Here is a 72,089-nt window from a genome sequence, read left to right on the forward strand (position 1 = left end):
ATATTTAAAAACTACCAGAGAAAAAAATATTAATTACTAGCATTGCCTCGTGAACTATTTAACCAGGTTATAAATAAAATTAGCATTGCAATTTAAATCTTAGGGAGCACAATGTGCGTCATAAGTAAAGTGTCTGACACCTTGAACCAAAAAAACAACGTTTTGGCCCATTTCAGAGAAATGGCATTTTAGGTATGGAATGGAAGGGGGATCGCTGGGGAAGGGAAGAATGGCCCAGGACCTGGGTAAGGGAAAAATGAAATCTAACCTTTTACTGAGTAGTAAGATGCAAAATGCCTGATGCATTGTTGCATAGGAACTCATTCCTGAGCAAGAAGTAGTTTTCTAAAACGAGATTTTGCCACCTAGGTCTTCCATCTCACAGAACTGGAAATGATTTATTTTTGATAGTTTACCTTAAATTCTCAGATTAAATGAAGAGCTTCAGGTTTTTGAAAATAACAGGAATGGATTAAGAAGTCTGCAAATTTGAAATAGGAAGTTTTAGAGTTCCAATTTTAGTATGATGCAGTTATATATTACTTGGGGAGACAATATGTCCTTTAACTCAGGTGACCATAATTGTAGATAGATTAGCTAACCACTTTAGGTTGAGATTCAGATTCACAGAATGGTTTGCAACATTTGCTAAAGGATGTAATTTTAAGACAGTAATTTGTAATGCCCAGAGAGCCCACAAAACACAAAAATATGAGTATGAACACATACCCAATATTATAACCATTGTTATATTCACAATTGTTTTGCCTGACTCATTGGTTGAGAGCACTAAAAATTATTTTAAAAACTTGAGTATCTAGACAAAAGAGAAATTAAGCCTGACACAGAGAAATTTTCTAACAACCTCCAATGATGAACTTGTACTTTCACTGACAATAAACACTATGTGCTTTTCAGCTAGTAGTATTTTGGCATAAGCTTTCTTTCTGTATTTGACTCTAATTTACCCAGGTAGTATCTCCAAGACTCCATGTTTCAGTGTCAGGTTTGAATGTCACTCTTACCAGCTCATACAGGTCTGAGTAAAGAAAGTATAAGAAGTTTTTTTTTAGATAAGAAGGCTTTGTGTGTCTTTTTAGTGTACTTATTTGTCTAAAGTTTGAAAGATATATTTATTAATTACTCTGCTTTCTACTGATTTCCACAGTCAGTCTAAAGCCACATAATCTTTGTCACTGCAATAATAGTACTAAATCTTTTTGCATAACATTTTCTCACTCTATTTTAAAAATACATCTTTGTTTCAACACTTCTTTCAGGAATCAATGAATGTTCCTTGTCACCAACTTTTGAGACATTTTTTCACCAAATATCCATTGCATGTTAATATATTCTATCAAATTGACCTGTGTATCCTCTAGATTTATGCAATTGATATTAGAGCTAGTTAGAAATCTAGCTTGTAATTACATGCCATCTTTCACTTATAAAATAGACATTAAGTAATGTAGTTATATTGTTGTACTGTATTATGTATGCAATTTGTTCTCCCTTTTCAATTGTGAGCATCTTGACATCGGCATCTATGACATATAAATTATTCTCTATTTCCTAATCCAAGGAACAAAATGAATGCCAACACAACGTAGATAAGCAGCATAAATATGTTAAATTTGACTCACAAATGTTCTTGGAGAGTAAACTTTTAAAAACATATTCCAAGACAAATGTTCAAGATTGAAGTGATACAAATATTTTAAAAATATTTTAGATATTCCTATAAAGTATACTTTCACTCACAATCCATTTGCTTTGTTTAGTCTCTTGCTGCCAAGTTTCATGTAGAAGCTGAGCACTCTATTTCAGTTCTGCAATCTTCTTAAATTTATATTCCACTCAAGAATCAATCCATACTAATATCCAACATATACAAACAGCTCATACAACTCAACATCAAAAAAACAAACAACCTGATTAAAAAATGGGCAGAAGAACTGAATAGACACTGTCCCAAAAAGGAAATGCAGATGACCAACTGGAACACGAAAAGGTGCTCAACATCACTAATCATCAGAGAAATGCAAATCAAAACCACAATGAGATACCACCTCACACCTGTCAGAATGGGTATCATCAAAAAATAACAAATGTTTGTGAGGAAGTGGAGAAAAGGGAACCCTTATACACTGTTGATGGAAATGTAAATTGGTGCACCACTGTGGAAAACAGTATGGAGGTTTCTCAAAAAACTAAAAATAGAACTACCATATGACCCAGCAATTCCATTCCTGGGTATATATCTGAAAAAAACAAAGACAGTAATTTGAAAAGATACATGCAACCCAATGTTCAGAGCAGCATTATTTACAATTGCCAAGATACGGAAGCAACCTAAGTGTCCAGCAACAGATGAATGGATAAAGAAGACATGGTATATACATATATACACAATGGAATACCACTCAGCCATAAAAAAGAACAAAATTCCATCATTTGCAGCAACATGGATGGACTTGGAGGGCATTATGCTAAGTGAAATAAGTCAGACAGAGAAAGACAAATACTGTATGATATCACACATATGTGGGGTCTAAAAAATACAACAAATTTATTTTGTTGTAAAAATACAACAAAATAAGTGAATATGACAAAAAGGAAGCAGACTCACAGATATAAAGAACAAACTAATGGTCACCAGTGGGGAAGGGGAGAAGGGACAACATAGGAGTGAGGAGGTAGTGGAAGGCACAAACTATTGGGTATAAGATAGGCTCAAAGATGTACTGTACAATATGGGGAATACAGACAACATTTTGTAATAACTGTAAGTGGAAAGTAACCTTTAAAAATTGTATAAAAAATCAATCCATAAACAGCAGTCTATTTTTGATTTTGTTTAATTTCAGAATTAGATTTTCATATCTGTTATCACAAGAATACTAAAATCTGGTATTAAATCTGAATATAACATATTTTAATACAAAATTTAGAATCCAGGATTCAAACTCAAATTTATTACCTTTCCAAACTCTTTAGTAAGCTATTTCTTTTCACACTACTCTTGCTCTAACCATCCATCTTATTTTAACGCTTCCTTATTTTAATTTATATTTCTTTCTACTCCACACCCATTTTCTTTCCTATATCTCATGTTATCAAGACCACTCCCAAATTTGAAAATGTCATTATAAAATCTGAAATAAGATCTAAGAGAAGCAGTGCTTTTAAGTTCCATAAACATTTCCACTGTGCAGAATAACATAAATTATATTAAAAGTCACACAACAAGCTGAGCACACTTTGGCAGAAAGCTTAATTCAACAATGCACAAACGATGCACACTTCTGATGGCAATGTTCTTTGATAAAAGATTCAAACACAAGTTCAGACACTACTTTGGACAACCTTGAATCCAGTAATTCAGTGATAATTAGTTCTTGTTGTCTTGTAAAATGTTATCCCCATGAAAAAATAGATTACATAACAAGTTCCCTGGGATGTATAATTCTCAAGTTAAGCTCAAAAAACATGTTTTACATTTTCTCTGATAGAAACAGTTATTTTCTTTCATTAGTAGACAAGTGGATATACAGTAATAAATTCATGGCCCTAAGCTCTGTGTTCTGTGCTTATTAATGCTTTTGTTTTTCATGTTATTTAATAGTATCTTTATTTGAAACATTGAAAAATGAGTGAAATATTAGCAGTATGGTCACTAATAAAAGTGTTAATAAAATTTAATATTAGAATGTATACAAAAATAACATACTGCTGGACTTAAACAGTATAATATACAGATATTACATGTCATGTTACACTCATTTTTCTTTCTCTTTCGACTTTCTGTTAGGTGCATGTGTCATCAAGAGTGAATCTGACACTAGGACAATGACCTGCCATACATTTTACTTTGTTTTTTCTTCCTCACTGAGAGGAAATCATTTCAATGGAACATTTACTTGCAGTTGGGTACCTTCTCTACTGAAGTTTTTAAAAAAAACTCTCATTGGGTTTTTACATCCAATGTAAATTACTGGATTTAAATGGCATTTAAAAAATAATGATTCTTTTCATATAATGAAGGTTATGAAAAGAGGAAATGTTGGCTCATGGAAAAGAGATGAATGAATACAATAAGACTTCTGTTGCAGGGATTTATGATGTATATTTAGTATCTTAGACAACATAATAAATCACTGCCACAGTCAATGTGAAAAATACATTAGATGCCATTTGTTTTTCATCAGCCTATCTGGGTTCTTTTCAGATGTCATTTTCAAGATTTATACACCAGTTTTATTTCATATTATAAAAAGTCTATTACTGATTACAGAGGAACTCTCAAACATGACTTTTTTTTTTTTTTTTTTTTTAATTTTGGGACTGCTCACATTGCATACTACCAGCTTCATTGAGAATCACCGAATAAAGAATGTGATCCCAATGAATCCAAAGAGAACACAAATAATGATAAATGCAAGTCATCACAAATCCCTCTGTAGCTGAATATCACATATTGACATTTTCTCTTTAGATAGTACTGGCAGATCAAGCTCAAACATTCCGTTTAACTCTGTGGAGACCCTTGTCCATTACATATTATGTATATTGTGAAATCCCCTGATAGTTTTCTATACCCAGCATAGCTGTGCAAGGATCAGTGCTGCATAGGATTACAAACTCCTAAAGGTTTTTTTCTGTCAACATAGTATTATTCTGTATATAACAATATATATCAAGACATGTTAAAATTAGTTTTGATGATGGAGATGAAGAAAGAGAAGATCAGAACTAAGAATACATTTATAGTTTAAAATTATTCAGTCCAGGAAAATCTCTTGATATCCAAACTACACACCAAAATATCCAAAATTCTTCTTGATGAATGGCTATAAAAACTCAAATGTCTGGGCCAAAATTGGCTGGAAAGAACATAGTACAAAGAAACAGATATAAGTAAGTATTTTCACCTGTCTTTCTATGTTAAACAATTAATATTTTACTAACTTACTGCTTGCTCTATTTATTTTAGAGATAGAGGATTCTCATGAAATCAATTCAAGAATTAAAGATAACTTTCTAAACTCAAGTTTGTTTTTTTTTTAAATTAATTTATTTGTATTTGGCTGCATTGGGTCTTTGTTGCTGCGCGCGGGCTTTCTCTAGTTGCAGCGAGCGGGGCTACTCTTCGTTGTGGTGCGCGGGCTTCTCATTGCGGTGGCTTCTCTTTTTGTGGAGCTCCGGCTCTAGGCGCGTGGGCTTCAGTAGTTGTGGCTCGGAGGCTTCAGTAATTGTGGCATGTGGGCCCTAGAGCGCAGGTTCAGTAGTTGTTGTGGCGCTTGGGCTTAGCCGCTCCGCGGCATGTGGGATCTTCCTAGACCCGGGCTCGAACCCGTGTCCCCTGCATTGGCAGGTGGATTCTTAACCAATGCACCACCAGGGAAGCCCTTAACTCAAGTTTTTCATTCATCCTCATTACTATTGAGTTGCCCTTAATGCTCTGCTGATATAAATGTTTTAGAGCAGCTATTGCAGGGTTAATCATGTTAGTCTTGCTTAATAATTTATATATATATATATGTGTGTATATATATATATATATATATATATATATATATATTTCAGATAAGCCAATGTCAAATTTATTTAAAATTAGGGCAGTTTGATATACCCTGTAGATTATTAAAATACTGACAATTTTTTAGTATGTTTTGTTTTTAACACAGTCATTGTTTAAAATGTTTTAAGATGCACATTTTAAAACCTATACTAAATAAGGCTTTTTCCCCATGGGTAATCAAAGAGGTATTTAGAATTTGAATCTTGCTCATTCAAATTGATTTAAAGTGTGGATCAGTCTTTGGTCCTCTGGGTGCATTTACATTAACACAAAAATTACATTTAAAAATGTTGTGTCCTCTTCTACCAAGTTAAATCCATGTGCCTGCATTTTCCCTGAAGGCCAAGATAAATGCACGAATGCAATTTTAGGAGTGAAGGACCTCTATAAACAATATTCTGTTTCCAATTTCGGGAAGGTGAAACCAAAAGATTGAACACGGTAACCTTCTGAGCATCTTAATTACTTTTATGTAAAAGAAGGGACCATTTCTGTAGTAAACTTATATAACCCATGAAGTTTAACACATGAAATAAAACAATAGCCCAAAATCTGTGCACAAGTGCTGATGACAAAAGACAAATAATATATTTGTATGTAAACATATGTATACTTAATATTTATATTTTACCAAATGTCCCACCATATAACCTGTTACATCTACATGCATTTTTCTAAAGGTGAATATACTACAGTCCAATAGGAAAATCACACCTGAGAGATTAAATACAAATCTTGTCACAAGTGTCACTACAATATTTAATTGCAGCACTCAAATTCTAGACCAATTTGGTAACTGAAAAGGCACAATCATTTAGAGCTTGAAAGGGACTTAACAGTTACTGTGACCCAAAATACTGGGTTGTTTTATATACATTTAACTTATTTTCTTCTTAGAACTTTCATCTCATGTGTTAGCCAATTTAAAGATGAAAATGAATCTCAGAAAATTAAAGTAACTTGCACAAGGGGACACGTAGTTAATAGGCAAGTTATTTAAAGTCAGTTCTGTTGTAATTTGAAAGTCTTTTTGCCACTGTAGCTACTGCTCTATATCCAAAGCCTATGCAAATTATTGCCTGAATCATATTACTTACACATATGTCAACATCTCTGTTATAACAGTGATAAAATTATAAAATGGTAGAGCTAGAAGGAACTTTTAAGATCAATTAACTGATCTCTGTTGTTTTACAGATGAAAATTTAAGTTCAAATAAAATCATAGGGTATTTCTAAAACAAAACATCTTTTAATAGCAGAGGCAGACCTAGAAGCAGGCCAATTAATGAAGTTCTATCCACAGCAAAAATGTTTTTCAAAGACCATTGTCTTCATATGGATAAATAATTTAAGTAGAAATTAAGTAAAACACCTATACACTATGCCTTATGAGGTAACTTTTGCTCAAAGATTAGTTCACATGCTATAAACAGACTTGATTTCCATTCTCACTTACCAGGTCTGACATTTCTTTTCCATCAGATTTATAGCTTTTGTTCTCAAAGCAGATGCATAGATAATGTATCCAAAAGATCACTGGCAACATTTTCGTAAAAGGGGAGAAAATATTTTCTTTTAGATATTAAGTTTATTCTATTCTTGAGCTTACTTTCTCAGTAAATTATTTCAAAAAATGCCAAAAAACCTGTATAGAAGTGCATGAGGAAGGATGGCAACTCAAAATGGAACTTCGTGAGTAATTGACGGTTAAGCTGTGTGTTGGATATGGAGAACCTTCTAGGGAAGGTTCAGTGAAGACAGGGCTCTGGCTACCTACATGGGGGAACTTCCAGAAGCTGCAGGCAGTTAATTGCTAGGTCATTGTGAGGATGGGCAATTGGAAAGATATGGTTGCTAGTGCTATGAAGACAGAAAAGGTTGAGGAATGCAGGATACTGCAGAGAAAGTTGTTGTGCTTTACAGGTCTACATGGCACCCATGGTCGGGATGAAGTATTATTGATATTTATACCCCTACTGTCTTAATAAGGAGCAGATGATATCGAAGGATATTTGGGGATGCTGCTATTCTGGAATTGTTGGCCACAGATAATATATGACAATGCATTTGGAGAGACTGAGTGCTTTCTCAGAACGCAGGCAGTTGTAATCCCTTGAGGAAGCATAGCAGCTTACAAGGCCCTGATATTTGTACACAAAGATCATGCCTTGCATAACTCAGGGAGTGTTTTTCCATAAAGACCACGGATTATGCAACTCTGATCTCCCTGGGAGTTCACATATAAAGAAGAGCACAGTGTCAGTGTGATTTATAAGCCATCTATATTATCCTAGAATCACAAGAAAAATACAAAGCTGAATAAATATGTTTTTTTTAATACTCTCCATTATAAAAATATAAATAATAATATAATTGGTTATTAAATTTAATGATATTATGCTTTGGTCACTATAACAAGTATTAGAAGGAAAATGTGTATTTCTGTATTACAAATATGAATTATATAAATTATATTCTACACACAGTAGAAATTAAAATATAAATGCAAGCTTCAGTACCTCCGAAAATAGGAAAACAAACAAAAAACCATAATGAAAGCTTAAGTGTCCTGGGCACTATTAAGAGACATAAACTAAATTTCCTGCATCATTCTGTGTTCCTGATAAGTAACAGGCTCCAAACAACTGGAATAAATTGTTACTAAAATGAAATTTATTATTTTTATTACACATTTTATAGGAAAAACTGAGTTTTGAATTTAGTTAAAAAACATAGCTTTTTGACAACAATCATAAAGTATTCTGTGTAATAATCTTTCCTCTTTTGGGATTTTTTAATCTTAGTTCTACTCTACTAAATATTTTAGCCCAAATAGCTGCAATAGTTCTATTTGCTTTGATTTTGAAAACATTTCTCCACTTCAACATCACTTATGATGTATTTGAATGTCCTCTTAAAAATCCAAAAGAAAATGAAAAATATTATTTACACACTTTGCTAAAATTTTTAACTGCAAAACTATTATTAGCCTTGACATTTATTTTGCTTTGATATTTATATAACATCTAATAACACAGGATTAAATATTTTATGCTTTCAGAACACAAAGTACACATCTTTAGAGGACTATAGATTAGTCCTTGAGAAATTTTAATGTTCATACAAATCACCTGTGGATCTTGTTAAAATGCAGAATCTGATTTAGTCAGTGTGGATAGTGCCTCAATTCTGATGCTGATCTTTGGTCAATGATTTCAGTTGCAAGATGTTAGAGGCCAGTGAAGTAGTTACAACTTAAGCTTTCTCTGTGAAGCATACGTGAGATCAATATTACTGTAGGCCAATGATTTCAGGTGAGAAGTTCAGTTTCAATCAGTTCATTCTAACTTGCTTTAGTCATGTCAGACAAGGGACTCTGGAGAAGTCATTTCTGTGACAAATGTGTGAAAATTACCTCCTTCTCACTGTGCCCATTTCTTAAAGATTTATCAGATCCTTACTCAGCCCGTCAGAAGTATTCATAAGTGCTATTTGTTACCATAATTATTAACAGTCATACTGTTATTATAAATATCTAATTTTAATACTGTGATTTTTAACCAATACTTCTCAAATCAGTACCCACTTTTTACACCTTTCTGAATTTTAAAATCAGGAAGAAGAAAGATAAAAATAAAGATATTTTATTAAATCATGGCATTAAGTACCCCACTGTAACTTTAATACAATATTCCCCCAAATCTTTATGTTATGAAGTAATGGATAAGAAATTGATGAGAACACAGCTATATTTTGATCATGGCCTCTTAGTTTATTCCTTCTCTCCCATTTGATATTTTTATGCATTGTTACAAATTTATCTTTTGTAATGAGATTAGAGAATGGCACATATGGATTTTTACTTGGATGTGTTAATGTTAGAATTTTATTGTACACTGTAATTTTCTGCTTTCTATTCTCCTCAACAAAATTCCACAGTTTGGGATAATCCACAATAACAAGTCTGAGGAATAAATTTTCACCATGTAATTATAAGAGTTATTATTATTATGGTTGTTATTACTTGCTTTTACAAGAATATTATCATACATTCTCACTTAATAAATAATGAACATCCCTTTAATTAGCTATTAAAGGGAACATCTAATTCCTTTTAATAGCTAATTATTCTTTTCTTTTATGGATAAAATAATCTGTTTTTGCAACTAAAAACATTGTTGCAACAAATTCCCTCATGCATATTTCCCTATACTCTCCTCTATTACTAGAAAGTAGATAACAAAGAGTGAAACATATGGGATAAGGAATTAATTAATTTTAATTGCCTTTTTTTCTGATTACTCTATTGAGAGGTAAAATGCATATTCTCTTTCCCCAACAATGGATATGAAAGGCTTTTACATTCAGTAGCACTGCTGTGAAAACAATCTTAAAATGAGGGATTTATTTATTCATTTATTTCTTGACTTCCTGTGACTGAATCCCATGTTAAATGCATACTTGTCACTGGGAAAGTTCCGTTTTGTGAACTATCTGTTAAAATCTGGCCACTATTTGCACTGAATTTTCTTTTTCTATATTAAATTGTGTAAGCTCAGTGCTTATTAAGAGTTTTCAATATTTCATCAGCTATTTTGTAACCCTCCACACTCCAATGAGACTTTTGTTTGTTGTTCCTTTGCATGTGTTTGTTGTTTGCTTTTTAAATTTTTATTTTATGTAACAAAATATATCTATATTTTCATTTTGATTGTTGTAATTCATGTCTTTCTTTAGAAAACATTTCTCACCCTAAATTTATAAAAATACGCTCACATTTAATTTTATATTTTTGGTTGAATTATTTGATTTTAATTCATAATCTTTCCCAAATTAGTATTAAAATGTAGATCAGTGTGGGAAACACCTATTTTTTTCCCAGATCATTTCAAAGTATATCAAAATGTCATTTTTATCATACATGTATTTCTCATACAAATCTGTTCATTATGGTAAGTATCATATAATATTGTAATTAAAATGATTTTAGAGAAGGTTTAACCTCTGGTAGCTATATCCTTTTATTGATGGTCTTATTTTTAATTTTTTTCAGTACTTCTGCTTCTACTTTCCATTAAATAAAGAACTGATAACTCAGTAATGGTCATTGAATGCCTGTTATATGCCAGGTGCTTTTCTGCATACTGTGGATATGCCAATGATTAAGACCAACAACGGTAATGAAAAAGAAGTTGAAGAATAGATACAGTCAATATCAATAGCACCACTTGAACTGCATCACATAGATGTTGATAGTCTTCATCTTTAACATGGTCTCATAGAAATTATGAAATTTTATTTTGTATTTCCACTTTGAACAAGGTATCTTTAATGGTAATTTTCATTAACATCTATTTTTATTCTATTGTATTCAGAAAGGCTTTTGTTTTTTTAACATATTGAAGCTTTATTTGTGACTTAATATATGGCCAAGTTTGCTAAATGTCCCGTAGCACTTGAAAAGAAGGTATATTTTCATTATTGTAGTTTTAGGATTTCACATATGTTTACTAATTAAGTTTTTCAGGTCTTCTGTAATCTTACTAAATTTTGTCCACTTGATCACTTGGATCACTTGATATGACAGGTGTATGAATTTTGGCTAGCTACACCACTTGTAATATTTTCTACTCATGTTAAGTGCCTTCTTCTGAGATTATTTTGAAATATTAAGCTATTGTTTCCATGTTTTGTATGTTCATTTTCTGATATATTTTCATTTTCTGTCAAGATGTTATTTGGCTTATTTTTATATTTTTAAAATATCAATTTGAAGGGGTTTTGGCTGTATTTTCTGCTTCCCATAGATAAATGTGGAGGATTTTTTTAGACTCGTTAATGGGTACGCTTATTGTGCAATATGTGCTATCTCCACTTCTGGCTTCACAGATTGATGACTCTCTTCAATCTGGTTACAAGAAAAGACTTAAAATATGGCCTCAGTATATAACATCTATTCCTCAAAGTCAAGTCTGGTCAAGAACATTTGATAGTTTCAAGATGGAAGCTAAGTCTTTTGAGTCCCTTTTTGTTAGCCATCTGAAACTTTTATTAATCTGAGTGCTCCTGTGTAGTATAATTTAATTTCTGTAGCTGTATTTTCCCATGAGGGTGAAATTCTGGAAAGAACTATTTGCTGGATATTTTTGGGATTTGTTAAGCCTTACAGCCACATTCCTTTTGGAGTCTTACACCCACCCACAGTTTCCCACATTCACCCACAATTCAGAGACAGTAAGAAATTGTTCCAATTTCTGTATTCTCAGATCTATGTTTCCTAAACAACCACAGTCCTCTCCTTTTAGGGGTATGTAGTTGGTAGCAAGTTTGGGTTGCTGTAGAGTCAATTGACATGCCTTAGTAAATTTATTTAACTTACATTTATTTAGACTTTTTTTTTTTTTTGGCCTCTTTAGCTTCAACAGAGAGACAATATCTCCAAGGTAGAAAACCAGCATAAGTGTCCTGTATTAGATTTACAGCTACTCTACTGTACTATTTCCTTAGTGTCAATACCAAAGTAACTATTCCAAAGTAGAATAAAAACACTGCAATGGTTTTGGCTCAGTGAGCTCAAGTTGTCTATACTTTGAAAAGTGTATAAATCTATATTTATGTAGTAAATATGTCAAAAATACTACATACATCTTTACTACATACATCTTTAGGTAGTAAAGATGTCAAAAACTGGATTATAGTGATGATTTACTTTTGTTACCTTTTAATGAATGCAAACACACATAACTAAATCTATATATCCTTGAAAATAAGGGAGACGCATATTTCATGTACAATAAATTCATAGTTTTCAGTGGCTGGCATCCACAAACACCATTTGTCTATTATTGAATAGTCTAATGGCACTTTGAAGTCAAAGAGTGACAAAAATTAAATATCAATCCAAGTTGGGGAAATTTCTATGTGTAAATGAAAAGAGAATGATGATATATATATAGGTTCCAAAATTAATTATTATGAAAGCTATTAAGATTTTAGTCATTTTAGATTCTGCTGTATGAGAATAAAGGAAGGTGATATGTTATAATTATAATAAAAAGAAAAAAAATTTTCAAAATTTGTAATTAAACCCAAAAATATAGTGTCAGCCATTTTATAATCAGCTGTATAATACATCAAAATATTTCATAATTATTTGTTCTTCTCTGAATCAGACCAGTTGCCAATAGTTTTATTTAGGTAGATGATTATAATCACAGCAAAACATGTTAATTCTGTTTCTTATGGTAAAATACTTTGATTAAAAATCAATAAACACACATGAATCTTCTTCACAATAAACCTATGAAGAGACAAGTATCATTTGAGAAACTCATCTTGGCAAGATTGATTTTGTTCAATCCAGTCACTCAACAAGCATAGACAGAAGCTTGTGCATGATCCCATGAAGGACACAAACATTAGTAATTCGCCACCCAATTCTTTAATGTAAGGATAATCAAAGAATAATGTAAACACCTCCAAAATAATTAGAATATGAGACAGGCTTCAAAATGAAGAAAGAAATGAAAAAAAGCAATAGAAATTCATGAAATCAAAAGAAAACAAAAACAAAACACTCTTGCTCCTGTGAACTTACATTTTAACAACAAACCTACAAAGAAGCAAACTTCCCAAAACACTTCAAAAGAGCTTATATAGCTATTATTATTTTTAAGTCTTTATTGAATTTGTTACAATATTGCTTCTGTTTTATGTTTTGGTTTGCTGGTCACAAGGTATGCAGGAATCTTAGCTCCCCAACCAGGGATCGAACCAGCACCCACTGTACTGGAAGGCGAAGTCTTAACCACTGGACCACTAGGGAAGTCCCAGCTTAAAGCTATTATGACTTTAGAACCTTGTCCTTTTGAAGCATAAGGCTAGAACTCTAAAGCCAACATTTTCTGAATAGTGATAAAACCGAGCAAGACCCTATGGGGCCTTCCAGGGACAGAACCCCACCCCATGTTGTCCACCTGCCTCTTGTCTGTAAAAAAAACTTTAGTCAAAGAATAAATTTAGTCAGAGAAGTGAGAAAATGCAGAAGCAAAGGAAAGCAGTCAAACAAGACCAAATAATTACATAAACAAAGTCAAGGACCTTTACTTCCTCCTCAAGGGCTATAGACAATATTCTGAGCCACATCCTTTGAGCTGTTTTGAATATACTGACACCCCCACCAGGTGGATGAAGTTAACTAAATGACCACACTGTAGCCATGACATAAGCTGCTCCACCTTACACAATTCTAAGAACTGGCCTCACGGTAATTGGAACAAACCAACCCTGGAGCTGATTAACTGTACTTCAAACAATCAAGATGATGCTAATCAGACCACTGCATAATCAATTTCAAGATGATTTTCAGAATTGATTGTGCTGTTCTACACGTAGCCCCCTCCCTCTGCCTATAGATCCCTGAAACACCCATTTAAAAGCTCTTCCCCCTGATCAGCAGTGGGGAACTGGCTTTTGGACATGAGTCCACCTTCTCCCCAGGTAACTGGCCTCCTGAATAAAGCAACGTTTCCTTTCCAACCAACACCTGTATTGGCTTTCGAGCAGCAAGCAGCCAGACCTGAGTTCGGTAACAGTGAAAATACATATATAATATTTCCGCAAAATTATCAAGAACTTGAATCAATTTTGTGGTTACATTATTAACTCTATAATCTGAATAATGTAACCTGATTTAGATGTAAATACTCTCCATATAAAAGTCCCTGTACAGTTATTGTGAACTGATATTATTCTTATTGGAACAGATGTCAGCAGTGGAGAGGAAAAGGCAGCGGAAGATGAGATTATGGCAATCGATAACTGTCTTAGTTAGCCTGGACTGCCAAAACAAAATACCATAAAAATGATAGTATAGAAATGATAAAACTTTATTTCTCACAGTTCTGGAGACTGGAAGTCCAAAATCAAGGTGCCAGCAAAGTAGCTTTCATTCAAATCTTCTCTTGGCTTAGTAGGTGGTCATCATCACAGTGTGTGCTCACATGAGCTCTTCTTTCTGCCTGCACCGAGTGAGAGAGAGAGAGCTCTGATCTCTCTTCCTCTTCTTATACAGGCATTAATCCCACCATGGGGCCCTACTCTCATGATCTCATCTAAACCTAATTTATCTCCCCAAAACCCCACCTCCAAACACCATCATGTTGGGGGAAGGGCTTGTAAACAAAAAGAACAAAAAGCATCACTCTTCATCCAGTTATACAGGGATTAAATAGCAACCTACTGCAGTCACCCATGGACAGTGCACCCTGAGGAGAATTCAGGATGTAGAAAAACATAAGGAAACATTCAGTGTTTTGGATATATGGCCCCTAAACAGTTAAGATGCATATTAAAGAAGAATGTCAAGGACCTCAGATGTTTGAATCTTCTCATACATAGAAAAACACTAAAATCATTAACTTAAGATGTCTGTTTTTGTGATTAGCAGTAATCTTTTACCAAGATGTATGCTTGACTACATGTATTTCCCAGCCAAAAAAATCACACACACACACACACACACATTATATATATATATATATATATATATATATATATATATATATATATATATATATATATATATGCTGCGTCCTCTCCTACCTCTTTGGAGCAGTTCCTCAGAGCATCTGAGAGCCTGTCTCCTGGGCTATAGTCCTCAGTAAGATCCTTGAATAAAACTGAAACTCGCTGCTCTTACACTGTGCATTTTTCTCCAATCTACAGGCTTCAACATGTGAATGGCAGGGGCGGGGGTGTGCATGAACATTCAATCCATAATCATGCTGAATAAAAACAATGGCAGGTCAATTGCCTATTGATATAGACAACATGTTACATAAGAGAAAGAAGAAAAGAAACAATTTTTTATGTAAATGTTTAGTTTCAGTATGTTTGATCAACATGACTAATGCAAAATAGCTATTTCTGGTGATAAATTTAAATAGGATAAGGTGGCTCTCAAAGGACTTTGTTAGTATTTATTCATCATCAAACAAGATGATACATGGACTTTAATCAGTGTGATCATTTTTCCTTAATTTTGAGTCTATGAATTTAGTTAATGTGCCAGGAGAGGTTAGGGGCACACTTCATGCAAAATGTGCAATATGGCCTACCCAACCTAGAGATAAAGGGGGTATCTTTGGTAGAAGTCGTTAAGTCTGACTTGAAGTTAATGCCCCTCCCTCAGAAACAAAGTGACCCTATCAGTACCTAAATTTCAGTTCGTCTCATCGGAAAACAGATCCTCGCCAAATACATCTCTATAACTGACCCAGACAGTTCAACCCACACTCACGATCCATTTCCATGGCCATGTCCCCCCAAAAAGAGCGTTCTTGGTCAGTCCAAGTCTCAGAGTGTGAGTTCTGTACCCTGAGCAGAATGACCAGGTCTGCTTTCAGTTTGGAATATGTGGTACTGAGGCTAAAATAACTATAGCATTCACGATTGGTTTTCAGCTTAGCTAAATATCAGTCATTCAGGCCCTGCCATTTAATGGAAATTCTGTGAGTCAAGGATTCTAAAACAGCCAGCAGCTTTGGCTTTATATCAGGCAGTAGAAAAAGAGATAATTCCTTCCTCCCTGCCACGTCACCTTCTCCCCTCAAAGGGATTGCTGTCACTTTCTCATGTAAAGCCAAGAAGCTGGTGGGGATAGGTTGGCCACAATCGTCTCTAGACCACATGTTTTGGGGACCTTTTCTAGCTTCTTAGCCATAGACTTCAACTTGACTCAAAAACCCAGAGTCACCAGGCTTCTATGGCTGAGGCTTCCAATTTAACAGGAGCTCATTCGCAAGCTGCATGTCATAAAAGAATGTGTTTAGTAGCCCTTTAACCCCAAGTCCAAATCACCCAAAGTTACCTGCCAATAAGTGCTTCATCCCTGTGGATGAATACTCTTTTTGCAGAAGTTTCCAACTGGCAAAAATTACCACCACAAAAACCTGTTCTATTCCCAGCACCCAAAGGGTCCAACAAATTGACTGAAGCTCATGCTAAATTCTAACAAACCTACTGGCGGCAAAAGGCAGGTGAGTTTGTCCCATTGACTCACTTATCTATCTCCAGCTTTCCACTTGTCAGAATGTTCCCTTTGTTACTTATGAGGTGGGAAATTACAGGCATATAACAACCAATATCGATTCTCATCATACATTCATATGCAGAAGCACCAAAACAATACAAAGTCAATTAAACCTCTTTTATGTTTCTTCACTGCAAGTTTTGCTCTACCCTATAGGTTAAGTTCAGCATTCCTAAGGTTGCATTCAGAGTTCCCAGGAGATGCTTTTATCTCCCAGATAGGAACTGCAAAGTACTGGAGCTTGGGGGAGAAGGTTTGGAGGCAAATTATGGACATGGCTGTAGCAGCCTCAGAGACTTTTCTCCTCCTTGCCTATGCACCTGTTCACTTTCCAGTACCTAGGTGGTGCCTGGGCTCAAGGACTCTTTCTATCTTCATCTCACCATGATTTCTATACTATCAGGATTTCACCCTACATTCCACGGCACCATCATCCATTTCTGTGCCCACAGCTGGGCAGAGCCATGTGTTGGCTGTCTGTTTCCAACAGAACTATAAACTTTTGAATCCCTCCTATCCCTGAAGTTCCAACATATTTGGATGATTGCGTAGGACATTCAGTCTTCCTTGGGTGCAGACTTGGGTCTCAGCCCCAATCCTTAAATCTCCTGAGATCAGGATAGAAGCAAAACAAGGAATAAAGGGACACGTGGAAAATGTCTCTACGTCTGAAAATGAGTTGGTTCACCAAAACTCCACTGGCTCTCAGGACTCCTGGATTTGTTTCCTGCTGCTTGGAGGAAAGAGCAAAAAACAAATGCACTATTCAGGCTTCTTGTTTCAACCCTACCTTCTGTTAATTGGCCTTCAACCACCTTCCCAATTCTTCCTCACAGACAACAGAGTGGAGAAAAATGTATTTCTCAATTGATCAAACACTTTTCAACATATCAACTACCTATTTACATTGACCCACAGGGCACTAATCTTTTCTTTTTGAGAAGGTCATGTTTTTGCAACTATATCTCATTTTTGTCTCTAAAAGTGTTAACTAATTAATTAATGTATTTATCTTGACAGGAAACACAAGGTTTCTGGATCATGGGACAAATCAGTTATTTACTTACTGGGCATCTTAGTGCCTGTTCCCCATGACCCAGTTCTCTAAAGGACAATGTGATGAGGGTGTGACGTCTATGCACATGCAAGGGGACTTGTACTACAAGACAAGAACCTGGAATAGATGCATGCATAAGATCAGGAATGAGGTATTAGTCAAAATTTAAGGGGAATAAAGTATTATCAGTTCTAGGTAGGCGAGAAGGGGATAAGAAAAGGCTTTTCGAGGAAATCTCAGTTTGAGCTTATTTTAGTGAACCATATACTTGCTTCCAACATCCATTCCTCCTTTCCCTGGCCTTCATTACATAAAAATGTTGGGCAGATAATCACTCTTCCTCTAAGCAGCCCATAGGGCTCAGAGCTGGCAACCTCAGTTCCAGGTGCAGAATTAGATAAGCCTGTGATAACCATGTTAATGCCTTTTTGATAATATTTGGTTAAGGAACCAAGGTTTAATTCAAACACAATGTATGACTTCTTTTAAAGATAGTCGTTGCTTTAAGAGTTTGCATGTAACCTAAGTAGACTCAATCAGACTCAAAGGAAAGACTTCTATTAGTATGTGAGGCTACTCTCTTTTATATACTGTTCATGAAACAAAGAAAAAGATAGTCTATTTTACTACTGATAACCATATTATGATGACAAGATGACACGGCCTTAGCATATAGCTGTCATTGTGGACAGCAGAGAGGAGAGGAAGCAAGAATCAGAGTTCTTTTTTTTTAAAAGGAATTCCTTTATTTTTATTATTTATTTATTTATTTATTTTTAGCTGTGTTGGGTCTTCGTTTCTGTGCGAGGGCTTTCTCTAGTTGTGGCAAGCGGGGGCCACTCTTCATCGCGGTGCGCGGGCCTCTCACTATCGTGGCCTCTCTTGTTGCGGAGCACAGGCTCCAGACGCGCAGGTTCAGTAGTTGTGGCTCACGGGCCCAGTTGCTCCGCGGCATGTGGAGTTGTGCACTGAGGTGAACATTTTAACTACTGCTTATTGTATCAGCAAAAACTATTAGTTTTAATAGTATTCAGTATTAGTTAATAATATACAGTTATCAGAAACATTTCACATATGTTATGCCATTGGTTGCATCTGAAGACAGATTAAATGTGTTTGATTAGTAAATTTCCAAATAGATATAAAATTGTATCTATTGCTGTAGTAGTCTTCTATTGCTGCTATACCAAATCACATTCCAAACTTGATGGTTTAAAATAACCCAAATTTATTACACTACAGTTCTGGAAGTCAGAAGTCCAAAATGAGTCCCAAGGGGCTAAACTCAAGATGTCGGCAAGCTGGTTCCTTCTGGAGGTTCCTTGCCTCTTCCAGCTTCTAGGGACTGCTACCTTCTTTGACTCCTGGCCACATCGTTCTAATCTTTGCTTTTATTGGCAAATTGCTTTCTCTTTCATTGACTTTTTTGCCTTCTTGTTATAAGGTCACTCATGATTACATGTAGGACCCATCAGGAGGATAATCTCCTCATTTCAAGATTTTTAACTTATTCGCCTCTGCAAAGTCCTTCTTTCCATATTCGGTAACATATTCATAGGTTCTGGGGATGAGGACATGGGCCTCTTTGGAGGGCCGATATTCAGCCTACCACAATTGTGTTAGGATATTTTATCAATGATATAGCTTTTTAATTTTATTTCCTAATGATCTGTGATTTGAAGGAGATAACATACTTAAGTAAAGCAATAGTTAAAGCTTGTTTATTCTACCAGAGTGATCACTGCTGTGTTCTCCCTTGAGAATGAACTGTGAGAATAAAAATGACACTTGTATTACAGAATCATGTCTTTCTAACTATGTTAATAATGTTCAGATATATTTTCAAAATTCATCCTCTATCTAAATTTTAAGAAAAAAATTAAGTTATAGTGGTATATTTATAAGCTTTAGTCAGAGAGAATACGTACTGTAATATTTTGTTTCAAATGTATCATGAACCTGGCCAAGAAAATTTAAATGTACAATTTTTTTTAAAGTTAGATATCTACTTTCTGTTCTTTTTAAACCTATACTGTTTTCTTATTTTAGTTTCTAAACATACAATTTTAACACCCTATGAACTGATAAGGCAGTTAAGTGATATATATCGTCAGTATTCTAGTCTATCTCTAAGGTTGCTTTCTCTTAATTGATATGGAAATTCAGAAAACATTTTCATATGCATGTTGCAATCCTCATGTAACTTGAAGGATATTAAATATATAATATTCATTAAATCAGTTTTGGTTTTCAATTAGAAAATTATAATAGTTGAGGGAAATGGTTTAGCAACATTTCTTCTGGTTAATTGGAGTCCATGGTGATTCAAATTTTAAAATAGATCCCACTTCAAGAAGTGCTTTTCTATATGTAATGGTTTTAATTTTCATATTATAACACTTTTTTCTCATTGGCTCAAATACCTTGCTTGATTACAAATATAGTACATAATTGGAATAAGCTTTTGGAATTACTAATTGTTATGTTGTTGTCAGTATTGTGGCTTCCATTCATCTTCATTTAAACGACTTTAATTTGTGCTCAAAAATCATAATGCCATTTCATTCATTCCATTTTTAATCAGCAATTTGTATTATAATTTTCCATTATATGTGATGTTCACAATAAAAATTGTGTTTTATTTCTTAATTGATGTTTTTATAGTAAGAAATAGAACAAGCTAAGATCCAAATTAGATGTGAGGGCATGCTTTCCCTTCTGCTGGCATTAAGATGGGGTGACTTTCCTTACATACAGAACGATTCTCAACCACAAAGTAATTCAATGTTAAGTTTAGTTGCAAATTTTCAAAGTCTAACAATATGCTTGTTCTCCACCCATTCAGTCAGACTGAAACAATTCTATTTCCTTTGGAATTGAGTAAGATTAAACAACATCACTATGAACAACCTGCTATTTGTAAATTCAGTAGTCATAGCTTATACTCTAAGCATTGTGAGGTACCAATTTCAACTTAAAAAGTTGTTTTTTTATAATATATTGAATAGGTAGGCTCTTACAAAGATTTTACAAAAATAAGTAACCCCAATGTCACCTCTGTTGTGTTATACATGATTATTTGTTTCTATACCTTGTCCTCTGGCTATGGCTTTATGCCAATTTAGCCTCCCAGTCCTATAGGATCTTTCTCTTTCCTTGTATTTGGAAATTGAAGACGTGGCATACTTTGTGCATTGTAATGGTAATTATTGCTTGTCTTTAAATGTAAAATCAAAATCTAAAAAGAACAATAGACATTTCTCCAAAGAAGACATACAGATGATCAAGAGGCACATGAAAAGCTGCTCAACATCACTAATTATTAGAGAAATGCAAATCAAAACTACAATGAGGTATCACCACACACCGGTTAGAATGGGCATCATCAGAAAATCTACAAACAACAAATGCTGGAGAGGGTGTGGAGAAAAGGGAATCCTCTTGTACTGTTGGTGGGAATGTAAATTGATACAGCCACTATGGAGAACAGTATGGAGGTTCCTTAAAAAATTAAAAGTAGAATTACCATATGACCTAGCAAACCCACTGCTGGGCATATAACCAGAGAAAACCATAATTCAAAAAGACACATGCATCCCAACGTTCATTGAAGCACTATTTACAATAGGCAGGTCATGGAAGCAACCTAAATGCCCATCAACAGATGAATGGATAAAGAAGATGTGGTACATATATACAATGGAATATTACTCAGCCATAAAAAGAAACGAAATTGAGTCATTTGTTGAGACGTGGATGGATCTAGAGACTGTCACACAGAGTGAAGTAAGTCAGAAAGAGAAAAACAAATATCATATATTAACACATATATGTGGAATCTAGAAAAATGGTACAGATGAACCGGTTTGCACGGCAGAAATAGAGACACAGATGTAGAGAACAAATATATGGACACCAAGGGGGATAAGCTGGGGTAGGGGGGTCGTGGTGGTGGGATGAATTGGGAGACTGCTATTGACATATATACACTAATACGTATAAAATAGATAACTAATAAGAACCTGCTGTATAAAAAAGTAAAATAAAATTCAAAAAGTAAAAAAATAAAAGAATTTAAAAAAAGAACAATTCAAATGCCTATATACTGATAGAAAAGTACATCAGTGGGTTGATAGCCACTGAGTATATTTTGAACTTCAGAAGAACAGTAGCAACTTAAATATGTCTTAAAAGCACTATGAACCTGACAAAGACACTCAGAATTCAAAGAAGGAAATTCTCTGAAATGCAGATCTTCATTGGTTAGGTGGGCCATTTCATCTATCTGTTCTTTAGACTTGGTCATTAAATATTGCCCACAAGTTAGTGAATAAAACTCAAAAAGGAGTGACATAATGGTTTCCAAGAGCTACTCAAAAGGAACAAAAATGGGAGAAACACTGCAAAGTAGAATTCTGTAAGGAAATAGCATTATATGTTCTAAATGTATCACCTAAATTATTTTAATGCAACATATACAGATATATTCTAGCATTCATATTTTATAACGATGGTCACTGCATCTGTAAAGAAAGTTTAACTTTATTTGAAATCCTCACAGAAGCAATCATTATTATATTTTATTATGTTACTAATTACAATAAATCTACACTTGAAATTTTATTTTCAGTCATTTATCTTGACTCACTGACGTTTAATTGTACCATAAATCTTAATATGAGGTATGAGCAAATCTTCAGAGCAGTTGATTGAGTGAAATGGTATTAGGCAATATTTTATTTTTTCAGAATTTACTTTTAAAATCTTGGGAGTATTCTTATGGACTGAATTCTGATCTTCCCCACCTCAATTTGTATGTTGAAGCCCTAACTCCCAATGGGATTGCATTTGGAGATTCGATCTTTAGGGAGACAATGAAGGTTAAATAAGGTCATGGGGTGGGGTCCGAATACTATATAAATTGGTGTCTTTATAAGAAGATGAAGAGATACCAAAGATCTCTTTCACCATGCATGCACAGGGAAAAGGCCATATAAGGACACAGAAAGAAGGTGGTCATCTACAAGCCAGGCTAACAGCACCTTGATCTTGAACTTCTAGCGTCCAGAACTGTGAGAAAATAATTTTCAGTTGTTTGAGCCACCAAACCTGTGGTATTTTGTAATGGCAGCTGAAGCAGACTAATACAGAGTATATGTTATTAAAGATAATAATTTAAAAGTTAACTGCATGAACTAGTAAGCAAAAGTGTTGCAGTTACATGAACTTGGGGATAAAGAACTGTAATAATCTCTATTTCTCTGAAATTTACCTTATTGTAGCAAAAACTCCCATTTTCATATCTTAAATTATAAGTTAGCCATTTTAAGGTAAAGTCAGTTTTTTTTTTCCAGTTCTTAATGTGTTCACTTAGCTTGTCCTAATTCTTCCTTAGCTGACATAGAATTTTTGGAGGGAGAACAGTCTATAACATAACATTAAGTCATAGAGTCCTTTGGTACAAAGACATTCTCCATCTCCCACAATGGGAACAAACTCATCCTATCTTTTCATTTATTACTGCTTTATATTTTCACTACCTTTCTGACATGTCAGTGGCTCTAAAACAGGATGTGCTATGGAAAATTTGGATGCTCCATTTAGAAGTAGAGGAAATGCAAGGCATTTGGGGTAAAGGTTTTGAAAGGAGATGGTCCTCAAGACTCTGGTTAGACTCACTTTGCCTCTATTTATGTGCAATGTTGGCATGGAAAATCCCGCTCAAAACTCAACACATCCACAGACTTCATATAGATATTGAGGCAAGGTTTTTACTTTCAGTTCCTCCAAACCCATCTGGGGTTTTTATCTTCAACTCTCTCCTCTCAGGAATCAGCTCACAGTAGGGGGAACCAGAGCATTTATTTATGTTCTCATTAAGCAACTAAACATATCTCTCTTTTTCTAACAATGTTTCTACTCATTCCTCCAAAACAACTTATTATAAGTGGACTGGGTCATCTGGTTCTTTAGCTATTGTATTCCTTATTTATAAGAAAATAAACTTTTAAGGTCTGTTTTTTGAAATTGAACAGCCCAAATTCTTACATCTCATAGCCCCCTAAACCCAATTTTTCTCTTTTTGAAACTCAGTTAATTTAGTTTATTAACTTTAAAAAAAAATTCTTTTCACTTTGATTTCTGCTACACTTACTTTCCCTTGTCAGTAGAGAATAGCAACATCCTTGATGATGACTGAACCAAAAAAAGGACTTCAGGCAATCTTTATAAATTTGTGTGTGCGACAGAGGTATGGACTTGGATTAATATCTCAGAATTTTACTATGTTTATTTAGTCTATATATTTATCATCATGATTTTTGTGTGTTTCTTTTTGCACATTCAGCAGACATATAATGAACGTGGGCAGAAGTGAGGCACATCACTTCTATGTCCTCCAGGAGGATAAACAATCCTGTGCGTTTAGGTCATCCCTTGAATGAGAACCCTCCAACAAACCTACATTGGACTTTTAATAAATAAAACATTTACTTGTGCCATGTTTCAGCCATGATGTATTTTTTGATAGTTCACTACAGCAGCCAACAAAACTTTAAGAAATGTGCTAAGAATGGGGCAACAGAAAGAGAAGCTTTGATCCCTCATGAATTATAAAACCATCACACCTTCAAACAAAAAAATCAAAAAACAAACAAACAAAAAACCATAACCTTCTCTATTCAAATAACTTTTTCTGTTCTGTGCAACTCACAGGTAAATGGAATTTCTATTTTTATAAAGTCTATACACTCATAATAAAGCAGTCAAATACAAATTGGTCTATAACCATTAGTTTCCTTCTATATATACTATGGTCTTTGGATAATAGAAAAGTAAAGCAGCTACATCTCCATGTACAAAGTGATGTATCATTGCAAATTCATTTAAAATTCCAATTGTTTGGATGTATTTGCCTGAAAAAGGAAAATTTAGTGCCTATACACCTAAATCTGATTTTTCCCTTTTTCTTATTAATTTTCATGCTCTAATTTGAGGGGTTGGAAACAAGGCAGTCCCAATAAAATTTAAATGAATATTTTCATGTATCTGGAAATACTTATTTTTAAATACACAGATAATCCTAGGTCAAAAGCAGTAAAAGGAAGTGCATTCCTGCCTGCATGTGGAAGCCCTGTCACAGTGTACTATGATATATCCAACTTCCCCTCGCCACCTGACTTATCTGAAAAACCTAATATATTTGAACAACCAAGAAGTGCAATCTTTGGGTAACTATGTATTTGTTATTCTGTATTTTAGTTTCGGGGGTGATGACTTTGAAACAACCCAAAATGCCAAGTATCTCTTAGCTTCCTCTCTATTCATAACCTTTTCTTACATACAGAAGTGAGTTATTGGGGTGTTAAAAATGCTGTCGATGGATAGTTCAATAAAATTAAAACTAACATAAAAGTAGACCAAGTGGTAAAAGGAATATTGACTTTCTCTTTATTGCACATTTAACAATATGAATGGTAGTAAAATATAATTTTATGTTAGATAATAATAAGAATGTGTTCTACAGCACCGTGTATTTATGGCATGCTTTCCAGTCCTCTGCTTAATGTCTGCATATGAGAACTAAAAAGGCATTTTCTTCATTAGTTGTGTAGATCCTAGTGAAAGTGACATTTATTCACCATTGAAGTATTAGCAATTTTCTTTTGCCAAATTATTACTTGTAACCAAGTATGTATATATACATAATACATTGTGATCACTAAATAAGAAGCTGGGATGAAATCAGGTTCTAGAAATAGTCACATATGTTACTAAAGGCTGTGTTTAGATGTATAGGTAAACGACAAGCAGGTAAGGTTATCCCCAGCTCTAAAAAAGGTAACAGATTATTATGATTTAAACTTTTAAAAGGTTTAACTTCTATTAGATAATTCATTTCATATGTAGTTTTAGATATTACTTCTAGGTATTTTCTTTATGGTTGAAGGGAACAATCATTTCTTGATTATTTCATTTTCCTCCAGTTAAACTGCACCATATATATATAACACATTATTATTGTGGTGAGTCACAATTGCAACATTTAATATGGAAAATATTCTTAGTTAAATATCAGTTAGCTCTTCCTAGAAATTACTGATCTTTCTTTTAATCTTGTTAAAGCAATTTGGTTTTAGAATGAGGAAACAGGCTTATAAAACAAAGATGCTGATAGCACCATAAAGTCTGTATAGCGCATATTCTCAAATTAGAAGTGTGTTTTAAGAATGATTGCCCTAGGTGTATAATAAATACGATTAGTGATATCATCATAATGAAAAAACTAATCTCATTTTATATATCTGCAGTTTGGTTCTATTACTCACACTGTTTGCTATACATCTTGTGTCATAATCCAAATAGCTTTAGCTTTAAGCAATTGAAAATATTAGTATTTTATATATTTTTTTCCTGTTTGTCAATTTTGTTTTAATAATAGGCTAGATTTCTCAGCAGTGAGGGCCAGTTTTAAATTAAATACACACATAAATATTTGTCTTTCTACAGCTAGCCCAGTGACTTTAATATGAGACCGTGTTTAACAAATAGCTCATTACCCAGTGACTTTTCAGCAGCCTCTAAAATTGCTGTCAACCAGGTTTAACATTCCATATTAATGTCTGGCGTTTCCCTGAGCAGTGGTTGAGGAAATCCCGCCATATTATATTTAAACCATGTGGTGCCTTTCTTCTCTATTAAACAAATTCAGAATCTATTTTCAAGAAATTTCTTAAAGTTAATTTTTGTCAAAATGTGATTATTGATTTATACTTGATTAAAGCTCTGAATAAGATGAAAGATCATTCCATTTAACTCTGAAACCAAATTTAGGGACTGCATAAATGCAAAGTAGTTTTAGAGTTGCTAACCTGTACTCCTGTAAGAAAGAAATTTACTAACTAGAGTACAGTGTGTACATACAATTTTTTTGTCTTCAATATTAGAGTTTCTAATAAAAAATATTGTTGCTAAAGTACTTAAGTCAGGTCTTTTATTCCAACTTTCTAAGATAGCTTGAATTCTCTGTATCAATCAATCTATCTATATGTCTACCTATCTATCTATCTATCATCTATCTATTCATCCATCTATCATCATCTCTCATCTTTCTATCATATAGTTAAACTCCTCTGCTACAGTCTGCATTTGTTCCTGTTGAGACTGCATTTATGTATTCGAGCATGTACGTGTGTGTGTGTGTGTGTGTGTGTGTGTGTGTGTGTGTGTATATGAAAGATATTGGTCTATAGTTTTTTCCTTGTAATACCTGTGTCTACTTTTGGTATTAGTGTAATGCTGGCATCATAGAATGTATTGGGAAGTGTTCCACCTTTGTCTATTTTTCTGGATCAGATTGTGAAGCATTCATATTATTTCTCTCTTAAGAGTTTTTTTAGAATTTATCAGTGAAACTTTCTGGCCCTGGTGTTTTCTTTTTTGGAAGGTTTTTAAACAACAAAAAAAATCAGTTTGTTTAATAAATGTAGGACTAATAAAGTTATCTATATCTATTTCTTCTTGACTGAGTTTTGGTAGTTTAAGTCTTTTAAGGAATTGGTCCATTTCATCTAGGTTGCCAATTTTATTGGTATAGGGTTTTTTTTTTACATATAATTAACATTATCAGTAATGATGTTACTTCTTTCACTCTTCATATTGACAAATTTTTTTATTCTGTCTTTTTCTGTTTCTTTCTTGGTCAGCATCACTAGAGGTGTACCGATTATTTTGATATTTTCAAAAAGTTATCTTTTGTTTTTTCCAATTTTATTGATTTCATTCTAATTTTTTACTATCATTTCCTTATTCAACATGTTTTGTATTTCTTTGCTTTCCTTTCCCAAATTTCTTATGGTGGAGTTCTAAATTACTTGATTTTAGACCTTGCTTTTCTAATGGAAGCATTTAATGATATAAATTTCCCTCTAAGCACTGTTTTATGCTTCCTCTATTTTTATTTCATTTTTTTCTTTCTATGAATTCAATTGTGCACTTATATACTTGTATTTTATCTCCTTTATTGCTTCTATATAGTAGCTTTCCTAGAGCTTACAAAGTCCATTTAAAAATAATATAATTGCCTTTAAGAAATATTCAACTGTTTCACGTGTAGTGTAACAGTATATGCTGTATTACTCCCTCCCATTCTTGTTTTCTTTTTCATTCATTTCACTTTTATTTTTTTTTTATTTTTTAAAGAGTTAACTTTTAGAGTAATTAAGAATAAAAATACAATTGTTAATGTACTATCAATTATTCCACTTCCAATGCTCTTCATTTTTTTTTTGTAGAACCAAGTCTCTGAATATATAATTTTCCTTCCACAGAAAGAACTTTCTTTAACATTCCTTGTAGTTCTGCCATACATTAATTTCCTCAACTTTTATATGTCCATTTCTTTTTTTATTTGAATTTTATTTAATTTAATTATTTTTATACAGCATGTTCTTATTAGTTATCTATTTTATACATATTAGTGCATATATGTCAATCCCAATCTCCCAATTCATCCCACCACCACCCCTACCCCCCTGCTTTCCCCCCTTGGTGTCCAACGTTTGCACTGCTGGTGGGAATGTAAATTGATACAGCCACTATGGAGAACAGTATGGTGGTTCCTTAAAAAACTAAAAATAGAATTACCATATGACCCAGCAATCCCACTACTGGGTATATACCCAGAGAAAACCATAATTCAAAAAGACACATGCACCACAATGTTCACTGAAGCACTATTTACAATAGGTCATGAAAGCAAGCTAAATGCCCATTGACAGACGACTGGATAAAGAAGATGTGGCACATATATACAATGGAATATTACTCAGCCATAAAAAAGAATGAAATTGGGTCATTTGTAGAGACGTGGATGGACCTAGAGACTGTCATACAGAGTGAAGTAAGTCAAAAAGAGAAAAACAGATATATGTCCATTTCTTTTTCATATTTCAAAATGTTTTATTGAGTTATGATTCAATGTTTCAGCTTACTCTTTTAAAGTATATAAAGAAATGATTTTCAGTATACCCACATTGTTATGCAACTATCATGTTAGTTCACTTTTAGAACATTTTTGTCACCCCAAAATGAAGCTCCATGTCCATTAGCAGTCATTCTCCACTCTCCAACTTCCCAAGCCCTAGACAACCACCAATCTACTTTCTGTCTCTATATGTTTTCCTATTCTGGACATTTCATACAGAGAGACTCATACATTATGTGTGGTTTTTGTTTTTTTGGTAACTTATTGTATTGTAATATGTGTGTGTGTGTATATATATATATATATATATATATATATATATATATATACACACACACACACACATATATATGTTATGATATACTAGAGACTTATAACAACACAAGGTTTTTATCTTACAATTTCTATTGGTCATTGCTCCAGGCACAGGTTCATTAGATTCTGTGCTCACCATCTCACCAAACTATAATCAAAGTGTTGTACAGGCTTCATTCTCATTTTTAGATTTGTTTAAGGAAGTGTCCACTTTTAAGCTCCTTTAGGTTCTCTGCAGAATTAATTGCGGTCACAGAATGCATATCAACTTAGTTACTTGAAGCCAGTAATGGAGAAAGAGAGGGAGTCTATTGCTTCAGGTCTCTTGCCTCTGACCCTCTTTTACAAGTCTCACTTAACTAGAACAGACCACCCCAGAGGTTATTCCTTTTTATTAGCATGAAGTCAACTGAATAGGGACCGTAATTACATCTGCAAAATCTCTTCAATTTACTGTATTCTTCCACTGGTTAGATGAAAGTTACAGGCCCTTCCCACAATCAAGGGATGGTTACTATAGAAATTTATGAATACCAGGAGACAAGAATCATGAGGCCATCTTAGAATTCTGATTGCCATATGTCGTTAAATTTAGATGTATCTATTTTAATATGCATTTTCTTATTTAACTTTTATTTTTCCTAGCCACACCCATCAGCCTGGAAGTGTGGACTCAACCAAAGAAGGGATAGTTAGGGAGTTTGGGATTGACATGTACACACTGCTATATTTAAAATGGATAACCAACAAGGATCTACAGTATAGCACAGGGAACTCTGCTCAATATTATATAACAACCCAAATGGGAAAATAATTTGAAAAAGAATAGATACATGTATATGTATAGTAACTGAATCACTTTGCTGTATACCTGAAACTAACACAACATTGTTAATCAACTATACTCCAATATAAAATAAAAACTTAAAAAGAAAGAGTATTTCAAATGTTCAGCCTTGCTCACCAGAGAGTAATGGCCTCAATTAAATGTTCACAACGTTTAAAAGTTTGCTTTATAGCTTTGCTTCAAATATAAATAAACTGATTCATTAGACTTACAGAATATCTAAAACAGATTAGATATCAAGTATATATACTTGTGCATTTTGTATATTATGGACTTTGAAAGACTGCTTTGGATCTGGCTATATTTTGAATTATATAAACCAATAGTAAGTTCTGACATGAGATAGTTTTAATCAGTTCAAATGTCAACTACACAGATTATCTGACTATCAGCACTTGTCTCTTTAAATCTGATATATGTTAAATACATGACTTTCTCTTCTACCCTTATGCACCGTCTTATCATCTAGGAAAGTCTGTTGGTTATTCAAGATTATATTACCTTCTCCTACGACCTTTTACATAAAGATGCCACAGAGTTTCCTTCCTTTTTGTTTCATGTTAGTCAGACCTACTTCTTTTATATTTGTCTCCATTTCTTGTTATAAGAGATATAGCCAAATAAAAGGTTATTTTGGATACACCTTGTTAGGTAGAAAAGACAACTGGACATTAAAGCATACATTTCCTGCATGTATTTGAACCTTCAAAAAAGTTTCCAGAAGCCAGGCAGCCCAATTTATTTAAATAGGCATATCTATGTTACATTTTCCTGCCCTTTTGTACGCCTGGCTTCAAAAAAAAAAATCTATCAGGAATTTGAATTAAAAGGAATAGTCCTAATTTTACTTAAACTGCCATGCTTGTGAATATTACGTGTCTGAATGATTTATTCTGCTTTGCATGAAAACTTTAAGGATTGTAGCCAATGTGCAGCAGAAAACAAAATGATATGGTATTTCTCATTTCAAAGCGAAGGGAAAGATGCACTTACAGAACGAAAACCTCAGTTGTATTTTTAAAAGATAGACCGCTATTAGGGTCTACTGTGTCAATAAAATATCCTTTGCTCTATATTTACCCAGTAGTTTTTAGTGAATTCAGAGAGAGAATCTTAATATTATGATCAATCAGATCAATTACACTGATTCACTGTTACAAACCTGCACCTGCTTCTGCAGCTGCAGGAAAAAAAAAAGCAGCAAAAAGCAGAGTTTTAGAAATATTACGGTGAATTAGAACGACAAGATGGGGTTAAACAGAGAAAGATTGGAGGTTATGAAGTGCATTACACCAACTAGCTATTAATCTATGTTTGCTTCTGCTCAACTTCTTTTTGCTAGACATGTATGATGTGTGATAACAAATACAAAAACAGGTGTTCTATAATATGATAACATGGAACCACTACAAAAACTTTGTCCAGAAAAGTATCATAAGCACATCTCCATGCAGATGAATAGAACAAATGAGATCACCAAACCAACAGTAATGCATTTCTCAAACTGATATGTTTTCTATGAGAAAGCTTTTATTCTTTATGAAAGGCACTGGTGATTTATTGCTCAAAATATTTCAAACTATAACACCCTTTTAAAATATTAGATGTTTACTAAAATGGAGATTACATATATAGTCTGTGTAAAAAGAATATGTTGTCACACATAAAAGATAACATTCTTACTTATGGTCTGTAATAATTCTTAGTTGTATCATCTTTAAACAATTACATGGTTGAAAAAAATCATTAAACTTTTTGAAAAGTGCTGCCATCACTTTTCTGATACACATGGTAGAAAATTTTATTTTTTGTATTTTAGATATGCGTGTGTTTCAGATATTATATATTTATATACAAGTTAAATAAGAATGAAATCGTTTTCTAATGATAAAATAATTTTAAATGTATTAATGATCAATTTTCTTTGCCTCAAAAATAAAGCTATTATATAGATGTAGATACCTATATCTATATGTACATCTGTATCTATCTATCTACACAATACACATCTCCAGCTAAGATAAAGGAGTAACTGGAATCAAACTTGTGTTCCCATCATAAACACCTGTAAACTGAATGAAAAGAAGTGGCTTTTAGACATTGACAACAAGAGCACAGGCCTATAATCCCTGAGAAAAGGGATAAAAATAGGAGAGCTAAGAGATGCCCCTAGCTTCTGCTTAGAGCTTCTTTCTGGATTGAGGTGTACCAATCAGAGCACTAGAACTTGCTGAGTTAAGAAGATAGAGATTTAAGATCAAGGAGGAAACAATGGCTAGAATTTGCAAGCAGAGTAGCAAAGAGAAGGGATCTACACAGAGAAACAGCTGCAGAACTCCACAAAGGGGGTCGTCTTGATATATGTGCTGAATGATGAGGTATGCATGCACAGAGTGAAGAATAATGACAAGGGTGTTACAAACTCAAAAATGCACAGAACCCACAGAAAATTGAGCCATAATTTGAGTTCCAGCTAGGCACAGTAACAGTCTTCCTGGAATATTCAGTACAGACCTGAGTAGGGTCACAATTTAGTAGTAGGACTAAAGTGTTCTTGGATTATAGGCTACTCTAGACCAGTCCTAATAAATCTTAAAAACAAGCCTCAAATTGTTGAAGTTCATGTTTCAAACCTCTTTAAAGGAAGATAGTAAAACTCAACATTCAACAATACCAAATACTCAGTGTCCTATATTTCATCAAAATTAAGAACCACATATAACTTCTTGTTTAAAAGAGGTGAAAAGAACAATATTTGGAATTAAAAAAAAATTCTGGCTGGAATTAACAGTTACCATAGAAGACAGGATCAGTCAACTTGATGACAAAGCAATAGAAATTATCCAAACTGAAACACACACACACACAGTACTAGGAAAAAAAAAAAAAGAACGGAGATTCTGATTCCATGACTAGTGGTAAAATAGAGAGCAGTCTAATTAACAGATGTGTAATTGTGGACCATGAAGGCAATAAAGAACTACAGCAGGATAAGAACAAAGATAACACACTAAGAACCATTTTAATCACATTGCTGAAAATCAATAATAAAGAGAAAAATCTTAAAGGCAGATAAGAGAAAACATATAGACATATATAAAGAGAAAAATTATAAAAATTTTACTGAATGTAATTTTTCATCAGACATAATCAAGCTATAAGACAATGGAACAATATCTTTAAAGTGCTAAAATTTTTTTACAAAGCAAAAAAAAATCCACATTAAAATTTATACTCGAATATTCATGGAAGCTTTATTCATAATCACTCCAAACTAAAAATAACTCAAAATTATATTCACAGGTAAATGGATAAACAAATTGTTGTATGCCTACAATTACATTATACTCTGTAGTAATAAATAATAAATTACTGCTACATTCAAACATACAGATTTATCTCAAAAACAGTGTGATGCTCAAAATTATATGGACACACAAGTGAACATAATGTAATATTTCATTTCTATGAAAATCTAAAAAAGGAAAAACTAATTTATAGTGACAGATATAACAACAGTGATTGCCTTGGTCTGGGGAGTGACAGCAAAAGTTGATAGAGGAACTTTCTGGGGTGATAGAAACAATTTGAATGCTGGTCACTCAGGAATATGCATTTGTCAAAACTCATCAAACTTATACATTTCATTTCAATAAATTCAGGTAAAAATCTATAGTCAGAAAAATAAACAATTAGAGGAAGTATTTTTGGGTCAATTTAATGCTCTTAGTGTAAAAGCAGGGTACTGTAATTAGTCCGTTGAATCTGGCATTAGTGATGGGAACTGGTGGCCTACAAAATGCGAACTAATATTTTAGTATATTTTTATTCCCATTTTATAATCCATGCTATGAATCAAGAGTAAAATTTATTGAATTTGTAAATAATTCTCATAACTTTTCATGAAACTATTTCATAAGATATTCTAATTTGAGTGATTAACGCTTGTGTTAGTTCTATTGAGTTGCACTAACAAAGTGCCATAGACCAGGTGGGTGGCTTGTAATGAAGAGAAATTTATTTCTCACAGTTCTGGAGGCTGAGAAGTCAAATATCAAGGCCATGGCCAATTCAGTGTTTGGTGAGAGCTGGTTTCCTGATCCATAGACAACCATTTTATTTGTGTCCTCACGTGGCAGAAGGGGTGAGGAAGCTCTTTGAGGTCTCTTTTATTAGGGCATTAATCCCATTCATAACTGCACCACACTTATGACTTAATCACCTCACCAAGGCCCCACCTCCAAATAACTTCACATTGGGGATTTGTTGCAACATATGAATGGTAGGGGGGGGTGCTAAAAATGCAGTCTATATCAATTCTTTAATATTGCCATTAATTATATTAATTTTCACATATCCTCTTGTTCTGATTTTTTGTTGTGTTGAACAGATCAATCCATTCGTTTAATTCTATCTGGTCTGCTCTTCCCTAGCTCTTTCCTAGCAGAAGCATGTGTTAGGAATGCATCAGTCCCAATTCTTTATAGAGTCCACCAGTTAAGCCTGCTTTAACTTGAGAACTGCAAGGAACCTTTGGCACATAGGACTCTGTCCAAACCCCTGCACTACGAGACTTGACTAAACTCTAGCATAGCTTCTAACAGCTTAAGACCCTGTCACCAGGAGGAACCTAGCTCCCTTTAAAATGCCCGCTTGAGAAAGCACGAGGCTGCCCAAAGAATCTGACATTTGTTCCAGCCAACATCTCCCTTTCCTAGAGCATTTATTAAAAAAAAGCTTACAGTTTTTAAAATTCTACCACTGTTTCTTTGAGAAATATATGTATGTATCTCCTACCACACAGGATTGTCTTTCTCAAGGACCTGAGAGCCATTCCTTTGAAATATCTATCAGGAAGGATAAGGTCTCCGTCTCGCAGACACTCTGGCAGGATAAACTCCTAACTTCAATAACTGCCAGCAACAGATACAGCTGGCCTAAGTGCATGTATTCTGACCAACCCTGACTGATCATACTGAGATCTGCCTTGCTCCCTCCTCACTCCCTTTCTCTCCTGTAAAGCACCAATCAGCTCTGCACAAATTGGAGTGAAGCTCAACTCTTTCCCCTACTATCATTAGTTGCAGAATAGAATCTACTTTTACCACTTTAACTAATGTCTAGCTTTATTTATGTTTGACCAAATAGAGTTAAATTGATGATGCAACATAATAAGTTAAACGTACAAACAATTCTTCAAAATGGACAAATGAGACATCATCTTCAAAATTACTTCCATTTCTAACCTTAAATTGTATTTATAATGAGTACTTTACTCAAATTAATGAACAAAATAAAATCAAGCTTTCATTAAAGTTGATAACCTTCAAAATCCACTTTAATAGTTATCGAACTTTCAAAAACTTTGAGTTAACCTGTACAATACGTTCTTTCTGATTGTAAGCATTTAAGAATATCTGTTAACTCTATACCATTTTTTATTCCCAAGAATCTAGTGAAGGCAAACATAACATCACTAGATACAGAGGAGGAAAATAATAAATAAAGCACTTCTGACAAGTATGAAAAGCAATGCATTGTATATTATTTAAAAAACACATTTTAAGAATATTACTGTTCTTAGAAATTGAATCAGGTACATGAATTACTTGTTTCATATTATTCAGGAAATAGTCATTAAAAATAGGAATAAAATAAAGGCAGTTGTTTTTCCAAATTCTGATGAACAAAGATTCTTTAGGAATTTTTAGATCTATTAAAAATTATCCCAAGGTTGCAAACCAATCAGAGGTAAATAACTAGACTCTTCCTTTGTGCTAGTTTTACATTTAATTCTAGATCTTAACCATGTCTTATTATTATTTTTAAAATATTTTCTACTTTTGCATATATTTCATTTAAAAATGAGTTTAATCAGGTTAGTTTGTAGTTTTAGAGTCTCTGCAGTAAATGGTAATCTAGATTTACTTTTTTATCTCAAGTGACAACATCTTTTATGTTTATGAGTGAAAATACAGGGAGATGGATAGATAGATAGATAGATAGATAGATAGATAGATAGATAATGGATAGCAAGCAATTATTATAAGAGAAAAATAACCTGATGGTACGATTAAAATAAAACATTTCTGCAGGATAGAAATTATAATTGCTTTGCTGAACTTAAGCTGCACTTTATACCCTGAATAAATTAGGCCATTATTATTCTATGTTCAAATTCCTAAGGGTGCCTTGCCTTTGGTTTGTATCTATTTAATTCAGATCAGTTACTGAACACCTTTGGTTAATGTCATGATATTTCCATTATAGAATTCAAACTCTGCTGAAAGAAGTGTGTCAAGTTGTTACCCTTCGGTGAAGGTGCATTCCATTAAGGACTCTTTGATTTTGGAGATTCTTTAGAACATGTTTCAAGAGAAGAAATTATTAAGAAACACTATACAAAGGTACAATTGATTCATAGAATCTCTTTCTTGCTAACATGTGCTATTTTTGTACATTTATCTTTTCTAATAAAGTCTTTCATAATTTTTCTTTTTCTTCATTTCAATTGTCCCGTTCCAGTCCGTTTTCTGGCACTCCCCTATCCAATATATTTACCTGTCACATTTTTATTATTTTCCAATGAATCCTATGAAGAAGAGCTATTTCAGTTGAGTAGAGCTCACAGTTTTCATTATAGCCAATCAATTGTGTGAGTAGTGGTAATGAATAATCAGAATATGTGAAAAATTATCAAAATAGAAAAGAGTAATAAATATAAATGAGACAGGACTAATCATTCCCTGAATATTGCCAGCATAATATTGCTCTTGATTTCATATGAAATGAAAATTACAAAACATTTATCAATTTGTTTTATCCTGAATACAAATGTCAGATCATATAGGATGTTCCTGTGGATACAGAAAATAGAAAATACTAGGTAAAGATGGTACATATAAAGTTTAAGTCATAAATTTAAAGTGTTTGTAGTCATAAGTAATTTTGGCCACAGACGTTTCAGAAATCACATTTAGAAGCTTGCAAACACTCGATGTGCTTGAGAGTTTATTTTTTCCATAGTTTACTAAACTCATAGGCAAGAATCCCACTGAGAACAGAAGTATTATTATTCATTAGTTCATTTTGTTGACCTTGAGATGTCAGCACCATGTGTACAGCTAGCAATATTGTAGGTAAATAAAAAAAAAAGAGGAACTCAGCAAAATGCATAAGTAGGAAGAAATGTTAAGAAAAATGTTCTTTTCTTAAGGCTTGAGGTAAAAGATTAGATTATAGTTTGCAGAAACAAGGGCACATAGGAATTGCACACAATGATCATGATTTATGGAAGTATTTTGGAAGGTAGAAAATCAATATATATTCTAAAAGGTTTGTTTTGTTCAGATTAATCTGAACTGCTCCCTCTCCACTCACATCACACTGGCTTAAATGTGATAGTGATTTAAAATATACACACACATACACACATGTTTAATGTCGGAATACTTTATTCTAATTAAAATAAAGATTTATGCATGCATTTAGCTTCAAGGCTTAAATATAAAAATCATTTCTAGAATACTTCATTTAGAGTTCTGAAATTTGAATACCTTAATAGTGTTTGGTTCTGGAAATTTTAAGAATTAAAATTGATGAATCAATGGTCTAAGTTTAAAATGCTCTGGATCGTTAGGCAGAATATAATCTCAGTTCTAACCTCCTGTCGTTTCCTTTTCTCCCAGATTGTATGAAATCATTAACTAAATAATGATTTTAAAAAAGTACTGGTTTATGAGGTCATAGGAGCAAAGACATGATAACATAAACCATTTCATGAATTTTGTAAGACAAAGTCTGAGTATATTTCATGGCAGAGCGTAGCTTACATAATGTCATATGCTATATATCAGTATTTTATGCTCTTCAAAAATATTTAAATGGCTTAATTGCCTTTCTGTTAGTAAGGCATTTGCCCTGGAAATGTTTTGAATTCATTGTTTTTGTGTGTTTCATTCTCCATGGATCCACAGCCAAACATTTAAATAAGTCATATCACTTGCAGTTGACCATTCAGAAGTCTCTATCTCCTAACAAAAAACATTAACTCAAATTGCTATTTCTTTACGTATTTCCAAATGGCAGTTGTCTCTTTAACAAAGATGAATTCTTAACATAGTAGCAACTATACAATTTAGTTGGTTGGATGACAACTCTGGTTATCCACAATCAGGCACCTTTCCTAAATAGAATAGGAATTTTTAAAAAGTCACCAGAAAAGAGAAGGTTAAAAATAGAAGATTGAGATTGAAATATCGGCATGGGCGTCACTTAAATTCATTCCCTACTGCAGACTCCATCAATGACAATACATATGGGATACACCATAGGTACAGACTAAAATCTTGCAAATCAGTAAATAACACTTTTTCATCTTGATTTGTGATTTGTGATTTCATCTTGATTTCATCTTGATTTGTAATATCTTACCTGACTAGAAAATTCCTTGGTGGCTGCCTTTCTTCCCCTCCCCCGTCCCATCTTCTTATGTGTGTTGTTGCACAAGAAGTATAATGTCAAACTAATTCTCTTGCTTTTGACGCTAACTTTTGTTTTACCTGTCTGGAAGTTTTTATGGTTTTTCGCTTCCATTTTAGAGTTCAACATTTTTACCAGTATTTCTGCTCAACCCTGCTAAAACTGAATTAGCCTTTTAAATCTTTTGACTCAAAATTTTTTTAAGTTAAATAAAATTGCTTCTACTATTTCTGAAAAGTCCCCTGTTTTCCACCATATCTTTTTATACTTCTAAATTCCATTCCTCGTATTTTTTTGCATAGGTTTTTTGCATTGCTTTAATTTCCTTATCCTTTTTGTCATTATTTGTATTTCTTTATATTTTGTATTATTATTGCATTTGACCTTTCTGAATACTAACGTGGATCATAATAGTAACATCTACTGGCATAATTGCATGTGGACACATTACATTGTAAAAATATGTTTTTATTACACAAATATTGGTTCTAATGTAGTAATGGAAATGCTCAATCTTCTTCCCCCTTTTCCTCTTCCTCTTCTTTCTCTTTTTCCTCCTTCTATTATTCAGTTTGTTACCCGTCTCTTCCAAAGCTTATTCTACTAGCAACAACTTTTCTACTGTTTTGTTTAATTTTCCTCTGTAAGCCTGATAGGCCACCTTAGGTTTAGTGCTATTTTCTTTTCAGATATTCATCACACAATTTATGCTTGCTGCCAGATACAGCTCTGGTTTTTAAATAGTAGCAGTCTCTGTTCTCCAAGCCAGCAATGGCCAGTTTGAGTATTCTTTAGAACCAGTTTCACTGCTCTCCACTTTTTCAACTGCCAAGATTAGAGCTCTGTTCCATCTGACTCTGTTGAGTCCCCCGAAACCCAAAGTCAAGCATACATTCGCTAGGTGTATCCTGCCTAGAAACAACTGCCGGTGATGGAATGCAGAGGTGAGAACAAGAAGCATTTGTTCAAAATAGATGAAAGCAGCTTTCTGACAGTATAATTTTAGAATTATGCTGTGCCTTATATATGCAAGCACTTTAATAGTATAAATAATATCAATTGTAGGAATATTTATTAAGCTCTTAGTATATGTTAGTCACAGAGAACATGTTAAGTCTTAAGGCTTTGGTTGTTAGAAACAAGGAGCAAATGCAAGTAGTGCTTTATGCATACTTCTCATACCTGCACACAAAGTATTAAAAAGATATTTTTTTAAAGGCAGTGATTTTAAAATATTTAAAATATTACTGATTTTTTAATAGAGGTTAAACGTTTTTTCTTGTGTGTGTGGAGGTAAAAAGTCCAGTAATAATTGGTATAGTCCTGTGCCTGTTTTGATTCATGCTAAGGTGCCAGCACTTTTACTCTTCATTGCTTTGTACCATCAGTGAAAAAACCAATATAGTAAAAAAGGTGAAACGTGCCTTGGTAGTGTTATAAAAATAGTTTTGACTTAGTGAAATCCCAACACTGGCCCCTATAAAAGAAGGACGTTCAAGGATCCAAGGACCACACTTTAGGAATCAATGCCCTCAGAAATCTTAGGTATCAACAGGTACTGGCACCAGGTTAAGGGGGGAGGCGGTTTGTCCAAAGAAAGGAAAATCAAACCAAACAAAAAACAAACAAAAAAAAAGGAAGCTGAAAGCTGCTAACACATTTCTCTGATTCTCAATTTTGTTCTGAATTAGCAGTGGCCATCTAATTAATGCTGGATAATTTATAACACATCGCGAATACGAATACTTATCACAGGCATGCTCTAGTCATTAACTGTACTTTAGTAGATTCATTTCTAAAATGTATAATTCCTAGAGTTTAAATTTTATTTAAATACATAATTTTCTTGGATTTTACTGGTGTCCTTAAAGACAACTATTTTCACAAATCATTTATGCTGTACAAATAACAACAAAGAAGGGTTAATCCATAAGAGCTTACTTTCCAAACCACAAAATAAAGCAAATACAGTATGTACTATGTTAGCTTTACACTCCCGACCCAGGGAGGACCCCTAAATATATCTTTTCATTTACATTGTTTTTCAAAATAGTTTCATTATACTTCAGCTTATCAGAAGAAAAAGAAAATTTCCATCATACATTGTAGAGCTTGTGGTGCTCTCAATTTTCTTCACCATGTTAGTGACCCACCCAAAAAGGAAGGGTTTATATATGCAGATCACCTCTGATATAGTACAAATGATAATTTCTCAATGTCCAAAATCCACTTCTCTGAACTAGTATATGTGCTCTATTGTCTTCTATTTCAGTATTCATTAAATGTTATTCCATTGTCCTCTTACATGTGCTGTTGCATGAGAGGTATAATGTCAAATTCTTTTTCTTTTGGTGTTAATCTTTGTTTTTCCTACCTAAAATTTTTTATGTTTTTTTTGTTTGTTTCCATTTTAGAATTTAATATTTTTTACCAATATTTCTGCTCAACCTGGATAAACCAAATTAGCTAATTTGTTAATTTTTTAATGGCGTTAAATCCTTCTTCTGCCTACTCAAATCCACTCTTGAAACCCTCTACTGAAATTTTCATTTCAGTTATTTTAGTTACTTTTCAGCTCCAAATTTTTTCTTTTAGATTCTCTACCTTTTTATTGATATTATCACTTTGTTCATATATTGTTTTCTTGATTTCAGCGATGTCTTCCTCTAGTTCTTTGAGCATCTTTAGGATAGTTGTTTAAAGTCTTTGTCTGGTAGATCTGGCATTTCTTCCTTAGAGAAAGTTTCTGTTGTTTTATTTTTCGTCTTTGAACTGGACATACTTTTCTGTTTCTTTGCATGCTGCTCTAGGAAAACTTGCTCTGCTGCTTGCATGGGGGTGAGGCATTGGTCATGGGTAGCCATTGCTGAACTAAGAGCTAAAGTTGACCAAAATTAACCGCAGTTCACCAACTAAGGCTTCTTGTGGAAGTTACAAGCCTTCAAAAGACTACAGAGTTCTAAAGCAGTTACATCAGACAGATTCTGCCAGTGTAATTGAGTGGGCCAATGGATTTCTGGTGCTTCCTACTCTGTCAGCTTCCTAGAATCCACTGACAATTAGTTGTTCTTTTAAAAAATAAAATTATATCAAAAACCTTCACACAAAGAAAACTGCAGGTCTGGATGGTTTCACTGGTAAATTCTACCAAATATCTAAAGAATTAATAATATAAATAATACACAAAATCTTTGTAACAACAGAAAAGAAAACATTTTCCAATTAATTTTAGTGGGCAGCCATAACCCTGATAGCAAGAGCAGATTAGAATATTACAAGAAAAGAAAATCATAGACCATTATCCTTCAGCAATCTGTATGCAAAAATAAACAAACAAAATCACTCCAAAACATTAACATACTATTGGTAATTAAATACAGAAATATATAAAGTAATATATTATAATCAAGATGAGTGATTCTTAGAAATAATGAGTGGGTTAACATTTGAAATCAGACAATGCAATTCACCATATTAATAGACTTAAAAACAACAGCTGCAGAAAAAGCATTGACATAATATAACAGCTATTCATTATGGAACCTCACAGCAAACAGAAATAGAAGCAAGCATATCCAATCTGATGAAAAAGATCTATGGAAAACCGAAACTAATATCATATTTATTGGCAAAATACTAATGCTTTTTCTGTAAGATTAGGAATAAGTTGAAGATTCCTCTTCTTGTTACTTTTATTTAATAGTTATTGCATGTCTTAGCCATGATAAAGGAAAGAACAATCCAAATATTTAATGATTTAGAAGGACGAAAGAAACTCTATTATAGATGGTGCAGTTTTGCACAGAGAAAATCCTGAATCTAACCCAAACTATTAGAACTAATAATAAATTAACAATGTCACTGCATATAAAGGAATTATACAAAAATAAAATAAAGTTCTATATGTTAACCAAAGCAAAGATTAAAAAATAAAATTGATTCAAATTACAAAAGCATTCAATACTATAAAATGTTTCAGAAGCTTAATAGTATATGTCTAAGGTCTCTAAACTATTGAAATTAAAGAACTACAAAAATGAAAAGCTATTCAATATATATTGGAATATTCAATATGGTTAACATGCTAACCATACAATCGTAAGTTCCCAAACAATCCATAAGCTCAACTCATTTTTTATAAAAACTGACAGATTCTAAAATATGTATGAATATGCAAAAGATCTAAAATAGCCAAAATAATGTTGAAATAAACAAAATGGAAGAAATCAGACTTTTCAATTTCAAAGTGTATATACAGCTGGATTAATCAATAGACAAAATTGAAAAACTAAAATCCATTAAGATTAAAATATTTGCTTATTCAAAAGACACTATCAAAGAAATAAATATGCAAGTCAGACTAGGAGAGAGAATATTTGCCAAATATGTACTGGATAAAGGACTTATATCCAGAATATACAAATAATTTCTACAGAAAATAGAATGGCCAAATTACTTGAGTTCCCTCTCTCTATCTGACACATACACAAACACACAGAAACACATACATGCAAGGGCACACACACTCCCCTACACAGAAAAATTCCTAGGAACATGAGTAACTGCTCAATATTATTTTCCAATAAAATGCAAATCAAGCCATAGTAAGATTACTTTACATACCATTAAGAATGACTAATATGAAAAGGTGACTACACTACCTATTGATGAGAAGATGAAGAAACTGGAATATTGTTGGTATTTTTGTCCATGAGTAAACACATAGCTACACTGAGAATAGCAAATGCTATGTCCTGGGTACTTATTCAAGAAAAATGAAAACATATCTCCACAAAAGTCTTGCACAAGAATCTTCATAGCAGATTTGTTCAAAATCGCAAGAAACTAGAAACTTATAAAACACCCATCAAGAAGAATAGAATAAAGTGTGACAGTCATACAATAGAATATTACTCAGTATTTAAAATGATGAACTAGTAATACTCGCGTGGACATGCATGAACCTCAGAAGCATTACACTGAGAAAATGATTGAGTGGATAAAGTCAGACATAAACTGTATATAATATATAATTACATTTATATGAAATTCTAGAAGAGGCAAAACTCATTTATGGTAATAAAAATCAGTGCAGTGATTGACTAGGTATTGGGAAAAGGGTGTTTTACTGGAAAGGAGCATGAGGGGACTGCTGGTGTAAATATACCATTTCTTGATAGAGGTATTGATTACATGGATGTTATACATTCCCCCAAATTTAAAATATATCTCATAAATAATAAAGAGGAAATAGTATCAATCTCTTCATTTATCCATCCATTTATTTATCTTTTTATCTATCAGTGTTAAAAAAAGGACCTTACTTAGGTCTGAAATGTTAGAGACCATACTCAATATATTACACATTGATAAAATTAAATCAGTGCCTAATGTACATGGAATTAGAAATCAATCTTTCAAATTTAATTTGGAAATTGTAAACAGATTTTCCTTTTCTCAGTGTTCCTTATTATACTGAGATCTTACCTCCCATTTCTCAGGGAAAGCTGCTTAGGACAAATAAGCTAATTACATCATTTAAAATGTGTTTTTTTTTTAAACCTTAGCAAAAATGAACTTCTTAGAGTAAAAAAATTTAAGATTAATCAAGGTAAATGTTATGTATTTGAGAGAGAAAAGTTATTGTTTTACTAAAGTAGATGAGGTTCCCAATTAAAAAGAAAAAAAAAGAACAAAAAGTCCAGTCAAAAAAAGCATGAGACTTAATCATAAACAACAAACTTGAGACAATTATCCATGAACCAGTCCTCAAGCTAAAAGAAATAATTCAGCAAATTTGCAGGAGCAAGAGATTTGGGGTTGATATAACTTGATTCCTGAGTCAAATTCTCTTCTGGCTCAAAGTCTAGGGCAGAAGAAAAGGTTCAAGCAGTAGATCCTACTACAGAGTTAATCTGAGAGCTATAAGAAAAATTTTCTGTTATTCCTTGAGTGCTTCATAAGTGGGTGTTAATGACATTTTGTGGAGGACTATTTTTAGTTTCAGGAGTCCATCTTAAACATTCACCCCAGTCATTGTGACAAACAGAAAGCATTCCCCACACATTTCCAAATGCTCCCCTGGTAACATATACTGCCTCCTCTCTTTTTTTCTTCCCCACCACCTTGGAAGCTACTAACCTAGAACTTTTAGGATACCACATTACTTTCAGGGAAACTCTACATTGGGTCTGTGACCAGTGTGATAGAGAAAGCCTTAAGGGAGCTGTGTTGGAAAAGAGACTATGAATGGACTTAGAGAACACTGAAATACACAATGTGGTGAGAAGAAGCATTCAAACATTAACCAGCCTACTAAGAATGCAAAAGATAGGCTGAGTGCAGTCTACTGTACCTAAAAGATCCTTGAGAAAAGTAGGAAATCAAAGAACTTTTGAAACTGGTGGTCAAAGGCCATGCTGTAATGAAGGGCTTCAACAGTAGAGGCACATAGACAATGGCTAGAAACATACTAAGTGATTTGATAGCTCTGTGGATATCAGGATGGGCAAAGAATGTTTATGAATTAAGCAGCCCACAAGCTCTGAACAAGGATGATTTATAATTCCAAACTTGATCACTAGTCCTGAACTCAGATCACTTCCAGAGTTCTCAAAGGAGGACAGAAGAGATTCATGAAATTATTTTAGAATGGTTAAAAATATCATAATTTTAAAGGAGAGATTTTTTTGTTTTACCCTTACTTAGCAATACTGAGTTCATTCCAACAAGAAGAAATAAGTTTCAGCTAAATTGAGCTCAGTCATAAATAAGTTACTTTGGGGCATTGAAATCTTGCTTCAATTGAGTTAAGGGTATATAGTAAGGATTTTTAAGAATACTTGTATAGTGTATATCTTTATCTGTAGATGAGTAAACACCCCAGATATAAGCTGAAAAATAAAAGATATCTTGTAAGAGCATTAAGTAATGCTGTGCAGAAAGGATGCATACTCTCAGAGTTATTATCAATTTTACAGTATTGTGTAAGTTTCAAAGTATATTCAAAAATTTGTCAAATTCTTAGGCAGAAAGAAAAGGGTGAGTAGCAAGAGAAAATGAAGAAGCATAGTAATATATATTTAAGGGTCAAATATTGGACTCTGTATTTTTGAAATAACAAAATCTCTTCTCAGAGTTTTGGTAATAAAATTGGAGCCTGAAGCAGGTTTCAGAAGACTCTATTTTGAAAATGGAGCGGGAGACCATTGCCAGATCACAAAATTCAGTCTCAATGACTGGAAGTGGCCAGCCATTTAGAGTTTATATGTACATATTTTTTTCAAGGACCTTCTTTGTCTTTTGCTTGTATAAAACCCCAACTTTTTAGAGTATACTAAACTCGTAAAGTCAGTGCCAAGTAATATGAAAGTTATATTGATAGTTATGGGTTTCTGAAAATAGAAATACATTACAAAGTGCAGTCACCTGGCCGCCCAGGTTCCAGTGGCTCCAATTTTCCTCTGGAGCCTTGCATCTCAGGCCTAGAGATTCCTGAGGAACAGAGGGCTTAGTTGTAAGTTTTGGGGGGTAACCTGCCCAAATTACCTGTTGCCTTTAAGCAGCAGAGCACGGTTGTTGGCAAGCCTACTAATGTGCTTCCCTGACTTAATCAGAAATTCTAATCAGGAACTTAATCAGAAATTCTAATAACACCCAGGCTGAATTCACTGGGGAGGAGGAAACCAATGACGGGGGTAAGACAGTGGCCTGGGGCATCAGGTAGAGTAGCCTGGGCTACACAGAGATCATTTTATCTTATATCTATAAAGGACAGCTGTCTATGAAAGCAAGACGGAAAGGACAGTAATCTTAACCATTAACATTTAAGGAGTACTTGTTCGGCTCTCTTCTAAGAACTTTATGGGAATTAAATCATTTTCTCCTCAGAGAACTCCTCAATAGTAGATAATAAAGTTAAATTACTTTACGGTTAGTAGCTGAGATACAGAGAAGCTGAGAAACTTGCCCAAGTAATAGAGATAGTAAATGGTATACAGCCGGGGGATCTGCCTCTAGAAACTTCAGTAGCAAGTACCACAAAATATTATTCATAATTAAATATATTACTCCTCAGAAAAAGGAGATGTGGACTTGACTCAGTACACAGACTAACATGTGGAATATGGAGGGATGTTTAAGACAAAGATTCACATCTCAATATATTAGTATAAGGGAATAGCCGAGTCAAAATCACCTAAACATTATTTACTAGAGATGCATTGATATATTAGACTGAATCACATGGCAGATAGACGTTGGCTATATGATTCCTCCTATGTTTAAGTGTAAATATTGCATGTATATATCATATTAAAATAATATACTCTATAAAAATGTCTTCTATAAGAATAAAAATAGCCTATTTTTCCAGGTCTTTGGAACAATTTTATTGTATGTTCATACAGGACACAAAAAATGTCAATCCTTTCTATACAGAAATGTATACAACATGAACTATACAAGTGACATTCTATGATATGTCCAAGATTTATTTAAAAGAAAAGTAAAATATAGGAATATATCTGAAGAAAATTCAAGAAAAAATTTATAAAATTTAAATAATATTAGTAATAAGGTAAGACATAATTTTTAAAATATAAAACAAAAAAATAAAACTTATGCATGAATTAACTCATAGTTTTTCTGTGTTCTCAATCAAGAAAATTAAAATTCAGACAGGAAAAGGAAAACAAAAATAAATAAAAGACAATTGTTGCCAGAGTGAAATAGGTAAAGGCAGAACATATTTAGCTTCCCCAAATGATTCAAGTGTCTAAAGTCAAAGTAATTACAAAATCTCAAGGTCAGAATCATTCTGAAGGGTTAAAATATCTTTCCAACCTTTTAATACATTTCTTATTTACCTAAACCTTTAATGGCTAGATATAATCTTTTATCTGTTGTTGCTGTTGAGTAATGCATTTCTGTCTTTATATTAAACTGGGTTAAGTTTTCCTGGGATATCTTTCTTCCACATGATAGTAATTTGAATACTGGAATACAGCTAGCATTCGAATTGTTCTCTACTTTAAAGCAAAAAACAAAAAACAAAAAAGACATTAAAATCCTTTAACTCTTTCTAATTCAATGTAATTTCTCATCTAATTTCCAGATTCATTCATTTCAAAAATAAATTTTGTGCTGATAAAAGTTAAACAGGTGCTTCCCTGGTGGCGCAGTGGTTGAGAGTCTGCCTGCCAATGCAGGGGACACGGGTTCGAGCCCTGGTCTGGGAAGATCCCACATGCCGTGGAGCAACTAGGCCCGTGAGCCACAACTACTGAGCCTGCGCGTCTGGAGCCTGTGCTCCGCAACAAGAGAGGCCGCGATAGTGAGAGGCCCGCGCACCGCGATGAAGAGTGGCCCCCACTTGCTGCAACTAGAGAAAGCCCTCGCACAGAAACGAAGACCCAACACAGCCAAAAATAATAAATAAATAAATTAATTAATTTAAAAAAAAAGAAAAGTTAAACAGTATTCAAAGAATTCCAATTGTAACTACTTATTTACACAAAGCCTCTTTTCTTGTTAAGAGGGTTTCCTTGCTCACATGTGTTATTCCTTATATGAACCCCTTCTCAATTTGTTTTCATTGCCTGGCATGATAAATGTCCTTTAGAGTCTATACCTATCCAATATTTAATCATTTTCAAGGTTATGAATTTTCTCCCAAACTTCATCCTGTATTGATTTTTTTCCTTTTTCTGGACACTTACAATTTATAATATTTTGGAATATTCTATTATGCTTTACATTATTTACTCTCATAACAATCTAGACTAGGAAGTATTTTTCTCTTTCACCTGTTCTTATATATATATGTTTAAGTCAAAACGGAAAATACCTGGCTAAATCAATATAAATAATGTTAATAAAGAAATACTCAGTACCAATTAACTAATGCAATTCTCATTGTAATTAATGTTGCCTGAGTATCGATGCCAAATTATAATAACTAATTATCAATTTTTAAAATTTATCCATTAATGAATTGGAGTTCTTTAGTCTAAGTTGATCCTCTCTCATTGTAATTTGAAATGCTTCTTAAGCAAAGTCAAGTTTAATTCTTAGTATATTGAAATAAGGAGATATAAGACACTGAGATAAAGATCTCACCAATTTTATAAGCCTCTTATTTTAAACCATCCTTAAAAGCCTACAAACGATGTGTGTTTGGCAATGGTATCCATAGAAAGAGAAACTTTCTTCCATGGCTTAATGAGGTTTTTTTTTTACCTTCAAGATAAGTATTTACACACATTTGCTACCCACAGTTCTCCTCCCAATAGACTAGCCTCGACTCAGCCAACTGCACGTGGCTGGCATCAATTCTACACTAGCAATAAGACTGGAAGGTTTCAGAAGAAGAAAAGGGTTCTTTCTCATTAGAGCAATACTATATTGTGAGATCTTTAAACATATAAATTGTAATTTAAAGTAATATTCCTGCATGGCTGCTAACAAAACAGCCTTTACCCTCCCTCTGCTTCCTCACTAAAAGAATAATTATTTTATTTGTGCTTTGGGTAACTGGTAGATGCTAATTAGTATAGGGCAACAATGGCATTTCTGTTCCCTTGCCAATGATTGGATTGACACGATTATGCCACATGTCTAGCCAATAACACCTAAGGATAAATCCAGTGGAGTTTCTGAGAAAACAGTTCAAGTAGGACACAGTACAGAAGCTATTATTGTACTGCCTTTGAATATTGTCATGTGAGGATGTGATGCTTAGAACTCATTGTAAAAGCAGCAGTGTAAAGTCAGAAGAATTGCTTAGAAGCCGAAATAGAAACATTAAAACATTAAATCAACAAATATTTCTTATAATTTATGAAACATATTATCCTGTTTATTTCATTCCCACTTTCTGTTTCTGGAATCCAGAGACATCTTAACTGATGCACTATAAATGCTTGTGATACTGTTTTACTATTAAACAACCAGAAAATAGAAAAGTAACTGAATATTTCAACCATGTAATGTAATTAAAAATAATTAAATAACTATTGTACAATCAAAATTTCTGTGGTTCAGAGCTCCTCTTCATTGTTCAACACAGCAATATAAAATAAGTCTATCCAACACGTCCCTTAATTTATTCACTGGGAAGCAATAACTTTGGCTCTATGGTAGTACCAAATCAGATCATTTTCAGGAGCAATACTGAGATTATCTTTTGCTTAATATAGCTGAATAGTTTTGGTTTAAAATTTCATGCTGTTGTCTGAGGAGAAGAGCCTGCAAGTCTGTGCAAACCCATTTTTTTTCTTTAATCTGTGGCTTCCAGATATTTTATACACTTTAGTTAACAGTAGGCTTTGAGCAATTCATTAAATTTTTTATCTGCTTTTATAGAGCTCCCGTATTTTTCTGGTGCTCTGCTCCAAGTAAGGCAGTACTTGTGTTCATATGTCTCCTTGAAAGTGTGTGTTTATTCTTAGATTTCAGGCTAGTTGCTTGCCTTCCAGTCTCGGCTCTCTAATGCATTCAAGATGTCTTAGATTATCTTTCTTTTCCACTTACTTTTAATGTCAGAGTGACACTAGCTTTTTACATTCTAAGTAGAAGCCAGAAAGTGCCTACTCCTTTTAATTAGGCCAGCTTAAACTTGATACTGAAAGAACATTAAACAGAAAAAAAATCACACTTCCAACTCTGTTATAAACTGATGCAAAATTACCTCAAAAAATTCTTGCAAATGGAATCCTGCAACAAACAAGGAAAAAGTCATTTTTAATGACAAAAAAGAAAAAAAGTCTAAAAAATATATTATGTGAAAGAGCTTTGTCTTGCAAATTCCAACTAAATGTTGAGATAAGTAAATACATTCTAAATAAATGAAGGCTATATCCTATTCACTGATTATGAGATCCTATGTTGGAAATATATGAATTTTTCTCAGTCTGACATAGAGATTAGGTAGGTGTACGTGTGTGTGTAAATTGACGTATTTCTAAAATTTTTATGGAAATACAAAAAATCAAAAATAAACAAGGACCCATAAAGCTATAGTGATTAAGACAGTGTGGTATTAGTGTGAATTTAGAAATTCTCTAATTTCTATCAGAGAAATAGAACAATGAAATAGAATCCAATAAAAGACCACATACATATGGTAACCTGATTTGTGATAAATGTGACACTACAGTGCAAAGAGGATAGGATGGACATTTTAATAAAAGAAGCTTGTTAACTTAATCTTCATTTCAAAAAATATATAAAACTTCTATCTATCACAGTACACAAAAGAACATTTCAGATTTCTTGCATATCTTTATATGAAAGGTAAAATTATAAAACTTCGAAAAGAAATATATGAAACTACCATCATGACCCTAGAATAGACAGGCATTTCTGAGACACAAAAATTACTTAAGGATTACTAAAATATTGATTTGGGTATATTGAAATGAATAATTTATTTGTTATCAAAAGAAAACCCTGAGATTAAATGTAGCCCATAGAGCAAGAAAAGATCAAGGCAGTAGATATTTCTGACAATAGACTAAAAACTATAATACATAAAAAACATCCATAGATCAATTTTTTTAAGACATAAAAGAAAGAAAGCCAATCCAAATTGTTAATCAGCAAAATACACAAAGAGACCATATTAACGGATGCCCAGCTTAGTAATAAGAATAAGAAAAGGTGCTCAATATTATTATTAAATAAATGTACACTGAAACCATAATACAATACCATTGCACCTATAACAGAATGCCTAAAGTGAAAAAAAAAAAGAAAATATGAAGTATAGACAAGGATATGAAATAATCGGAAATCTCATTTCCTTGTGGTAGTGGTGACTCTGGTGCACACACTTTGGAAAATTAAGTGGCAATACTTACTAAAGGTGAAAGTATGCATAGCTGTGATGCAGTGATTCTATTTCTAGGTTTACACATCCTGTAGTTTTGAGGAAATTGGTTACTGAAAGTGAGTAGAAGGGGCTTTTGTTTCATTCTGGTGATGTTTTATGCCTCGATTTGGGAGTTGGTTATATTAATGCATTTATTTTGTAAAAATGCACCGAACTATACACACTTTTATTGTACTTCTTTCTAAACATTTTATTATAAAGATTTTTCAGACACCCAAAGTAGGTGAAGTGATTTTATAGCAAACACCAATATGCCCATTGCCTCTGTTATACCATTAACAGTTTAATTTTATCTGACTTTTTCATAATAAAATATCTTCCAAATAGCAATTTACATGATATTTTATATTGTCTTTTATAAATCATGCATGCAATAAATTCTTCTTTAAAATTTAGTATGATTTATTACTGAATATTCTTAGGAATCTTTGATACCTGGAGTGTTTTTGTTTTTTATTGAGAAATATAATGTGTCTATATATTCGTGTATATGTTTATGTAGATAATATATATATTAAGAATATATAATGTTGCATGCATATATATAAGAATATATATTTTAGAATGGATACATACTCAAACACACACACGAACACAACATACGCCCATAGCTTAAAAGCTTATAAATGTATTTTGCAAGCTACCTCACTTATATAGAGATAGGTATTCATAGAGTTTTGAGTCCCAGAATTGTTCTTCATATGACATCCTATATTTGAAGTGAAATAAAAATTATTTCTTGATGACCTAATTTATCAGAATGATACAAAGCTTTGGATAAATAATTCAATTTTTACAGGTATATTAAAAATGCACTTATGATATGATTTTTGCAAGGTGAAAGAAAATGAATGTCTGAAATAATAGAATATGACTAATCAAAAGCATTCTCCCTCAGTGATGCCTTATTAAGGCTATTGCAGAATGAGAATTACAATACTATTATATGACTGAAGGACAAATGGTTTAAATTTCTGTTTCTATTTCCTCGTTCAGTGGAGAAAAGATGTACAAAGGAAGAGTATCAGAAAGCTTAATACTTAACAACAGTCAAAGGTTTTTAACATGATATGTACGACAGTGTTATTCCCTCTCCAGGACTATTGTGAATTTTTCTAAATTGTTTGTAGTAGAATCATAAGGAACTTACAAATAACCCATGTAAATAATATAAATAATAAATTCCCACTTAGTGAATTGTGTATCATAGACAAGCATTTGCTATAATATATGTATTGTCTTTCTTTTTAATCCTCTCCATTACCCTGTCAGTTTATGTGAACAAGATGCTTTAGTTCAAAGCTTCACAGTGTGATTTCTCCTGCTTCAATTGTTACAGACACCCAGCTGTCGCAAACTCTTCAATTATTTATTTACCCTTTATTTATCTATATCTCAGCAGAACAATGGCTTACTACCACACATCTTTCCTAAGTTTGAATGATCACAAAGCTCATAATATAACTTCTTGAGGAATCTGGCTAGTCTAGTTGAAAGGAGTGAAAATTTGCAATCCAGTCAGAACATGCTACTGCTTCTTTCAGGAAACTTTTCAAAAATTATTTTAACTTGAAACTATCATGAACAATTCTGATGATTTACTTGGGGATAAAAAAGCAAACTGTAAATTAGACCCAATGTTTTATTTATTTGTTTAGTTCATAGCTGTTTTTTCTCTTTTACATATGTTCCAGTCAAATGACAATAATCATTGAAAATCAATAATGTCCCTTCATTACACATACTAATATGTTTGCTGGTCTGTGAGATATTATCTGTATAATATCACTTAAACTAATATATTACAGACAAAAATAAAGCCGTGACAATACATAAAATATCTATTCTTTGTGATTTTAACATTACATTTATGTTTTCTGTATTTAATATTTCTTATAGACAAAACATTTTAAAAATTTAAACTGATTTTTGATTGTTTCTAAAAGATGAAAACCTGTGAGTTTATAGAACCTCTTTACAGATGGTGCCTTGGACTGTACAGTATCAATGATATTCCCAAATGTAGATGTTTGAAGGATATAACATCCAAAACATGGCCATAGTGGTCCTTTTAAAATTAATCAAAATTTCGTAACTCTAACATTCTTGAAATCAACTGAATAAGTCATCATTTTCAGCTACCATGCTTCGGGACACGATTATAAATAAATAAATGTGAATAGACAGTTGCTACAATAGACTGTTTCAAAAGAGTCAGTATGAATATAGGAATTTCATTAGACTCACTGTAACAATACATGTATTGTCTCAACCTTATTTCTACTATTTCACTAGTTTTATTGTAACTGTGAGGATATTGGAGGCCAATATTCTTATAATGAAAATGAAAAGCTTGTACAGTTTATTGCTAAAATCCTTTCAAGCTCTTATATTGATAGATTTATTTCAATAGCTCAATCAGCTATTCTGTTACTGAATAACATATTAGGTACTTGCTCAAGTTATTATACTTTTTGAGGTCTGAGTAAATATTAAATTTATCTTAAGAATTTAGCTAAAGTTTTTGATTCAGCATCAATTTTCTGACCCTGAGTATTATATTGCATTAGCAGCAGAGTAAACACCATGGAGGATTGTACAAACCGTTCTTTTAGAGAACTGCAATTAAATTCTAAATTCATCTACTTATGAAACAAAAATAAGCTAATTGAGATATCATAAAAATTGATTACCAACTAAAAGCCTGTGATATACAACTCAGCACTTTATATTTAAAAAATTAATTAAAGTATATTCTCATAAAATTTACTTATTTAATTACAGTTTTATTACTTATATAAGGTAGTTTATTCAGTAACAGGCTTCTGATCCTCTTCACACCCAAACTCCAAATTAATTTTCTTTAACTTGAGCGACTTCCTTGGAAAAATTGACATAATTTAGCATATAGTACATTTCAACACAGAGAAGGATAGAAAACACTTTTTTTTTCAAATTATGAAAGGTTATTTATAGCACCATATTAAGACATAAAGAGAACATTTTAACCAGTATGAGTTCATTCATTTAAAAATAAAATCCTTTGTACTTATTTGATTGAAATGTCATTAGGTTTCTATTTACGGTAATGGCCAACAAATGCCATGGTATATCACTATGGGCAAGATGTACGTGCTTCTTTCCCTGTATGCCTAATCCTACCAACGTTGTTGCAATATTATCCTCTCCAAACTCTTCAGAGCCCTGCATACATCAGTTATGCCATTCATTCATCTGTCTTCAAACTCTCCCTTTTAGAATTCTTCTATCATCATCTAAAGTTTACTCAATTCTGTACTCTTACAACACATACACGCATGCACACACATACGCTTGCACACCTCCCCACACACACACGCTACTTTCCTCATCCCCATACCTTAAGCTAATAACTGGCTTCCAATAGAATGTCCTTCCCTAGGTCACCAATGGCACCATTATTATTGATCCCAGAGGTAACATTTCATTCCCTATCCCAGCCATATTTGTTGAAATGACTGAAGTATCTTCTCTTTCCCTTCATTTCTGAAGACCCTCTTCCTTTGCCTTCAGTGACACCACTCTCCACTCAGGCATTTTCTCCATTTCTGGAGTCAGATTAACTGGAGGTGAATCCAGGCTTCATCATTTCCTTGCAGTTAAGATACTGGAAAATTCCTTAACCTCTCTTTACCTCAGTTTTCTTATTTGCAAATTAAGGATAAGAACAGCATTTACATCACTGGCTATCTCTGTGGAGTAAATCTTGCCTTGGTGTTTCTGAATAGAGAGAAGATGCTTGGGCATAGCAGAGAAGAAGAGCACTTTTCCCAGCTGTTATTATTGGTGGGTATCTTGATAAGTGGCTCCTAATTGATACAAGGGAAGAAGGAGCCAACTTAGGCTGCCTTCTCTTGCTAGGTTGGGGGGATCAGAAAACAATAGGTCTGGGAGCCTTCTTATCGGACGGGGTCACACAAGATGCCTCGTTAATGTGCTATTCCTCTAGCTCCTGGTATCCCAAGGTAGCTCACGTTTTTTACCACCTTTCAGGGTTTTCCTTTGTTTATGTCTTGTGTCATTTCCAGAATTTATAATTATGCATACTAGGAAGGAACAAGAAAAAAATGGCTCTGTGGCATATTGTCTGAACCAGGAGTCCATTACATATTTTATACTGAAACATGCTTCATCTGGGAGCCATGGTGACTGGTATTCTCTTTGCTTATAATTACTTCAGGTGTCATATTTGAGAACTGGTTCAATCATGATGCTCAAATATTGCAGAATAACAATATTCTACAAATAATGCTCTCAATGTTCTAATTAAAATTATTTTTTATAAACATCAAGAAAAGTAAAATCTAATGATATAATGGCATAAACAATTGCAGCATAGTAGCTTTTTATTCACAGCATCTTGAAGTGAGTGACAAACTGAAAGGGGATAAACAGGATTTTATTTATTCTAATCAAATATTAAAATATGAAATAATACTTCCATTGTTTATTCTAACTAAATAGTAAATTATGTAATAATGGTGAAATACCATGGGTTTTTTATTAATGTGGATTAGTACAAATATTTGGATTGTACTTTAACCCTATTTATTGAGGTATAATTGGCTTGTGCAAAATTTATTGATTTTTCTGCAGATAATTTGATGAGTTTGACACATGTATATAGTTTTGTATTCACTGCCAAAGTCCAGATATAGAACATTTTCATTATTGTGTAAATTCAGATGTGCTTTGTTTTAATGTAATTATAAAGATAACATTAATCACATCTACTTCTTTATTTAATATGATTATACAATTCAATTACTCTTTAGTAAGTTTAAAATTGTGTTTCAAATAACACTGATTCTTTAATTAATTATACATTATAAATATTTGACTAAACAAACGAACTATATTCCATATGCAATTTCACTCTATAAAGCTGGAATGTTTATAGAGCTGCTTCCTTTTTCTAATTGCATTATATTTTCACTTTCATATATTTGTGCTTAAGGTTTCAAGAAATGAACTTATCATTAAGAGGGAACAATTTATTTAAAGAAATTCAACTTATTTCATCAATATACTTAATGTATCAGTCAATTTTTAGTTCTAGAGATAATAATAAGTCTACAGGTAATATAAGGAAACAAAAACATGACATATGGAATTAGGTTCTCACCCATTATTTGAAGGGCTGGTTTGAGCAGTTTCTGAGCAGAGCTTCTAAAGAATTCCTGGAGCTCATCACAACAATGGCACGGCCAGAAGGTTGCTCCTTTTGCCATGACTGGGACGCTGGAGATTCAGAATACTGCCTTCATAACTGCTGGCTCTAATGTCATGCTAACTTTGTTATTTATTTTTCCACAGTTTCAAATTTTATCACATTAATGTAAAATCTAAGCAAAATGGTTAGTTCAAATAATAATAAACTTCTGTAAGTGAAGCATGTATTTTCATAGAAAATAATATGCAATTTCATGTAACTTATGGTACATTGTCCATCAAAAATAGGCTTCCATGAAAACTGCATTAAAAGGCAATGTTTCTCTATCTTTCACACTTCATAAAAGCTAGATATAAATTTCTGACGCAAATTTCTTTATTTCTCAACTTTGAAGCTGAAGCTGGAAGGTTTAAATTTTTGCATTTCAATTTAACGACACAAACACAAATTTCTTCTGTTTCTCTCTTTACTGTTGGTCTTGAATTTCCTCTGGGAGCCTCCATTCATGTCTCTTATAGAAAAACGACATAGTCCATTCTCATACCAGCTCATTTCTTTTTCCCTTTCCTTTTGCGATCTTCCTCTTCTTCCCTCCTCTTTAGACTTTGGTGATCATTTACTATTTTTTGTGTATTTTTAGTTGACGTATAATCTCTGCTCCATACATTACTGATTTACATGGCAGGAAATGTATGAGACACCATCTGCCATCTTCCTGATAGATCTGGACCCTAATTTTGCCTCTGTATTGAGAATAGCAATTGCATTCTCTAGAGTATATTTATTTTTCTCAAGAAATGTGTTAAATCCAGCTACCAAAAAAATGCATTATGTCCAACTACTAAACACGTTTCTTGGATCTCTGTAGCTATATGACTTTCAAGAGCCTTATCTATGGGATCCATCTGCTTCTGATGTGGTCGTATTGTTATTTAAATAGGGAAGATAGATATAAATGAGGCTGCTATGGTCAGTGAGGGATCACCCAGCTGGTGCAAGTCACCTCCATCCAGGTATCCACAGACTCACCTCAAACTTGCATGAGTTGCTTGTTTTGTTTTTTCTCTAACCATCAAGAAACCTCTGCCTCAACTGCTGGCTCAATCATAGCATCTCTGCCTGAACCATCTCTGAACAACACTGAATGGCATCAGCCACAAAGCCAGGGACTAGAAACTGGCTCCCTTGTTACTGTTACCATAGAAAAGTAAACGGCCCTGCTACCCTGTTTGTCAGGAAAAAGAATAAAAAGGCATCTTCCCCTCTTATAGAAAGTAGGTCATATGAAAATCTGAGCTGTAACGGAATACAATGAGAACACAGTCTTTAGCTTTTCCAAATTGAGTAGGTACTTAGCCAGACTACAAGAGATTTGGAATGTGTCTGAATAAGCCAATCTGAAATACCTGAGCAGTCCCCTCCAAGACTATTCAATATTCATGCACCTGCCTTTTCCGAATTTTAACTTCAAAAGAGTAACAGTACATGATTAGTCTAACATAATTCAACTAATGGCTTGTACATGATTAGATACATGTACTAATCATGTACCTAGTACATGATTAGTCTAACATAGTTCAATTATATTTTGCACAGATTAAAATGCACTGGTCCTCCCCAAAATGGGTCACTGTGATGGCCACTCCGCTTCTGATCCATTCCCAAATATGTCTTAATTTGTTGAAATCAGATAATAAATTATAAAGTTATCCAAACCAACATACACTAAAAATGATAGGGAAAAATTAGACAGAAAAGTCTGGTAAAAAAATGCATACATGACATTGCAGGAAGGAAGAAAAGGCAGGAATTCAAAAGGCAGTGTACAAATAATAAATACTGGAGGATGTGGAAAAAAGAGAACCCTCCTACACTGTTGGAGGGTTGGGAAAACAGTCTGGAGGTTCCTTAAAAAACTAACAACAGAGTTACCATAGGATTCAGCAATCCCACTCCTGGGCATACACCCAGAAAAGATGAAAGCCCTAATTTGAAAGATACATGCACCACAATGTTCAGAGCGGCACTATTTACAATAGCCAAGACATGGAAGCAACCTAAATGACCACTGATAGATGAATGGATAAAGAAAAGGTGGTATATATATATTACTCAGCCGTAAAAAAGAATTAAATGCCATTTGCAGCAACATGGATGGACCTAGAGATTATCATACTAAGTGATGTAAGTTAAACAGAGGAAGACAAATACCATGTGATATCACTTATATGTGGAATCTAAAATATAGTACAAATGAAGTGATTTACAAAACAGGAACAGACACACAGACATAGAAAACAAGCTTATGGTTACCGAAGGGGAAGTGGGAGAGGGATAAATTGGGAGTATTGGATTAACAGATGCACACTACCATATATAAAATAAACAAGGTTTCACCGCATAGCACAAGGAGCCATATTCAATATCTTATAATAAACTATAATGGAAAAGAATTTAAAAAAATATATATATATATGTATAACAATCACTTTGCTGTTTACCTGAAACTAACACAATATTATAAATCAACTATACTTCAATAAAAAATAAAACAATAAAACAAACTTATAGGGAATAATTAGAGGGAAAATTATGGTAAATAAATGCAGACATGACACTGCAGGAAGGAAGAAAAGGCAGGAATCTTTTACATACTTGACTTTATATCTGATCATGGAAATTTCAATGGTATTCATACCATTCTTTCTACATTACTCATCCTGCATTTCTCTATGTTGTACTAAATTATCCAGGTTTCCATAACAAAAATTTCATTCCTCATGATCTGACTCTTACTTGTCTTGTCAAAATGGAGTTCTAATCCTTCATTAACTTTTACCACTTGACAGAAAATCTAGGAGGCATTCGAAGAGTTCAACTCCAGGCCAAAATCCTCTGTGTGATATTTCAGGCCTGATCATAATAAATTATAGAGGCTTTACCTAGCAGGCCTCAAAGGGGAAAGATATTCCCCTAACATCAGACTGGGTGCACAGCCGATGCATTGCAGTCTCTGGAAGGGGCTGCAGTCAAGGAGTCAGACAGACCTTGCCCACCCACAGCCAGCTTCCCTTTTGTGCAAATCAGCCATTCCTGGCCCAAGCCCCTGCATCTGAGACCTCCTTACTGGAGTCCCTTAGCAGAAGTCTTTTCCAAGTGCCTCTCCTCAGACTTCCTTACTGGCATGGGGGGAGGAGGGGAAGGAAGAACCTGAGGACATTTTTCTCCGCTCTGACTTGGTACCCTGTACATTTCCACACCTAGTCCTTCCTCTTCTTCTGCCCCCCCAGGTCCCCAGGTCTATGAAATAGGGGGAGCATTTCACTCATCACTCCTGGGTGGTGAGAAGATTCCCACACCTGTGCTGAGCCACCTGACCTTTGCCCAGAGCTGTTCCATGGGGAAAAATGGAACATAGTGGGGATCAGAGATTTTTTTCTGTTTAGCCTCTTATACTCTCAGATGGTGATTAAAGTAACATTATTACTTCCACTTTAGCTTGCTGTTTTAACTGAGCACCTCTTGATGGGGTTGCTCACCTCTTTGTAGCAGTCAAGAGAGTACAATGGGGTTTAGCTATTTTCACTGATGTTATTGTATAATATGAATTTTATTTCTTCATAGTAAGGATTTAACATCTAAGCCACGTGGCAACATATTTAATTTTCCCTTCAGTGGCATGAAAAAATAACATATGTATAAATGAACCCATATTATTACTGTAGTTCGGGTCACCTTACATTTTCTCTTGCACCATCAAATGTACTATCCAATTAAGCTCTCTGCCTACAGTCTTGTCTATGGTGTATTCCCAAACTATGCATCTGAGGTGAGACTTACAAAAATATAAATCTGATTCTTCTTTTTTTAAAAAAATTAATTAATTAATTAATTTATTTTTGGCTGTGTTGGGTCTTCGTTTCTGTGCTAGGGCTTTCTCTAGTTGCGGCGAGCGGGGGCCACTCTTCATCGTGCTGCGCGGGCCTCTCACTGTCGCGGCCTGTCGTTGCGGAGCACAGGCTCCAGACGCGCAGGCTCAGTAGTTGTGGCTCACGGGCTTTGTTGCTCCGTGGCATGTGGCATCTTCCCAGACCAGGACTCGAACCCGTGTCCCCTGCATTGGCAGACAGACTCTCAATCACTGCGCCACCAGGGAAGCCCAAATCTGATTCTTTTATTCCCTATTTTAAATCCCAATAAAGTCTTGTCACTTCCATTAGAATAAATTATAAGAGCTTTGGATGATCTAAAGGCATCTGTAATTTAGCCCAAACTGAATTCTCTATTCTCATCTCTTGACATTTGTCCCCTCTACCCACACACAAAATTACTTGCAATTCTCCCAAATTATTACTCTTTCTCACAAACATACCCTGCAAAACCCACTCTATCTTGCTAGGAAGACTTTTCACTTAACTCTCTTAGTCATAATTGATACTCTAATTTCAAACTGTTTCCCATGGAAAGGTTTTACTGATAACATAATTTTGTTTCTTTAATGCAGGCATTAGCAGTCTACAGCCCACGGTATTTATACAACCAGCAAGGTAATAATGCTTGCAGAGTTTGAAGTAATTTTTAAAATTTTTAAATAGTTTGTGACATAAATTACATAACATTTCAAATTTCAGTTTGTTTATAAATAAAATTCTACTGGGGCACAGATCATTCATTTACATAACGTCTATGGATGTTTTTATGCTATAATGCAGAGTTGAATAATTGAATAGTTGTAACAGAAACTACATAACTGTTAAAGCCTAAAATATTTACTATCTGGCCCTTAACAGAAAAAGTTTGCTGAAACTCACTCTAAAGTATTCCATTAAGATATATATTTATGGTATTTTATTACAATTTTTATGTTTATTTATCTGCCTGTCAGTTATAGTTTTTATAAAACTGTAGTCTTCTGAGACAATGACATTCATAATTAGTTCTCAAGAACTGGCATGCAGTAAACAAAAAAATATTATGAAAAATGTGGTCTCAGTTGTTAAGCAAGTGGGTAAGAATGATTTTCTCTTTTATTAAATCTCTTTGCTTCCAACCCAGGAAGTGACTGCCATTCATTTTTATCTTACTGCTCTTGTCATATTAACTTGATGAACTGCAATGAACTAATCTTCGAGTTTCTTAATAGAGTGATGTTATAAACATGAGCTTTCTTTTTTTCTAGCCACTAAGAAAATTCAAAGGCTCTCTACCTAATAATGGGTCATCTAATTAATGAGACTGAATTATCCAATAAATGGACTCTCTGGCTTAAATATCTTCATTAACTTTCTCCCTGTTTTTCAACATAACATTTTCACATTCATGCAAATAGATTCATGATGTGTCTTTAATCAGTTATTCAGTGTAGGCGTAAGTTAATAATGCTAATAATTGTTCAAACTGGAGAAAATCTAGGACTCAAAAAGAACATTATGAATTAATGTTCTGACAAAATGATATGTAAAATACTTGTTTTTCAAAAATTTTTTTTTTTGCCATATTTAAAATTTTGACAACCCCAATGAATGGTAAATATGTGAGCAATGGATGAGTTAGCTAGCCTTATTGAGGCAATCATTTTACAACACAGAAATGTATAAAATCATCACATTGTACACTTTAAGCTTACACAATGTTATATGTTAATTATATCTCAATAAAACTGAGGTGGGGGAAGGTAATGGTAAGCTAGAATTTATTAGAGATATTTGAATCCTGGAATCAGTATTTACAAGATGAATATGCTCCAGTTTCACACAAACCAGTTGAGTAATTGAGAGGATGTTGCCCAGTTAGGTTATAAACGTTTTCAAACTAGAAAAATATGGGGAAAAAATTAGGTGTGCTGTGTTTAAATTTTCTATTACAATTTGTAATTATGTTGTTTTTCCCTGCATCTTTACTCTTACTTTTATAAATTAGTCATAAAATGACTTAAGTATGCATGGATAAAAAGGATTCAGTCACGATACCTATTTTTTTCTAGGAATCTAAATGCGATATTTTCCTTGTTTCAACTTGTCTAGGTAGGCTATAGTTCCCAGTTATTCAAACACTAATCTAGGTGTTGCTTTGAAGGTGTTTCTTAAATTTGATTAAAGTCAATAATCGGTTGACTTTAAGCAAAAGACATCATTTTAGATAATCTGGGTGAGTCTGATTTAATTACACGAACGACCTTAAAAAGACAGCCAGCTTCCCCTGGAGGAAGAAATCCCCCCTGTGGACAGCAGCTTCAGTGTCTGCACCAGAGTTCCAGCTTCCCCTTCCTCACAGTCTGCACTAAGGATAATGTTCTTGTCTATCTGGACTATTCCTTAACAATAAGCCTCATAATGTGTCTTCTACTAGTTCTACCTCTCTGGTTCAACCCTGACTGATAAACAGAATGGTAAAAGATTTTGACACGGTATTCCCCTAACTAAATAACTGAACCAGATCACTGAACCTTGTATAAGTGAGCTTCAATCCAGGTTTTTACTGTTACACTCTTACAGAAGCAGACAAGCGTGGACACCAAATAGTGAAGACAGACCTAACACAAAGAGAGTCCAAAACAAACAGACAACAAACAATTTAGAGGAGAAAGAATGCTTAAAATATTCATTTCAGAGTGTTACTAGAAACTTACATCCAAAAAACAAGAACAATAAAGGTGCATGTCAATTATACTTTAATTTTTTAAAAAAAAGAACAAGATGTTTGGAGAAAACTATAAAGAAATATTGGGAATTAATATGATGGCAAATTAAAATGACCTATAAGAAATTTGAAACTTGATATTGAAGAAATTTTCCAGATAATAGGGCAAAAATAACTATATTTCTGTGGATATGAGTTGTCATTTCTCTTGAATAAGCACCTAGGAGTAATTATGGATCTAGGGCAATAGGGTAGGTGAATAATTAATTTTATAGAAAACTACCAAATACATTTCCAAATGGTTGCAAATTTATTTCATTTAAATCGTCATTTTTTAAGAGTGTTTTTTAAAACATATTTTCCTATGGTAGGATATATGTTATAAATCCTTGAATACATGCTAGTATCTTTATTTTTATTGAAGTAAATTCTACCTCATTAAAAAACCACTAATATGACCTAGGAAAGTTTTCTCATGCTTCTTTCTAGGCAATACCTTTCATCAGAGAAGCAATCACTTTCTTATCATACATTAGTTTTACCTGTTTTTGAACTTTAGACAGTACATATTCATTTATGCCTGGTTTCATTGTGTCACTATGTTTATTAGAAGCTCATAATTTTTCAGTGCTGAAAGGTAATCTCTTATATGAATATATCACACTTTGATTACCTGTCTTCCCTTGGATGCGCATTTAGAAATTTTCAAATTTGGGGCTATTTTAAATTAAAAATTCATGTATGTTATTATACAGATTATTTTCTAAACATATTGCTTTAATTAATTTTGTTGGAAGGGGTGTAAATACCTAACAGTGAAGTTGTTGGTCATAGTTTACATGTGTCTTTAACATTATGAGAAACTGCCAAAGAGTTCTGAGAAGTTGTTAAAGCGTTTTACATTCCTACCATCAAGCTGTGAGAGTTCTTGTTGCTCCAAATCCTTACAGAAAAATGGTGTCAATCTCTTTAGGAATCTGTTAGAGAAATTTTAGTTTGTCTGTAGTTTTGTTACTTTTATCTTTGTAGATGCTGGTTTTTTGTATTGAGATATATATATAGATATATAGATAGATAGATAGATATTTTTTTTTCAGCTTTTTTCTGGAACACAGATAATTTAGTTGGAAACAGTTTGATCCTTTCAGATTTTACATTTATGATTTTTTGATGGGTGCAGATCAATGCTCAGTCTAAAGGTAATTAATTCCTACTGCAGAGGCAAGACTTTCTTGATTACTTTACCAAATGCCCTCTGAATTAGGAGTTGTGTTTTTACTGATCAGCAGACACCAGAGATTTCTCTCTTTGAATACCTGTCCTCTCAGACCTGCCAACTTTGGCCACCGTGGTCTCCCCAGAACTTTGGCTTTGTCTGTTCAATGTCAGGAGTCCACTTCCCCTGTCCCACTGCATGGAAACTCTCTAGGCAGTAAGTAAGCAAGGGCAGTCTTAGGGCTCCCTCTTTTGTTTTCTCTCTCAAAGATCACTGCCCTTCTTTAAGCAGATCCAGTGTCGTATCTCTGGGTTTGTAAGTGTGTTTTTTTTCTTTTTTATTGTTTGATTGTTTCAAGCACAGGGATGAATCTGGTCTTAGGGTAATCTTTCTTTAATAATTAATGAAAGTACTGGGATACCTCATTATATTATAATATATTATTTTTCTTTATTAAAAATATTTCTATTTGGGAGTATTTTGAATTTAAAAAAAAATTGCAGAGTGGAGCAGTGGGAGTGTTGACAATACTTTACAGCCTAATCTCTTCCATTCTCTATTGTCAAAACACAAATTCCTCTGAAGGGAGAATCCCTTGACAGCAAAACAAATGTATCGGAGAGATGGGCAATAAATATTAAATGTTTAATCTTGCTCTCTCCACATGTTTAAACATAAGCAATGCTTTCAGCTACTTTTAATTCTCTTCACAGAAGTTATTAGCTGGAAAGAAAAATACCTTTGAAGAAGTGAAGCAGTATAAGTTAGTGTATCTATTATGTTGTGTATATCATTTTAACTGGCACAAATTTTCAGCAGACTCCAGTAAAACTATGCATAGAAAATGTTATATAGTATCTTTCAGATTTAGAACATTCTTTCAGTAAACATTTTTATCCAAACATATCATGAAGTATTTATTATAACTAAAATTGATATTTTTGGTTTTATTTAATAGAAAAATTAACAATCCTACTTCATATTTCAAAATAAATAAGTAAAATTATATGCCAGCTGAGAGGACAACTATTTTAGCACTATATACATTTTCCTTTATCAAGTACATTGAGATAGTTTGATAATGATGTCTAATAAAACTAATGACTACTTCGGAAAAATATGTATTCGGGTCCATTGCCCATTTTTGAAACAGGTGCTTTGGGTTTTTTTAAATTTTGTTTTTGTTTTTGCTGTTAAGTTGGATGTGTTCCTAGTATCAATATATTTTGGATATTAACCCCACATAGATGGTTTGCAAGTATTTTCTCCCATTCTGTAGGTTGAATTTTTTGTTTTGTTTTGTTTCCTTTGCTGTGCAGATTTTTTTTTTTTTTTTACTTCGATGTAGACCCACTTGTTTATTTTTGCATTTGTTGCTTGAGCTTTTGGTGTCATATCCAAAATATCATTGCCAAGACCAACGTCAAGGAGCTTTGGCTCTATGTTTTCTTCTAGGAGTTTTATGGTTTCAAGTATTGCATTCAAATCTTTAACCCATTTTTAGTTGATTTTTGTGTATGGTGTAAGATAAGGGTCCAATTCCATTCTTTTACATGTGGGTATCCAGTTTTCCCAACACCATTTATGGCCAACAGGTATATGAAAAAAGGTGCTCAACATTACTAATCATCAGGGAAATGCAAATCAAAGCCACAAGGAGGTATCACTCTGGACTAGTTAGAATAGCTATTATCAAAAACCAAGAGGTAAGAAGTGCTGGCAATGATTTGGAGAAAAAGAAACCCTTGTACACTGTTGGTGGAAATGTGACTTCGTGTAGCCATTATGGAAAAGAGCATGGAGGTTCTTCCAAAAATTAAAAATAGAAATACCATATAATCCAGCAATCCCACTTCTGGGTTCACTAACTCTTCCCTCTCCACTTCCAGAGAAATGTGTGGAGTGGTGTTTACAAATGAATAAAGCAGGTTAAAAATTAGAAAGAGGAAAAGCTGTGACTTTGAGGAGGAATCCACAGGCTGTATGTCACAGGGATTTTTAGGATTTATTTGCTTTTCTTTGGAGGTCCAGGAAGCTATTAATTTATCTTGCTCTGGATGATCTCTCTAGAGATGTCTGATAGAAATAAAGGGAATTATTCTATGTGAGACATCTTCAATCCAGGAATTGGGGAACTGTCTAAAATAATTTTGGCACAGGCAATGAACATCACACTTTCAAAGCTAATAAAGCACATGAGGAAACAACACACAATGAGCAATATGCCACTGACAGTTTCTATACAATGATGTGAAAAGCATTATGAGGTTCCATTACATGAAATACAGTTTAACACATTCGTTCTCCATCCCCCTCAAACCACCAAGAATTCCTACTATTCATGTATTTTGCTTTGTCAATAAGGCATTATTTCCAAAAATGCCAAATATCAAAAAATAATGGCTAAGACCTAGTATGGACAGCAACCTAACAATAATTTCTCCTATTTACCGAGAATATTGAGACAATCATAACAGAACTACATTTTCCCATCATAATATTTCCTAATCCACCTGAATCTACATAATCTACCTTCTCTCCTGCATGAACTGCTAATCAATGTCATCTTATTTCAAACTCTTGTACTTCATCAGTTATTCTCTCTTCCTCCGACAAAATCAATTTTCTTTCTGTCCTAAGTCATCACCATCAGTATAAAAACTTGCCATATCTCCCATTATAAAAACAAGAATTAATTTAAAAAATCCTTTCAATATCCCATCCTTTTCCAAATACAGCTGCATTTCTTTACTACCTTTATTAACTCCACAATCTCTCATAATGTTTTGAGCACATTTGTGGTAAGCATTAATCTTCATAACTTCAATGAAACATATCTCTACTTTGGCAGATACCATACTGAATTCTCAGGTTGTACCTAAATCAACCTATCAAGCCACATCTTATTTATTTATTTGGCTGTGCCGGGACTTAGTCTGCAGCACACAGGATCTTCATTGCCGTTGCAGTGTGCAGGATCTTTTTTAGTTGCGGCATGTGGGATCTTTTTTTTTTTTTTTTTTTTAGTTGCAGCATGCGGGATCTAGTTCCCTGATCAGGGACTGAACCCGGATCCCCTGCATTGGGAGCACGGAGTCTCAACCGCTGGACCACCAGGGAAGTTCCAAGCCACATTTTAAATTGATGATCTTTGCTTATTTCTTAAAATACTTTCTTCCGAAACCTCACTCTGCTATTTCATCATCAGTTCCTTCACCTTTAAACATTAGGGCATGTTAGGTTCAGTATTTAGATATTTTATCTTCTCTATATGCATTCGCTTAATAGGTGGTCTCAATTCAGTTACATGTCTTTAAAAATGATTCCTCTACACTGGATAATCACAAATTATTTTATACACCCTGGACTTACACACTGAACAACAAACAGATACTATCAACAACCACTTGTTACTCCTCTCAGGTGTCAAAATACATCTCCAACACCACAAATCCAAAACCAAACTTGTGATCTCCACAAAAGCCCCCCACCTTAAAATTATCTTAACATAACCCACGATTGTTGCTATCTCAATAAATGGAAACCTCATCCATCTTGTTGCTCTATTAAAAAATCATGGAGTCAATCTTGTCTTTTCTTATTCCCTCACACTGCATAGCAATCCATTAAATTATTTGCTTAGCTCACTCTTAAAATACATCAAGAGAACGGTTCAATTCTCACCTGTGACAATATGTCAGATTTACTACTGGTCCAAGGCAGTATTATTCTTTTCTGGATAATTTCAACAGCCTCCTTATCTGCTTCCATATTTATAGCCTATGCTAAATGCAGCTCTCAAAGTGCTATTTTCAACACATAAGCCAAATTGTTCCTTTGGTCCAAATCCTCCTTTTTTTTCACATTTCACTTAAACTAAAATAGAATCCTTTAATAAGGGTTACAAGTTCCTAAATTATCAGGTCCTCTGTCCTGTCTTTCTCTCTTAAGACGCCCCATCTTGATCATGCCAATCTAGCCATACATATCTCCTGCTTGTTTCATACATAAAGAACATTTATCCCCATAGCATAAATATTTACTGTTTCCTATGACAGATCATTCTTTTCAGATATGGCTTTGAGCTCATTTATATTCTTCAGATCTCTATTAAAATATCACCTAATCTTAAAAACCTTCTCTGCCTTCCTTATATAGAATAGTAACCCCTCTTCTCAGCTCCTTCCTACCTCCAGTGCAGCCCCTAGCCACTATTCTGGTTTTAGTTTTCTCACAGCATATTTTAGTACTTGACAAAGGAGGTACCTATTGTCTGCTCCATGAAGACAAGGACTTGTCTGTTTTTTACCTTGCTCTATCCTCAGGGCCTGGAAGAATATCCAGCATGTGATATGTATCCAATAAATGTGCAATGAATTAATATTTAAATGAGTACATACTTAGTTGTGAATAAATAGCATCAAAATTTGGCTTTTAAATGCTTAAAATATAAAAAATATAGCCCTCAAAAATATGCTACTGTGCAGAAATAATTCAAAGGTGATAAAGAGGCAATCTGACATCAGGAAATGATTCCAGATCCTAGCAGGCATTTAGTGGAGACCACAGACCAGCCAGATGTTATAGGATAAGGATATCAGCTCCTAGAAGCATGGCAGACAGAGAAATGCCTATCATACACTTTGCTTTGAAATTTTGCATTGGGTATATTAAAAAAACGATTAATATAAAATGTTATCCCAGCAGAATCTCTCCAAAAGAGAAACCCTTCCTCAGAATTTTAGCTTAGACCAAAGCTAGGATAGCTCTTGACATGAAATTGGCCTTTTATATACGGTGATGGTTTTTTCAAATCCAAGATAAGTACTTTATTAAAAAGATTTTTTTATCCTGTTCTATCTGCTATTTGATCAGTAAAGATTAGTTTTACTGTGATTTCACTTTATCATTCTTTTTCTAAGAATCTCTATCTCTACCAACTTTAAATAGCAGAAAACCTACTATTATTTTAAGAGAAATGTCCTTTTATCTTCTAATTCTATTTCCAGTGTAGGGCTTTAGGTATCCATCTAATTATGAAAGTCTTAAAATTTTTACATATTTTATAATGCTTTATTCTGTGTGAGTTTCGTTTTAATTTTTACAAGAAATATCTTGAGAGAAGTGATGCATAACATATTATGCAAAACCTGAAAAAAAAAAAAGCCTCAGTGATTTCCAGCATCAAAGGTCATTTATTCTACTGAGAGCCTAGTGACCTTTAAGTTAATTTCCTATTTTATGGATTTTTATAAATTACTTAGTAGTGTGGAGTATGTGTATAGAAAGCAGACCATATAACTTTAAATTTTTCCCAAATCATTTTGTGAATCATCAGATAAACAGCCACTTAAGTAATCCATATATCTGTAATAAATGCTCATGTAGAAATAAGGGAATGAGGGAAGTCCTTCTTTTAATGTTGAATAAAACAGTGTTTCCACAGTTAACCTGTAGGGCAAATAAAACTTTCAAAAAGGTAACAGAGGAGTTCAGCAAGAACACAAAGTCTGTATTAAGTAAATGTTACAGAGGGTAAATGGAAGTGAAATATCTGGGTTATTCACACTAAAAATTCAATGTCTATATATGAATTATAGGAACAATCACCACTATCACAAACCTTGTTCAATCTCAGGTGCACAGAAAAGTTCTGGAATCGTAGCACCCTCAAAGTCATAATAACAATCAAAAGACATTTATCAAGTGCCTGCTGTTTGCCAGACAGCATGTTATGGGCTGCTATGGTGTGCCTTAAAAGGTAGTTAAGATCACTTTAGTGCTTGAAAATGTGCCTTGGTGGATATTGCCAGCCCTTACTGGAAAATCGTTCCTTTTTTCTCTCTTGGGGAATTTAACAGCTTGATTTAATGTATGTAGACTCATCACACAAACATACACGCACACACACTACAAATATATACATATTTGGTGATATCAAAACACTGCCTATTCAGAGAAAACCAACACATTTTTTTTTTTCTTAAAATATCATTATTAGCAACGACTGAGGGATCTGGAGTCTGAGTGCCTTCATTTCCAATCCCAGTTCAGTCCTTAAAAAGCTGTAGGATCTTCACAAGTTATTTTACTTCTCTGGATTTAAATATTCTACGCTGTAAAATGACAATGGAAGGCGAAAGCAGAAGACCGAGAGCAGGAACAGGTGAGGAGGTGGGCCGATTCTCCTGTGTTTTTGCTTTGTTTTTTTTTTTTTGTTTTTTTAACATCTTTATTGGAGTATAATTGCTTTACAATGGTGTGTTAGTTTCTGCTTTATAACAAAGTGAATCAGTTATACATACATATATGTTCTCATATCTCTTCCCTCTTGCATCTCCCTCCCCCGCACCCTCCCTATCCCACCCCTCTAGGTGGTCACAAAGCACCGAGCTGATCTCCCTGTGCTATGCGGCTGCTTCCCACTAGCTATCTATTTTACATTTGGTAGTGTATATATGTCCATGACACTCTCTCACCCTGTCACATCTCACCCCTCCCCCTCCCCATATCCTCAAGTCCATTCTCTAGTAGGTCTGTGTCTTTATTCCCGTCTTGCCACTAGGTTCTTCATGGCCTTTTTTTTGTTGTTGTTCCTTAGATTCCATATATATGTGTTAGCATACTGTATTTGTTTTTCTCTTTCTGACTTACTTTGCTTTGTTTTGTTTGTGTGTTTGTTTTTCTTTGCTTCTGATGATATCTCTGTCAGAGATCAAGCTTTCTCCCTGACCCCACCTCTCACTAGGCAGCTTTTCTATCACAAAACAACTCCTCATCTTGACCACTGTCTCTCCATCCCCTAAAGAAGGTTGGTGCTAATTATTGGGTTTTACCACTATTTCCTGTTTTTTTGTTTCTCAGCTCCTTTAACCACCTGCATAACTTTTTTCTCTGTATTAAAATCAGATTGTTGTAAGACCTACACTAGTTTCTGTGTTACTGGATGTGCCCTGAATGATACAGTGACTATCTATCTACTTCACAAGATAAATAGACATAATGGATTTAAAAGCTCAGCAGTTTGCAGGGCACAGATGAAATTGGCAATAAATATTTGCTCTGAGTAAAGAAGTAAAAGATAGAAGTACAACTCTTTTATTTTGTCATTGACTTCAGAGCTAAATGAATCAGCAGTTTACAAACTAAGGGTGAATTTATGCAAGATTATTCAACAAATGTTTATTAATCATCTACTCTATAGGCCAGAAATGTCTTTGTGCTGAAGTGAGACAGTGAGTACAGAGAAAAATACAGGCTCTTGACTAAAGAACGTATATACTTTCTTCTTGCGGATGAAGGTATTTTAAAAAGAGACAGAAAAATCCAGTATTTAAGATGCTGATAAGTTCTAGAGAGAAATTTGAAGGCAGGTTAAGAGTGCTGGTGAGCAAGTGGTCAGGGAGATTTCCTCTGAAAAGGTGTCAGCTGGACAGGCCCAGAGACAAGTGAGGGTGCAGGCCAGTATCTACAGGCCTTGGGTCAAGTGAAGCTTCTAACCTGGGAGAAGCTTGGCGTTTTCAAGGAGTACCAGAAGGATACTGAGGAGAAAATGACCAGAGCAAAAGAGAAAGACTGAGGGGCTGGATTTATGGGGGACCTGACAATGTGAAGATTCACAGGCAGTAGCAGGGTTTTAGGTTTTACTCTGAGAAGGCGAGCTCTCAGAAAACTATCTGCAAAAGTGTGATGTAATCTGATCTATGCTCTAATAAGATCGCTCTGACTACTGGATAGAAAATGGCTTCTAGGAAACAGGGTGAGAAACAAG

This window comes from Balaenoptera ricei, chromosome 5 (genome assembly GCF_028023285.1).
Source record: "Balaenoptera ricei isolate mBalRic1 chromosome 5, mBalRic1.hap2, whole genome shotgun sequence".
Lineage (NCBI taxonomy): Eukaryota > Metazoa > Chordata > Mammalia > Artiodactyla > Balaenopteridae > Balaenoptera > Balaenoptera ricei.